The sequence below is a fragment of the Lontra canadensis genome, unplaced genomic scaffold, assembly GCF_010015895.1.
Source record: "Lontra canadensis isolate GAN:19392208 unplaced genomic scaffold, GSC_riverotter_1.0 scaffold472, whole genome shotgun sequence".
Taxonomy (NCBI): Eukaryota; Metazoa; Chordata; class Mammalia; order Carnivora; family Mustelidae; genus Lontra; species Lontra canadensis.
This window is the reverse complement of record NW_022631465.1, coordinates 1-71007: the sequence shown is the minus strand read 5'-3', so window position 1 is coordinate 71007 and position 71007 is coordinate 1. Positions and strand designations below refer to the sequence as shown.

Below are 71007 nucleotides of genomic sequence, written 5' to 3'. Positions count from 1 at the left end.
GGCCAGAAGCTGGTTGCCGAGAGGAGGGCGTGAGTGAGCCTTGTGTTTAGGCAGGAGCGGGCAGGGGAGCGGAGCTGGTCCCAGGGCCACTGCTGGGAGCAACTGAGCCTGGGCGCTGCTGGCCTGACTCCCTCCCCCGGCGCGGCCGGCGGGCGGGCTGGCGGGCAAGCGCACCGCCTCCTTCCCCTCCTTCCCGGAGCCGGCCAGCAGCCTGCCCGCCGCCCGCCTCCTTTAACCCCTGAAGCGCTTGGCTCCGGGCTCCCTGCTCCCGGCTCCCTGCTCCAGGCTCCAGGCTCCAGGCTCCAGGCTCCGGGCTCCCAGCTCCATGGCTGGGTGGCAGGCACATGACTGGGGCCCTGGGGCCCAGAAGTTTGGCCTCCCCTCCTTCAGCCACCAGCCGAGCAGTTTCCCCCAGACCTGTAGGGAGGCATCAAAGGGCCTGAGGACACAGGTGGGGAAAGGGGACAGGTGGCCAAGAGGTCCGGGACACCAGGGAAGAAACACAGCTGCAGAGAAATGGCCAAAGGACTGCTGGCTGGGAAAGGACATTTGGTCAGATGGGAATGACAATGACAACCACAAGAACAGCAACTCCCAGTCTCTGTAGCACACCCTGCTCTCTGCCAATCCCAACTCATTTGGTGGCAGGAGACCCAGAATCTCACTTTTGAACCCATTTTTCTGAAAGACTCCCTGCTTTCTTCTCTCGGCTGAGTTAAAGCTTTTGTAACTGCATTTATTTTTTTAAGATTTTTATTTATTTATTTGACAGACAGAGATTACAAGTAGGCAGAGAGGCAGGCAGAGAGAGAGGGGGAAGCAGGGTCCCTGCTGAGCAGAAAGCCCCATGCAGGGCTCGATCCCAGGACCCTGGGATCGAGCCCCAAACTTTCTTCCTCCATCCAGCTAGTTCTCTAGAGCGCGTGCGCTCTCGCTCTCTTGCTCTCTTTCTCGCTATCTCCATTGCTATCTCTCTCAAATAAAAAAATATTTTTTTTAAAAAGTGATGTGAACTCTAGTGAAAGAGACACATGCTTCAGCTCTCTTTGAAACGCATCAAACAATAGCATGGACTGATGGATGGAGAGAGAAACAGAAATGTGATAAAGCAAATACGCCAAAGAATTCATCACAGAATCTAGAGTTTGCCATATAATTTTTTCAGCTTTTCTATACGCGTGAATATCAGCGGAAACAAGATCTGAAAGTCTGAAGCACCATATAAATACGAGTGAGGAAGGGAAAAGCCATTTGCTGAACACCTGTCGCATGCTGGACTCTTAAAGAATATTCTCTCTCACTTCATCTACGAATCTCCTTCATCCCAGCTGAAGAAAGCAATCTTGGAGTGGTTAGGTGACTTGTCCAAGACCACACAGGACGGTGCTGAGTGGAAACGCAGCCTCGGACAAGCTCACTCCAGAGCCAAGCTCCCCACAGAGCCAAGCTCCCCACCACTCAGTCCTCCAGAGGCGGAAAGGCCCTTCTCTTCCCCATCTGGGCCGCCTTTGTGGGAGGTCCTGGGGCAGGAACCTGCATCTCGGAGCCTCAGTTCCCCCGTTGTCTGAAGAGTTTGAATCCAAAGGTCCTCAGGATATCTTCCAGTTCGAACACTCTGACTTCACTAAGGCTTCAGTTCTCCAAAGAGTAAAGTGACAGGGAAGGCCCGAGAAGGGACAAACGGCCTCAGGAAAGATCTGGGGGCATCTGGGGCCAGCAATGGTCAAACCTTCGGAGGGCTTTCTCCCTCCCCACCCCACCTCCCTGGTTTTGGTGATAGTGAGATCCTTGAGGATTCAGGGAAGGGGGCACCTTCCTGTGGACCCTGTGTGGGCGGGTAGAGACAGCCTAACTGTGCCCTCCCTATCCCGGCCTTCAGGACAAGATGATTTCACCCCTTCCTAGGTGGGGAGTCTGGGTTCCCAGGGTCCCAGATGCCAGCATCTCAGAACCTACCAGCCTTGCAGGTGGCCTTGGTGCGTGAGGGTGATGGTGCTGGCAGGGACAGAGATGGGAGAGACGTGCACCGCTGAACGTATGTGTCTCTGAGACTGACAGCTACCCAGCCCAGCTCCCTGCCCAGCCCTCCCTGGCCCCAGTTCTGGGGCAAAGGTGAATCCGAAGAGCCTTGTCCTGCTAACCCCTGCACCCCTGCAGACCAAGGGTGGCCCCGGGGGCTTGGGACAGTCCTGGTCGGGTGAGGGAAGTGAGAGATTCCGTGTCAGCAACTGGGACTCGCCTAGAGGTGGATGAGGAGTCAGCCATGAAAGTGGCAGCCCCCCCCCGAGTCTTGGGCCACAGAGCAGCCCCCCAACCCCAAGTGCAGGACTGCACACTGGCTCCAGGGCCTTCCTCCCCATCTCCTCATTCCAAGCCATACTCCCTGTCACCCTGATCAATACCAAACTGTCCCGGGCCCTCCACTGCCTACCAGATCCAGTCCCAGCTTTGCAGAAGGATGCCCTGCGACACAGCCCCAGCTCTGAGCCTTTTGAAGGCACAATTCCCTCTCCTCTCTATCGTTCATCAGGCCTCAACTCCAAAGCCACATCCTCCCTGGGTCCTTCTGCATCTGCACCATTCGGTAGGCACTCTTCCTTTCTCTGGACCCTCAAGGCCCTTGCTCATACATTGACACCAGGACACTCACTTGTTAGGAGCACTTCTAAATCTCCCAGGGAGATCTAGATCCCAAGATTTATGCATCATTCCCTTCCCCTATCCTAGCGCACTCAATGCCCAGCACAAGGTAGGCACACAGACTCTCAACGAATGCAGGATGAATAACTGAATAGCGAAGAGATGGATGGATGGATGGATGGATGGACGGACAGACGGACAGATGATGGATGGATGGATGGATGGATGGAGAGATGATGGATGGATGGATGGGTGGACAGATAGGTGGACGGATGATGGATGGATGGATGGATGATGGATGGATGGATGGATGGACAGAAGGACGGATGGACGGATGGATGGACAGACGGATGGATGATGGATGACTGGTTACAAACAGAAGGAAAGAGTACTTTTAAATGCTTGATTCTGCCCAAGACTGTACCAAGACAATAAAAGACGACTTTTATCTTCAAAGCTGTATAAAAAACTGACCATCAGAAAAACTGACCACGCTAAGACATGAGGTTCATGTACCTGATTTCCCAGGCACACACCCTCCATCCCAGGTCTACAGGAGATTGGGGAGTGGGGTGGGTGTCTAAGAGATGCTGTCCTCAGCTCCTTGCAAGGAGCCACTGGAAGGGACGCGCTCCAACTTCCACCCCAACACTACCCCTCTCTCCCAGCCCTCCTGCTCCAGCACCAATCCAGCAAGTCTCTAGAAACCACACAGACAGGAAATCAAGGAGCTAAAGGATTTCAAAGCAAAAAAGAAGCCTTCCCTTTATTTCCAAGAGCTGTCCCATAGCCGATCATCCCCCGGAACCCCTCCCCCGACACCCTGGGGTTTCCCCAGTGTCAGTCCCAGCATCTCACATGCCTGCACACATGCACGTGCACACACACACACACACACACACACACATGCTCACATCCAGAGTGAGAGCTGCTCTCTACAGAACGCTTCTTAGCCCCTTTTCCCTCCCCTCCTCGAAGCCCTCCTCCAAAGGAGGCAAGGGATTCCCAGGGTTTCCCATCTCCCATTCCGCCCTCCCCTCCCCGCCTCCTAAGCCAGCCCATGCCCCTTTCCCTCCTCCCACCCTCCCGCCCTCCCACCCCCAAGTGCAGGACTGCACATCTGGTTCCAGTTGTGGTTGGTCCATTCAGGGGTAGGCCTGGGGGTTTCTCATAAAACTGAATAATACCAGTGTTGGAGCCTGTGGAGCTGGGGGAAGGGAGGGCAGGAGGCCGAAGGGGCGGGAGGGAGAGAAGCGGGCAGCAAGGAGGCAGAGAAAGACACAGAGCCCAGAAAGGAGCAGGGCCGCGCCTGGCATCTAGCAAAGATTCAATGGGTGCTTGTTGAGGGAAGATAGAAGCCGGAGAGACAGAGGGCAGGAAAGCCAGGAGGAGAGAGAGCAGGACAAAGAGAGGGTCAGAAGCAGAGACCTAGAAGGAGGAAAGAGACGAAGCTGGGGGTGGTGGGACAGCGCCACTGGGCCACAGAGCAGCCATTGAGAAGAACAGAGAAAATGAATCGTGCCTGTCGGGGCCAGGTGCTGAGTTAGGCACTTCCAGTGTAACAGGAGGGGATGTGACAGAAAGGAGGACAAAGGGACACACAGAGACACAAAAGAAAGGGCAAAGATAAAGTCAAGGGAAAGACTGCCTAAGAATGTTGACTCTGGATTCCCCCGGCCTCAGGGCCCCATGGGCCAGCACAGAGCGGCTCCCGTGTTTTCTCTCATTCTGTTTGCGTCAGGATTTGAAAGCCCAGCCTGCACCAAACATTTCCCATGTGTTTTTCCATTAAAACCCCGAGAGATGGCTCTAATTCTTATCCCAGTCTTAGAGACAGGCTCAGAGCAGTTAAGAAATTTACCTAAAACCACAGGGCAGCTGATAACACGGTATCTGAACCCAGGTCTTAAAACTCAAGGCTGTTTCGCCAACCGACACAACTGGGAATTCTGGGTCCCTGGCGCTCCCTCTGGAGGCCATTGCGTCATGTAACCCCCACTCTTGTGGGGCCAGATCCCTGCGTCCTTCTTGCCCTGAGGAGGGCAAAGAGTAGACCACCACCGTCTAGCAGGCAAGGACTGGCTTCTTCTAGGAGGTGCTGGAGCTATCCTGTCTAGTACCCTTGGCCCCCACCCTCGTCCTCCCTCTCCACTGCAGGGAAGGCAGCACCACAAGCCCAGGTCCCAAGGGGAGAGGCCCTGGGCCTCAGGATCCTGCTTGGCCCACACCACAGCTGACTGGGAGCCAGGCCCTGGGTAACACCCTAGGCACCTGGTCAATGTCTATGCCTTGGGTTCCCCTCTCCCCCTTCAGACGACCACCTCCCCACCAACACCCCAGCTAGAGATGAGTTGGGCTTTCTCCCAGGATCCTTCATCTCAGGGCTACCTCCTGGGACCCACCCCTCCCCTCAACTCATCTGGCCCTCCCTCTCCCCAAGAGCTGGCTTCAGAAGCCACACCCCCACCCTGCTGCCCCAAAGAGCCCCTCTCCCTTTCTTCCTGATGCTGGGTTCCACGGCCCAGGTCACAGGTCTCTTTTCTATTTGTCATCCTCAAGACTCAGGCCAGGGACACCTGGGTGGCTCAGTCAGTTAAGCCACTGTCTTCAGCTCAGGTCATGATCCCACGGTCCTGGGATCGAGTCCCACATCAGGCTCCCTGCTCAGTGGGGAGCCTGCTTCTCTCTCTGCCTCTGCCTGCCTGCCTCTCTGCCTGCTTGGGCTTGCTCGCATGCTCTCTCTCTCTCTCTCTCTCTCTGACAAATAAATAAATAAAATCTTAAAAAAAAAAAACTCAGGCAAGACTGAGGCAACAGTAAGGGGCACCCCCTCCTCACCACTGTCCACCCCATTTGCATCTAATTTGCATGCATTCCCAGCATCTTGCCAAGTGCAGAGCCTCAGCCCAGTGCCACACTCTCCCCAAGGGAGGGAGGCACACTCTGCCTTGTGCATTTGGATTTCCTACTCTCAGGTTTGTGCCCAGGGTCTGAGGGCAGAGGATCAATAAGGCAGGAGAAGCCTGAGAGAAATGGTCTGCCAAAAACTTGTGCCTAAGACACATGCTGGCAGCCCCTCCCTCCTGAGCCTGCCTCAGTTTCCAGCCAGAAAAGGCCCTTGGATCTAGCCCCAAGGCCTCAGACTGGGAGTCAGGGTCTTGGGTTCCAGCCCTGTCCAGCCACCGATGCCCTGGTGACCAGAGGACACTCTTGGTCACTGTTGGCTTCCATCCCCTCATCTGACAACCTCTAAGATCCCTTGCAAGATTCCCAGAACACATTTTTAGGCAGACACTGGTCCTTGGCAGAAAGTCCCTGCTGTGCCAGTTCATTGCCCACAAATCCCTGTCTCCCCTGAAAAACCCGATTTTAAAGCTGTAAGAGCTCTGGGCTTTAATCGCCTCTGGGACAGGACTGCTCTCAAGCCTACACCAGAGATGATCACTGGCTTCAGCCCAGATACTTCCTTGCAGAGAACCCACAGCTCTCCCTCGCACAGCACACCCACCACCCTAACCCCACTATTACAAGGCCCCTAGCCTGGACAGGACAGTCGGGGATCCCCCACACCTGAGGTTATCTGGATTTCAGGAAGGTGTTGGCAGGAGCTGTGATGAAATGCTTGGAGACAAGATAGAGAGCCGAGCAGATTCCTAACCAGCAAGGCAAGGGGTGTTGATTAATAGATCAATGTCAACTTCCTGACTTGCCAAAGGGCTCTGTCCTCTGCCCTGGCTTGTCCAACATACTTATCAGTAACTTAGATGAAGACTTAGAACAGAGGCTTACCAAGTACACAAAGGTAAAAACGCAAAAAAGGAAGAGCTAAGGCGCCGAACTGAACCAAAATGCAAAACTGACTTTATAAACAGGCCAGAATTAGTAAGGGAACGTTTCTCTTGGGGTTAGTCCTAAACTAAGGTTCTTAGTCCTAAACTAAGGTTCCAAAAGTCATAAAAACCCTGAATTAATAATAGTTCGTGCAATAACAAACAAACAAAAAAAAATAGTTCACGAAAGAAAGGCCTAAGATTTAATGAAAACAGAAATTCGGTTCAGTTCTCAGTAGGCTATGGCTGCCACCAACAGGCACGTGGTCTTTGGGTTGGATTAACAGAGGTATAGAATATAGACCAAGAGAGATGAAAGTTCTACTCTCTTCCATGCCTCTCAGACACCACCAGAAGTGTCAGGTATTGTTGAATCAAAGTACAAGAAAGGTTAAAAAAATTGGGCCAATTTTTCTTTCAGATCATTAAAAAAAAAAAAAAAAAAAAACAGGACAAAACACACATCGTCAAGTATTTGAAAAAACTGTCTTGGGGAAAGTGAGCCAGGACAAACTATTGCCCACATCCACCTCCTTTGCCTCTCTGCCCCTTCATCTATGATTTCCCTGAAGCCTGGAACCATTTCCCATTCATTTCTGAATGTCCAAAGGGCAGAATCAGTCAGGGGCTGAGCAGCTGCGAAGGACGAAACAGCATCCTGACCAGGCCTGTGGGCACTGATTAGTAGGGAGCGTGCTGGCCCCGGCACTAGAGCTGAGTTTCCGCCAAGCTGGCTGCTGAAGCCAGAGGAGTCCAGGAGCCGGGCTGGTGGCTGAACGTGTGGCTGGCACACACTGTGCCAGGCCGGCTCTCATGCTGGCCATCTGGCCTCCCACCCCCCAAGACTCACCTCTCACCACCGTTCTGTGGGGACTGGCCCCAAATGGGCACCCTTACCCGACATGGGGAGCTGCCCCATGGCCCAGGTCCTGCCATCACGGGATTGCTCCTGTCTCCCATCACCTGCATGGCTTTCCACCTCGTTTTATGTGCATCGACTTTCTCTCCCTCACCCCCTAACCGACCCTCCTCTCATCATCCCTCCTCCTTAACATTGATCCTCATGCCTCCAGGGTTCTTAGGGCTACTTCTTGCTCTGTGCTCCCTGGCTGTAGGCTGCTAACAATGGCAGTCCTTGCCCTGCTCCCACCTCCTCCCCCATTTTTTCTTCTTTATGTTGTGCTTTCAGGGCTGGACAGAGCTGGAGACTCTCTCCTGAGGACTTAGTTTTGCCCCCCCCATAGATAATGATCTCTCCGCTCCACTTTGAAATGCTCCACTTTGAAATGAGGTGCTGTCCCTCTAGGAGTTTGAGAGCCAGGGAAACCAGGCCCTATCCTTCTGAGGCCCAGGGCTGAAGGGGAAAGTGTCTAGGCTTTGGTGCCGCATGGACCATCTCTGAAGCCTGTCCCCCCGCCCCCCCAGGCTGTGTGACCTCAGGCAAGTTACTAACCACTCTGAGATGAGCGCGGAGTCTGACCCAGAGCGGCCATCCCTATACCCAAGCTCCTGCCACCCCCTCCTCCTTCAGAGAAGTCCTCACCATCCGGACCCTGGAGTCAGGATTCAACTCTCCTTCCTGTGTGTCTCTTAGGACCTGTTTAATAAACACATTTACTAAGAGTTTTCCATGTGCCAGGCACTATTCCTAGAGCTTTGTGGTTAATAACTTCAATCGTCCTAACAACCCTATGGGTATTGACCATTATTAACCCCATTTTCTAGATAAGGAATGACGCTCAGAAATGTCAACTGTGATTGCCACTGCTCTCCTCCCTGAAGCAGCGTGTGAGGGGGCCTCGGGGCCCGTCAACTTCCTATGCCCAACAGATGCTCGCTCAAAGCCTCTCCTCTCCCACACCAGGCCCTCGGAGTTTACCCCACGCCCTGATGAGGCTGGAAGGTTCCACAGGGGCAGCCTGCTTCCTGTGCCTCCTGCTTCTGCTGTAGAGCGCAAGTCCCTTCAAAGCTTTATTCAGAAATCTCTCTCTCTCTCTCTCTCTCTCTCACACACACACACACACACACACACACACACACACACACAACAGCTCACAATCTCCCCCAAGTCCTCACTTCACAGGATAGACATTCCCAGCTCTGCTGCGGTTTCTGGCTCTTTCCACCCTCCAGGTGCTTGCCTATTTCCCTGACTCTGATCCCATCCCGGCTGGCCTTCCTCCGTGCCTCCGTTTGCCCATTCATTCAACAAACGCTCCTGAGTGCCTGCGGGGAGGGGGGCCCCGGGTCAGCGCTGAGGGCAGATCCAGGGGAAAGCCAAAACGGGGCACCTTCCCTCAGGAGGCCTTGGTCTGGAGGAGGGGATACCACCCAAAAGAAGCCTCAACACTTCACACCAACAGTGCTGAGCTGTGTGAGGGGAAGAGGAGAAAGCCCAAGGGAGGGGTGGCATGGATCCTGACAGCTCGTGTACACCGGACATGCTCCAGACCCCGATATAAAGTCCCCACATGCCTCATTAGCCTGTTCCCTCCTCACCACGGCCCTGGGAGATGTCCTTCTAACCCCACTTTGAACAGTGGAGGGAGCTCAGACACAAGTGGCCAAGTCACTTGCCCAAAACCAGTGAGACAACAGCTAAGCAGCGGTGGCGACAGCAACAGGCCTGAGCCCCAACTCTACTCTCAAGCACCTTGCACCCTTATCGCCAAGAGGTTAGGACTCAGTTCCCAAACACCGACACCCCACACACACGCTCCAGCAGCAGCGGGCCGTGCGGAAGGTAGCAGGCCTGCCCTGGTGGGTAGGACCCGGACCCCCCACTGTGCTTTTCACCCATCTACCCCTCAAGCAGCATCAGCTTCACCAAGATGGTAGTCACCCCAACACTGGACTCCCCGCTTATTTTCACCTTGCTGTCACCTTCAGACAGCTGACCTTTACTCTGGTTGGCTTCAGGGTGGCTGGGGACAGCTCCTCCCACCAGGGCTTGCTTGAGACATGGCTTCTAGTGTCACCAAGGGAACCAGGGAAGGGTCCAGAAGGGCTCCAAACTCTGGGACACAATCATCCCAGGCTCTCCCCAGGGCCACCCAAGTGAGGCTCACAGCTATGGTAAGAATTTAGAGTTGACGCATCCAACCCTCACATTGTAGTTAGATGCAAACTGAAGCCCAGAAAGGCCAAGTAGGGAGTCCCAAAGTCACCACGGGGAGGAACTCAGTGGAGTCAACCCAAGAACCATGTGTCCGGTGCAGGCCCCTACATCACACCAGCCTCCAGGAGAGCCAGTCCTGGCCTTGACAGGGAGGAATCCAGTTAATCCTGAGGAAGACAAGAGGGGCCCGGGTCCCTGGGCTGGTGACGGGCCCACAGGACCAGCTAAAGGATTCTTGGGCTCCAGGTGCAGCCCAGGCCTACTCTCCACCAATGACCAGAACAGAGGCTGGGGCAGGAAGGGTAAGCAGGGCAAGGGACATCAGCCGGAGCCCCTCCCTCTGGGTGCTCCTCCCCAGGGACCCCATGGGTGACTGTTTTCCTAGGAACATTGTGTTCAAGCTGTGAGTCTTGGCCCAAGCACCCTACCCTGGCAGATCTCCAGCTGCCTGTTTAATAATGTACAGCCGATCGGCCAGTAACAGCAGGTTCCAAAAAAAAATTTTTTTGATGGTTGTTTTTGTTGTTGATTTTTTTTTCTTTTCCTTCCAGGTAGTTGGTGATGGTTATGAGGAACAAGTCTCCCCTGGCTGGGGTCCAAGGCAATAACCGCCTACCCAGGCTAAGGGATCCTAGCAGATCCCCCTGTCTCTGCCCACCCCGCCCACCATGCCCAGGCGCCAAAGTGCCCACACCCACATCCGAGGTCCTGGAGACACCCTGGGCCTGCTTCCCAGGGGCGGGCAGCTGCCCGGGCACCTGGGAGGTCCAGGGAGGTCCAGAGAGGCCCAGCAGGGCCAAGGGAGAGGATGTGGGATGTGCTGGCGGGGGCAGAGGAAGGGCAGGTGGGGGCTCAGCGCTAAATGGGCCCAGCGCTTCCTAGGAATTCCGCCCCGTCTGGCTGCAGTCAGGAACGGAATGTGGAGCCGGTGTTAGCCCAACCAGGTGCGAGGACCTAAGTCCAGAGCCAGACGGCCAGCTCTCCTGGGAAGGACTGGGAGAAGGCGTAAGGATTTCAGGCCCTGCCCTCCTTCTGGCCGACTCATCTCCATCTGAGAGAGAATCTGCAGCAGAATCAAGGGAGCTGGAAAACAGAAGCCTCACGGGAGGGGAGTTAGGACAGAGAGTGGAACTTTCAGTCCTGTAAGAACAGATCCAATATTGCAAAGATTGCTCCTGGGCTACGTGCAGCGCCGGACCCAGGTGAAAAGGCCGGCCAGACGCCCCTTGCCTATCCAGCCTGGCACCCCAGAAATGGGAGTGAGGCAGGGCAGAGGGTGGGAAGAGCTGCCAGGAGCCAGGGACTGGGTCTTCACAGCTCCACACAGCTCCCTGATGACCCCAGGACCAGTCTGTGTCCTCTCTGGGCCTCCATCTTACTGCTATGCCAGGTTGAGCTGGAGGTCCCAACCACAGAGGGACTGCCAAGCCCAGATGCAGGGCAGATGGAGGAGTCCAGAATCGTGATGAAGATGGGGATGCATTAGCATTTGTCAAGCTCTCAGGATGGTCCAGGGCCTATATGTTTCCCTCTGTCATTAATTCTGCTGGGCAGGCACTATTACTCCGACCCCTGAACAGAGAAGGACGCCGAGGCTTGGAGCGGGGGAGGACCCATTTGCCCAAGTGACGGTGGGAGTGACAAGAGGCTCGATGTGCACACCAGCCGGCTGGCCTCAAGCCGCCTTGGAGATTCCAACCAAGGGGAGCAGCCCAGCCCCCGAGCACCAAGCACCCCAGCAACCCCTCCTCTCCGCTCTGCACATCCAACCGCCACTCCCCAGCCTCTGTCTTGCCCTGGTGGGTTCCGCAGCCTCCCTTCTGTCCTTTCCCTCCCTCCAGCTCATTAGGCCCCCTTGGGGCTTCCTGCTTCCCCCAGGGCAGGGGCATATGCAGCCACACGCCCTGCACACTCACACACTCATACACATACACACACACACACTCACACATGTATGCACAGGGACCCATGCACTACACACAAGCACGTGTGCTTACACACACACACACACACACACACACACACAAGCACACCCGTGAGCCCCAGCCACGGGTGGCCTGGCATAGACCCCCGCAGACTGTCTGGGCAGGCCGAACCGGACAGACGGCTGCCATGCCCCCGGGGTGGTTATCCCAAAGGCGAGAAGGCCGGTGGCTAAGAATACTGCGGCGCATTCCAGGCCTGAGATAAGCGGCCCCAAGCATCCTCGGCACGTTCTGGCCTCGCTGTCTCACCCCCGTGGATTCCACCCACCCGCAGCCCCATCCCGGAAGGGCCCCAGCAGCCGGCGCCGCCAGTGCACACACCTTGGCTGAGGGCCGGCCGCCCTCCCCTCGCCAGGGACCCCAGGCACATGGCAGGTCTCGGTCTCCCCCACGGAGACACGCACGCAGGGAAGGAGGGGACGTGTGTGTCCATCCTGAGATGTGGGCTAACCTACAGGGCTGGCAAACACACCCCACACACACCCCCCTTGCTCATTACACACCAGCAAGAACCTCATCACAGCTGCGTTTACCCCCGCTCCACTATATCACCATATCCTGAAGGGGAAGGGACCGAGGTCCACGGAGACCCCACTGCTAGGAAGGAAGAGACCCTGAAACTGAACCTAGGTCTTTCAGCTCCTAAGCCGGGCTCTTCCCAGGACCTCAACCCATCCCCCTTCCAGGCTGACTCTTAAATTACATCTTTCCAGGGCCACCATGCAGATCAGCGACATCCTTGGGGAAAAGACTCGTGTTCGTTACAGGCTCAGGAGGGGACTCTCAGTCACACATACACACGGGCAATACCTCCACAAAAGGGTCAGGTGTTCTGGGGCACCTGCAGCTGCCTTGAGGAGTCGGGATTGTCCCCGGGACAAGGGACAGAAGACTATGAGCTCTCAAATCCCCAGGTCCCCAAGGGTTTGGGAAGAAATGGAGTGAAGACAGAGAAAGGGGCTCCCCCACCTGTGGAGCCAAAAGGGAAAGTCCTTTGGATTTTAGGGCCAGAGGATAAGGACGAAGGCCTTGGTGAACAAGGCAGGATCCTGAGGGTGATGGGAACATACGGAGTCTTCGGGGCCCAGAAGGGACACAGAGAGGACAGACAGGAAAGAGAAAGAACAAAGCTAAGGAACCTGAGGTCCCTAAAGGAAAAAGGCGACAGGGAAAGATAAGAGATGCGGTTACGAAAGTTCTGGTGTACCTTGGTGATCCCGGGCAGCCCACACTTCTGTCTTTTTCTCACCTCATAGCCCAACCCTGTTCCGGGGCAGCAGTTCTAAAGTCTGTGTGCGCGGACACACACACGCACATACACACACACCCTCACATCTCAAGTGTCTCTCTGGGTAACCCAGTCAATGAGGTCAAGAGCTGTTCTGGACACTTCTCATACGAGAACAGTGGGGCCCAGAGAGGGGCTGTGGCTTTCCGAAGGCGCCAGGTTTCCTTTTTGCTGGGTTGGGGGAGCCAAGAAGAGGACCCTAGAATCCCTATCTCCTCCAGTCCCCGGGAGTCAGCCCTGCCAAGGAGCAGAGCTGAGGCCAGAGGCCTCAGAAGCAAAGGGAGACCGGAAGGAAGCTGGCCCCGGGGACTCTGGGGCGTGACTTTCCCAGCCCCAAGGAGATGGGATCAGGGAGGATCAGAGCAGCATCCGAGCTTGGCACCAGCTGACCTTGGCTGGCGATGAAGGCAGAGGGCACAGAGGCGAAGGAGGTAGGGTCACAGTAGGGAGTGAGGCTGAAAGAGGGGGTGTGTCCCCATGAAGACTTGGCCACCCCCAGCCACTGGCTTGGTAAGGCAGCTGTGCTTCCCAGAGCCGTGTGACCCCGCAGCCGGCGTTGCCTGCTGAGCACCCCATCCCCCCCCCACTCTGAGCAAGCCAGGCAGCCTTACATGGACATCTCAGGGACACAGGCATGTGAGCTCCCCTCTCCCCACCAGCTTCACCCTGGGGTGCTGCGCTTTCTCCACCGGCTCTCCTTCCAGAGCCCCCCTTTTTCCTGGAGACAGGGCAGCAGACCTGCAGGCCAAGGCCAAAGAGGGGAAGCTGAGATGGGGGGATATTGGGCTGTGGATTTCACACCAGCTGGATAGAGACCCAGCTGGAAGCCTGTAGAGAAACCTGGAACGGAGAAGCCAGGGCTACAAACTGAGGAATGAGGACCCATCGGAAAAGGGATCACAGATGCTCTGCGGACTGGTGAAGGGACAGAGCCAAGAATATATGTAGACACATGATTATTCCAGAAAAAGGCAAGAGCAGAGTTTGCACATTCGTTTGCCTGATGCAAGCAAACCAACCGAAAACAAGATATTTTTGAGATAATCACGGAAAATTGAACAGGCACTAGGTTTTAGCTGCTCTAGGAAATTGTTATTAATTATGTTGACTATAATAATGGTATTATGGGGGACGCCTGGGTGGCTCAATTGGTTAAGCGGCTGCCTTCGGCTCAGGTCATGATCCCAGCGTCCTGGGATCGAGTCCCACATCGGGCTCCTTGCTTGGCGGGGAGCCTGCTTCTCCCTCTGCCTCTGCCTGCCTCTCTGTCTGCCTGTGCTTGCTCACTCTCTCTCCCTCTGTCTCTGGCAAATAAATAAATAAAATCTTTAAAAAAAAAAAAAATAATGGTATTATGGTAATGTTAAAATTAAAAGTCCTTATCTGTTAATGATACACAGTGAAGTATTTACAGCGGAATGATATAATGTCTGGGATTTGCTTTAAAAACACTCCAGCACAAAAAAAAAGGTGGGGGGAGGGTAGGGGCAGATGAGACAAAAACAAGGAGAGTTCACAGTTCTGGAGCACGGGTACAAAGGAGTGCATCATGCATATGTTTTAAATCTCCCACAATAACGAACTGACAAACACACACACACACACACACACACACACACACGCACGTACACACGCACAGCAGGGGAAGGGGACTCATCTGATCGGCGTTCCCCAGAGTGTGGTATTTAGGTGATTTTAGCTGGAAATGCGGCTCAACAATTTTCTTTTAATATTTTTGCATATTGAAAGAAATTAAAAATATATCATTGTAGAGTAAGCCTACACATTATTTTTTTTTTAGATTTTATTTATTTAATTGGGAGAGAAAGAGAACGAGAGGGAGAAGGAAAGAGAATCTGAAGCAGGCTCCCCACTGAGCACAGCACAACCCGGGTCTCCATCCCACGACCCTGAGATCATCACCTAAGCTGAAACCAAGAGTCAGGTGCTTAACTGACTGAGCCACCCAGATGCCCCAGAGTAAGCCTAAACCTTCTATCACTTAAATGAGCAAAAGGTTATAAAAGCCAAGTCTTTTTTTTTTTTTTAATGCCGTAATAGTGTAGGCTGGTGAGAATGGAAACCATCAAATGGCAAAGGAAATGCACCCGAGCACAGCTGGGCAAGCACCAAGCCCACCCAAACTCCCCATCGCCAGGGAAGCCACACAGTGTCCCGCGGCGGAGCCACTCCTCCCTCGCCGACATCCTGGACAGGCAGGTGTACCAGCACGCCCGAGACACCACCACAGAGGCTGGACCGGGTGATGCCCGTGAGCCGCTGGACTGCAGGGACTGCAGTGGGGAACAGTGGCTGCTGTCTACCAAGGGCAACCCCCTGACTCTGTACTTGCACAGTCACCCATCCCTGATCCCCACAAAGCCCTCCAAGGTAGACAACATCATACCCATTTTACAGATGGGGAAAGTGTGACTCTGAGAGAAGAGGGGACTTTCTCAGAGCCCCAAGGCCAGTGCATGGCAGAGTCAGGATTTGAGCCCCCATCTCTCTGACACCCAGGCTTGAAGCTGAACCAAGAAGGCAGCCAGGTAACCAGCCCAGCCGGAGCCTAAGGTCCAGCCAGGTAACCAGCCCAGCCGGAGCCTAAGGTCCAGCACAGATCTATAGTGTTAAAAGAGTTGGGAAGGAAGAGAAGAAGAACAGGCACTATGGGAGGGAAGGAAGGGAGAGGCGGGCCCGTAGACCCCAGGCTGCACCATCGGCTTGGGTGTCCACAGAATTGCTACCCAAAAGTGGCAGACAGGAAAAGGACTGCAGCAAGCTGCAGGAAGGTCAGACAGCTAGGGGGACTGGAAGGTAGAGATGGAAGGCTGGGAGCCTTGGTCAACATTTCAAAATGCACTTCTGAGCTTTGGGCTGGAATTACACCAACTCAGCACGGGAACATAGGTCATTCCATGCCTCCTGGAAGTCTCTAGTTGGTACCCAAAATGTGTTTGACTAACAAAAATGGAGAAATGCTTGTAATTTCTCCAAATGTGAGGTTAATGGGGGAAATAGAAATAAAAGAACCCTTTCATTGTGCACCAGAACCTGGACCATACCCAAGGACAAAGGGGTTAAGGTAGTGCCCTTGGCAAGTCTATCTGCCTCCCCAGGGTTCGAACTTGGCAAAGCTAGGAAACAGCGGAACGCTTGAGGGACACAAAGCTTCTATAAAGCCCTGGGCACCCAGGAGATCCCCATCCATCTTTCTGGGCAGCAGAGATGCCCCAGGGGTGCCCAGACTCCTAAGCAAGTCTCGCTCCGTTCTTGCATCTGCTCTCGGGGCTGGAGCCTGGGGCCTGGCTTGGACGAGCTGCCTAACGCTGGTTGTGGGGAGGGGGTCCCATGTTATCAGCAACATAGGGGTCTGGCTCCATTCATTCGCTGAGTGAGGCTGGGCAAGCAGCTTGATCTCTGTCCTATTTCCCCGGCCTTCCCACCTTCCCCTGCCCGTCCAGCCACAACTGGAATAATAATAACAATAATCACTTCCTCATGGGGCTGTTTCGAGAATTCACTGACATGATCCATGTAATGTGCTTAGTGCGGAACCTGGCATCTAATTGCTTGATCATTGATAACCACGGCGATTATTATCCTTAAATATCCTGTCTGAGAGCCACGATGGGGCCCTTTGGCCCTCAAGGCCTCAAGGAGCCTGGACCAGAGGAAGCCTTAGGGTGGGCCGCAGCCCACAGGACAAAGGAGGCTGAGAGGGGAGAGCAGCCCAACCCCATCCTCTCCAGGAATGCGGCTGGCGGCTGGGAGGGCTGGCGGCTGGGAGGGCGGGGGGCGAGGGGAGATGCCTCGCCGCTGAGGTCAGGCCCTATTAGGAGCTGGCAGAGTGTTTATCATCCTCACGTGTGGGGGGAGAGGGGGGTGGTGGAGATCGGAGAGGGGGAGAAGGAGAAGCAGTTGCTGGGAGGAGCGGGAGGACTCCTGAGCGGGAGAAAACTACGCCTTTGCTGGTGTCCTGGGAGACCCCCCCCCCACCCTGGGCCCTTCCGATAACTCACTCCGTGAGCGGGGGACAGGAGGAAAGCCAGGTGCACACAGAGGTGGCTCCCAGTCCCTGCCTCAGCCAGGAATAGGACACCCACCTCACCGCGGGCCCCATTCCCAAAGATCCTCACAACAACCCAGCAAGCTAGATCTCGTCATCCTCATCAGACAGTCAAGGAAACTAAGGCTGGGGCTGGTCAGGCTCACTGCCCAAGGACGCTCACTGACACCAGTCCCCAGCTCCTAGGTCTCCTCCGTACCCCAGAGGCCACTCATGGGGGTGGCTGCCTGGGAGGCGGGCAGGGGGGTGTCAGTGTGAGAAAGGCTATGGTCTTAAGGAGGCTGGGTTGGCCTGCGCTGGTTTTCCAGGTCAGTGCAAGGCTGGCTAAGATGCACCCTCCCGCCCCCTACAGACACACTGGCTGCCAGGTCAGGGCAGCTCAGCCCTCCCCTGGCCAAATACAGCCACTTCTATTCCTGACATTCCAATCAAGGGGCCCCAGCTGCTCCTTCGGTCCCCTGGTGCCCCTTTCCTGGCTCCCCACCCTCAGAAGACAGCCCCCCCCGGAATGAACCCAACTCACTCCAACTGCCATTTCAACCTGTCTCCTCCTAGACTGTCCTCCACCAAGACCAGGAAAATTTTCTGGGTCCCCTCAGTGATTGGGGTCATGCCCACTCCTCTAGTGGAGCTAGAACCACCCTGGGCCTCAGTTTCCCCTTATGGAAAGAAGGAGGGCAAGTGACCCAAGGCCCTAACAGGGTATTTCTTCTTCTCTCTCCCTCTCTCAACACACACACACACACCCCTCATAGCCACAACTCCTGCCTGTGCTCTGTGGCTAGCCCACTTTGATGACTTTGATTACTGTCTCCCATAGCAATCAGTCACCAGACAGACTATGGCTGCCAATGTTTCCTCTCCCAGAAGGGAAGGTACCCCGTGTGTCCCCAGAAGACTGGCCACACGTCCCCAGAAGGCAGCAGAAGCCAAGCCCCGTGGAGGGCGTGTTCCCACTAAGGCTTCTGAGGAGATATTCAAAATCCTTCCTCTGATCCCCCCCAGCCCCCTGAGAACAAAAATGACTCTTGCATTTTACAGAGGAAAGGAGGGATCTGCTCAAATCTCACAGAGGGCAAGAGTCAAAGATCAAATCTGCAGACTACCAGGCCCAGACCAGAAGTGCAGACTTCCATCCCAGATCAGCCTGGTGGGGCCCCTGTATTCTCGATCCCTCTACCTACCTTGACAAATGAGAAGCTAAGTGACTATCGTGCTTCCTGCAGAATGGGTGGATGTGATGTCCGTCTGTGTCAACTTGCCTCAGCCACAGTACCCAGTGATTTAACCAAACACAATCTGGATGTTGTCTGAGGACAGTTAACATCTACAATCACTTGACCTTGAGTAAAGGAGATCGCTCTCCATCATGAGGACAGGCCTCCTCCCATCAACTGAAGGTGCAAAGAGTAAAAACTAAGGCTTCCCAGAGAAGAAATTCTGCCTCCAGGCAGCAACACCAGCTTCTATCTGATTGACCTAGACCACTGGCCTGCCCTAGAGATCCCACACCGGCCAGTCTCCGCTGTCGCGTGAGTCACTCCCTTCAAATAAAGTCTCATAATATACACACCGGCATAGCTCAGAGACGATGCAAGTTCAATTCTAGACTACCATACTAGAGCCAACTGCCCCAGTAAAGCCCGTCAGATGACTTTTTTGGTTTCCCAGTGCATATCAAAGGTAAAAGTTATGTTTACACTAGACTATAATCTCATAAGTGTGCAAAGGCATTATGTCTAAAAATTTACACAAGTTAAAAAATACTTAATGGCTAAAAAAGGCTAATCCTCACCTGAGCTTTCAGCAAGTCACCTTTCCGCCCTGTGCAGGGTCTTGCCTCCGTGCTGACTGCAGCTGACCTATCCGAGCGGGGGCTGCCAAAGTCTGGCGAGGCCGTGGCAATTTCGCAAAGTAAGACAATAACATTAGCCACGGCGATGGACTCTTCCTTTCACGGACCATTCCTCTGACACTGTCTGAGAGCATCTACCCACAGCATGACTTTTTTTATCACTGGAGCCAATCCTCTCAAACTGCTCTCTGCTTTGTCCACTAAGTGTGTGCACGACTCTGAATCCTCGGTGGCCTTTCCAACATCCCCACGGCATCTTCACCGGGAACAGACGCCCTCTCGAGAAACTGCTTTGTTTGTTCGTCCACAAGAAGCAACTCCCCGCCCACCCAAGTTTGATCACAAGCTGGCAGCCAGGCCCACACATCTTCAGGCTCCGTGGCGAACCCTAGTTCTCCTGCCATTTCCACCACGTCTGTGGCTACTTTCCCCACTAAAGTCTTAAACCTCCAATGGGGGGGGGGGGATGAAAAAGGCAAACCCGGCAAAGCGCACTATAAAGAGATACGTCTGTGTATACCTCCTACTAGTCGCTTCTGGGAAGAACCCTGGATGCAAATAAGATGTCAAAAAACGGACTCCTACCAACGTAAACTTCCAATGGCCATGGCAGGGTCAGTTCGACCAAATGATAATAATAATAATAACAGCATTGGGTTACAACTTTTTTTTTTAAAGTGAATATCCAGGTATCATACTGACATAAATAAATAACTGAATAAAACAATAAGGGCTCAGAGATAGTGGGCTGAATAGGGACAGTAGAATGTGAAAGAACAGTCGAATTCTATCTATCCATGTAGAAGGAGTGATGGAAACATAGACTCAAATAAACTCAAACTAAGCGACAGTCTAAGAAATATCGGACACGTATTCTTCAAAAGTGCCCAAGTCATGAGAGACAGAGAGGGACTGCCGAACTGTCCCGGCGGGGTGGAGGCGAAGCCGGCAGACAGCTAAATGCAATGTGGGATCCTGACGTGGGTCTGGGATCCGGAAAGGGGCGGTGCTGGAAAAAACCAGCGAACTCTGCTAAGATCTGTGGATTAGTAACAGCATCCCACCGGTGTTAATTTCCTGGTTTCGATCATTACACAATAGATCTGTAAAGCTGTCAACATTTGGGGAAGCTGAATGAAGGGCATATGGGAACTCTGAACTATTTTGGCAAACCTTCCGTGAGTTTAAAATCATTAAAAAAAAAAAAAACTTTTTTTAAGTGAGTTCTAAAAAAGACACAGATTAAGGGTCAGAATGAGAGCCGGAAGGCAGTTAAAGAATTAGGTCTTTGGGAGGAAAGAGGGATTCGATGTGGGAAGGTCCCAGATGCCTCAACGAATCAGAGGAGGGATGCTCAGATGAGAGAAGGAAGAAGGCAGGCTGCTCAGGGTGCATATAGCACACAGATCTGACCTCTGGATAAGGAGACACGGAGTATATGGGCCTCCCAGCTCTGGGACCCTCACCTAGAGAGAGCCAGACCTGGCTAACGACCATGACACCACCACCACCACCATAGATGTCACGGGTCACAGGCCACTAAGCACCAGGAGCTGAAAGCACACTCCATATTGACTAATTTCACCCCATTATAATCCTGCAGGAAGGTCTTTATGACCTCAGTTTATAGATGAGGAAACTGAGAATCTGCAGTAAATGACCCCAAGTCACTGCACTATAAACAAGGGAAGCAGGGAACAAATCCAGCTCAGACTCCCAAGCTCCCAAACCTCAAAAACAAAAGAGAACTTGACTACCCCCAGTCTATCTTCCCTCTGCACAGCACAAGATGGCTGCTAAGAGCTTACCATCTCACCAGACATCCTGGTCCAGGGGGGACCATACTCATTGTCTTCCCTGAAGATTAAAGCTGGCTTGGTCATACAGAATTCCCTCCACCCAACCCGGCAGCGTCTGTCTGGGACCCCACTCCCAAGGCAGTGACAATGACACAAAATGCTGGGATTCCTGACGGCTCTGAGCACTGTCTATGCACTCACTCATTTAACCCTTATGTGACAAGGCAGGGACAGATCAGAAGCCCATCACAAAGTGTGTTGAAGAAGAAAACTCAGAAACGGATCAGGTTTCTCACCCTACCGTGTACAGGTCAGACTCTCTCCTCGAGGCTCTCCGTAAGTCTGGATTCTATTCCTGGGCCCCAGTCCCACCACCTTCCCGGCTAGGTGAGCAGGCGGCTCAACCATCCCAGCCTGGGTCCTGCTCTGGGCCCTAGGGGATTACCGTAATGCCTACCTCTTCGTGTTATTGTGAGGATTAGATGAAATGGCTCCTGTCCATGCCAGGATAGGGGATCTTTGTAAGCCAGGCACTCGTGGTGGAATTCAAGCCAGTGTGCTCTTCCTAGCGCAGGAGAGGGCACTGGAGCCTTTCTGCTGTTCCTCCAATCACGTATGACCCACGAGTGACCTTCCTCCCCGGCTTCCTTCAGCAGAACCCAGTTTGAACCCAGACACCTCTGGACACCCTCGCTTGGGTGCTCAGGCCCAGCAGGTGGAAGCCGGCCAGGGGGTTAATCTGTGACGCACTCAGAGCTTTCTTCTGCCTCAGGACATACATATCCCTCTCTTCCTAACAGCCCCCCACGAACATCCCAGCCTGCTTGCCAGCTACAGGGGACAAATGACCAAGTCACTCATCAGCCAGAGACCAGAACCCTCAGAGAAGAGGGGGTGGGGCCTCAGAGGTCCTCAGAGGCAGGGCAAAGCAGGGCACAGGAAAGGGGGTGACCCCAGGCAGGTGACCCCAGGCAGAAGAACCAATGTGGGGGAGGGGGAGGGAGTGTGGGCCATTGTCACTGTGGCGGAGCTGGCCAGACCTGCAAGCTGGTAGATTTCTGGGGCACTTGGCTGTCTGTTATCCTTGGGTCTCAGAATAACAGAATAACATATGAGTTACCATGTATTGAGAAAGAGCCTATCACATGTCAGGATCTTACCAAATCCATTTTCTCTAATCCTCACATCAACCTTGCAAGGTTGGCTGATATCAATGTCACCAGTTCTATATTGATGAGGAAAGCAGATTTCGGAGGTTGAATGACTTGTCTGATATGACACAGCTCACATAAATGGCAGAGTCAAGATCTACCTGACCCCAAGGCCAGAGGAGCTCCAACTCCCCAGCTTCCCCTCTTGGGACAGGCAGGCTCTGGAAACTGCTCGAGGTCAGTGGCCCGGGAGGCTCAGAAGTTTAAGACAGTCTTGGCTGCTAGGGAGAGCCATGCAGGAAAGAATGCTGGGTTCTGGGAAGGCAGCTCAGGACCCCAGGAGGGAGGGGCTCACCGTGCCCCAGGATTGGGGAGCCCACTTCTCCCTCACCCTCTCTGCCTAGCCGGCTCCAGCAGAGACTGTAAACCCTCATGCTAAAAGCTGGAAGCAGTGGAGGAGGCTGGTATGGGCCAGGGATCTAGGAGTCACCCTGTTCCCTCCCGCAGCGTGGACAAGCTTCCCCATCTGCGCCACACCATGGGCCCCAGGCCTCACCAGATCTCTCACACTTTCAGTGGGAAACTGCTGGCCTCTGTTCCCTCCCACATATTTCACCACACGTCCTGTCTCAACAGGACCCCAGGGTTTCCCTCTCCCTTCCCCCTCTCTGGCTCCAAGTCTCCAACTCCCATTCGCCCCCTCTCCCTGCTCTGGGCTCGCACCCTCCCCCTTTCAAAGTCCTCTGTTTCCTCAGAGGCAGCAATCCCCTATGGGATGTTTACACAGCCCCAGAGTCAGAAACACTGCAAACTATGAGACCTTTGGGGAGCCACATTCCAGGAAAATGAGAAGCTCAGTGTCACTTTCTCCCCCCGCCCCCCCAGCCCTCCCCGCCTCGCCCCCTCCCCGCCGGGGTGTGTATGTGTGTGCCTGCTCGTACTCACTGCTAGGACACATGCCCCAAGCTCACTTATTAACTCCTGAAGGTCCTACACGCTATTACCTCAGAGAGAACTTTAGGAAGATGGAGCAGGGGTGGGCAGGGGTATAAAAATGTACAACTTCTTGCAAATTTTTATAACACAACAAGGAAACAGCTTCCCTCCCAAGACCTACGTTATCCTTGACCCGCAACGCAGGGGGGGAAGTGGAAGCCAGGAGAACACAGAGGCCAGAGGAACCAGTGGCTTCCTGGGGAACGTAAACCCAGGAAAGCTGAGGAGTATCCAGGGCAAACACGGGTTACTCGGGTGCTGTCAGGGAACCCCAGCATCAGAATCTTTGGGGACATTACGTAGTACTATATATCCTTGGACCTGAGTCCAGGCTCACTGAACCAAAGCCGAGGGTGGCAAGAACATGCTTAATGGGCTCACCAGGTGATGTGGGACCCACTGACAGGTGATGTGAGAGAAGAGTGACTCATGGCTCTTCCCCCTTAGAAATCGGAAAACAAGCCTCAGCAGCAGATGGTAGAGGCCAAAAGCAGAATGGGGTGGGCCCCGCTGTAGGGAAAAGTCATCAGGCTTGGGAGCCCCAACTTCCCAGAGTTTGACCTCGGTGTTCTCATTCAACAGTGCATCCAACAACATCTGCTTTAGGTGTGTTTTCTCAAGGACGAAAGGAGTCAAGTGTCACATAGCCGCCACGCAGAGGACACTCAAGAAACAGTGGCCACAGAGTGATTGCAATGAAGAATCCCATAAAACTAAGAGGAAAAAAGTAGGGTCCTTGAAAAAGCCAACAAAGTTGACAAGCATTTAGGTAGACCGACCAAGAACAAAAGAGAGAAGACCCAAAGTACTAGAATCAGAAATGGAGCAGATGCTCCTGCCGACCTCATGGAACTAAAAAGAATCGTGAAGGAAGACTACAATCATATGCCAATAAATTAGATAGCCAAGAGAAAATGGACAAATTCCTAAAAAGACACCAATGTCCTGAGGCGCCTGTGTAGCTCAGTCGGTTAAGCGTCTCATTCTTAATCTCAGCTCAGGTCATGATCTCGGGGTCATGAGATGGAGACCCACAGTGGCTCCACGCTCAGCATGGAGTCTGCTTGGGATTCTCTCTCCCTCTCCCTTTGCTCTTCCCGCTCTCTCTCTCTTTCATATATAAATAAATAAAATCATATTTTAGAAAAGACATAAACTTCCAAAACTGACTGAAGAGGAAACAGAAAACTGGAAGAGACCCCTAACAAGTAAAGAGATTGATCTCACAATCAAAAACTGCCCACAAAAAAAAAAAAAAAAAGCCCAGACTCAAACTGTTTCACATGTGAATTCTACCAAACATGTAAAGAAGAATCAATATTAATTCTTCCCAAACTTCCAAAAGTTGGAAAAGGGGCAAACATTCTCCAACTCATTCTGTGAAGCCAGTATTACCTTGATGCCAAAACCAGACAAAGACGTTATAAGAGAAAGAAAACGAAAAACCAATATCTGTTATGAACAAAGACGCAAAAACGTTCAACTACACACTAAAAAATAAAGCCAGCTACATTTAATAATAATTATACACCATGACCAAATGGGATTTGCCCCAGGAATGCAGGGCTGTTTTCACACCTGAAAATCAACTAGAGTAATCCCATTCCATAATTAAACTCCTTAATACAATCCATATCAAAGGTATAGAAAAAAACAAAACCACTGATCACCTCAATAGATGCAGAAAAAGATTTTGACAAAATCCAGTAATATCTCCTGATTTATTAAAAAAACACTCAATGAGCTAAAAATAGAAGGAAATGCCCCTAACAAAGGGTATCACAAAAAAAAACCCACAGCCATCATCATGCTTAACTGTGAATAAAGCCAAGAGTGAGATTAAGATTTCTGCTCTTGCTACTTCTGATCCATACAGTATGGGAGGTTCTAGCCAGCAAACTGGGGGGATGAAAGGGATAAGAAATCAAAAACATCCAGGATGGAAAGGAAGGAGTGAAAGCACCTCTATCCACAGATTACATGACCTCATATATTGAAAACCCTAAATAATTCACTTAAAAACTATTAGAACTCCCCTGAAGCAAATAATGCATCATATTTTTTTATTTTTTTTTATTAACATTATAATGTATTATTAGCCCCAGGGGTACAGGTTTGTGAATCGCCAGGTTTACACATTTCACAGCACTCACCAGAGCACATACCTTCCCCAATGTCCATAACCCAACCACCCTCTCCCTAGCCTTCTCCCCCCAGCAACCCTCAGTTAATGCATCATATGTTAATAAAAATAAATAAATAAAATAAAAACTATTAAAACTAATGAATTCATCAGGTTGCAGGATAAATCTCCAATGTTCAAAAATCTGTTGTATTTCTACACACTATACATGTATTTCTTCTATACAGCCATCTGAAAATGAAATTAAGAAAACAATTCCCGGGGCGCCTGGGTGGCTCAGTGGGTTAAAGCCTCTGCCTTCGGCTCAGGTCATGGTCTCAGGGTCCTGGGATCGAGCCCCACATCGGGCTCTCTGCTCGGCAGGGAGCCTGCTTCCTCCTCTCTCTCTGCCTGCCTCTCTGCCTACTTGTGATATCTGTCTGTCAAATAAATAAATAAAATCTTTAAAAATAAATAAATAAATAATAAAAAAAGAAAAAAGAAAAAAAAAGAAAAGAAAACGATTCCCTTTAAAGAAATTCCATTTCTTCCATTGAAAAGAATAAAATACTTAGGAATACATTTTACAAAACATACTCTGAAAACTACAAAACCGTGTTGAAAGAAATTAAAGAAGTTCTAAATAAATGGAAAGACATCCCACGCTCATGGCTCGGAAGACTCAATATCGTTAAAGTAGTAATACTCCCCAGGTGGATAGATTAAATTCAACGCAATCCCTACTAGAATCCCAGTAGGTTGCTTTGCAGAAATTGATAGGCTGATCCTAAAACTCAGGGACCCAGAACAGCCCTAGCAATCTTCAAAAAGAAGACTCACACTTCCCAATTTTAATACTTAATACGAAGCAACAGTTATCAGAATAGTGTGCTACTAGCATAAAGATAGCCATATGTATCAATGAAATAGAATCAAATCCAGAAATAAACCCCCACACACACCCATAGTCAATTGATTTTTTGACAGGGTTGCCAAGATCATTCAATGGGGAAAGAACAGCCTTTTCAACAAATAGTTTTGGGACGACTGGTTAGCCACATATAAAGGAATGCAGTTGGGCGCTTACCTCATACCCTATATAAAAATTAACTCGGGGTGTCTGGGTGGCTCAGTGGGTTAAGTGTCTGCCTTTGGCTCATGTCATGATCTCAGAGTCCTAGGATCAAGCCTCACATCTGGCTCCCTGAGCAGCAAGGAGTCTGCTTCTCCGCCTTCCTCACCACCCCTGTCTACCCCGCCCAACTCCCGGCTCGCACACTCACCCATGATCTCTCTCTCTAATAAATAAATAAAATATTTTTTTAAAATAACTCTCAAAGGATGAAAGACCTAACTGCAAGAGCCAACACTATTAAATTTTTCGACGAAAACGTAGGGTCAAATCTTCATGACCTTGGATTTGGCAATGAATTCTTAGGTATGACACCAAAAGCAAAAGTCATTATATATATATATATATATATATATATATATATATATATATATATAAAACAGACTGTATCAAAATTTTGCACTTTTGTGCTACAAAGTGAAAGGACAACCCACAGAATAGGAAAAAAATACCTCAAATCATATCTGATAAGGGACCTGTATCATGAACATAAAAACAAAACTTACAACTCAATAACAAGGACAACCCAATTTTTTAAGTGGGCAAAGAATCTGAAGAGCCATTTCTCCAAAGATACACTAATGACTAATAAATGCATGAGAAGATACTCAGCATCACTAGTCATCAGGGAAATCAAAGCAAAACCACGAGGAGAGGTCACTTCCTATCCACTAGGATGGCTAGAATCAAAAAGTCAGATAAGCTGCGACGAGGATGGGGAGAAATCATAACCTTCCCCCATTGCTGGTGAGGATGTAAAATGGTGCAGCTATGTCATGCATGGTCTGGACTGTGTCCCTCTAAAAAGATATGTTGAGGTCCCAATCCCCAGCATCTGAGAGCGTGCCCTTATGCGGAAGTAGGTTCTTTACGGAGATAATCAAGTTAGAATGAGCTGCTTGTTGTGAGCCCTAATCCAGCATGCCTGGTTACTGGAGACTGGAGACCGGCAGACACAGAGGGAAGACAATGAGAAGACACACGGGGAAAATACCACACGAAGACAGAAGACTGGGGAGATGCCGCTTTAAGACGAGAAGTACCACTGATCGCCAGCAAACCCCCAGGCACTAGGGAGAGGTAAGAAAGGATCTCCTCTACACCTATTAGAGGAGCATGGCCCTGCCAACACCTTGATTTGGGACTTCCAGACCCCAGAAATGTAAGACCATAAATTTCTGTTGTTTAAAGTCACGAGTTTGTAATACTTTGTTACAGCAGACGTAGAAAACGAATAGAAGCTACTTTGAAAAACAATCTAGCAGTTCCTCCAAAAGTTAAGCAGAATTACCGTATGACCCTGCAATTCCACTCCTAGGCACATACAATTGGCCCTTGAACAAGGGGTTATGGGCACCAACAATCTGAACAGTGAAAATCCCCATTTAACTTTTGACTCCCCCAAAACTTAACTACTAATAACCTACTGTTGACTGAGAAACCTCACCGATAACATCAGGTCAGTTAACACAATTTTTTTCATTGAAATTGACACATATTTTACATGGCATATATTACATACTGTAGTTTTACAATAAAGTAAGCTAGAGGAAAGAAAATGTTAACAAAAACCTCATAAGGAAGAGAAAATACATTTACCATCCTGTAAAAATCTGTGTATAAAGTGGACCTGTGCAGTTCACACCTGTGTTTTTCGAGGCATCCAGGAGAAATGAAAACATACAGTCACAGAAAGACTTAGACATGAATATTCATGACAGCGTTATTCATGATAATTGAAGATGGAAACAACCCAAATGTCCACCCATTGATGCATGGGTAAACAAAATGTGGTAGACTCTCATGATGGAATATTATTCAGCCACAAAAAGGATGTGTCTTAAAAACATTACGCTAAGCAAAAAAAGCCAATCACGAAATCCATACATTTCTATTATTCTATTCATATGAAATCTCCAGAACAGGGAAATATGTTGGGACGGAAAGTAAATCACTGGTTGCCCAGGACTGGGGCAGAGGTGGGGGGGGGAAGGATGGAAGGACTGAGTAGCAATAGCTATCAAGTACAGGTTTCTTTTCAAGGGGACGAAAAGATTCTGACACGGATGGTCAGTGCCAGACCAAGAGAGAAATGGAGACGGGTCTTCAGAAACTGTAGACCAGTGGTTCTCAAACTTGGCTGCCAAGGGGACTTACCTGGCAAGGTTTTCGTTAAATCAACTTTATCAAGAGAGAATTTAAATACAATAAATGCAACCCTTTGAAGGATATAGTCCAAGGAGTTGGACAGATGTATACATCTGCCTAACTATCACCACCATCAAGATAAAGAACATTTCTATCACCCAAAAAATTTCCCACACACCCTCTGGCAAGCTTCCCACCACCCCAGTTCCAGAAAACTACTAATCTGCTTTTTGCCATCATGGCTTCCGACTTTTAAGAACTTCAGAAAAATGGAATCATCTAGCATGCGCTTCTGTGTCTGGCTTCCTTCCCTCAGCAGTATTGTCAACATTCACTCACAACGCCATGTGTAACAACTGTTCATTGCTTTTCGTCGCTTGGTAATTTTCAACTGGCCCATAATATCACATATTTCTCCACTCATCTGTTGTTGAATATTTGTTTTTTCCAGTTTGGGGTTATTGTGCATAAAGCTGCTATGAAAATTCATGTTTTTTGTGGGCATGTTTCCATTTCTCTCTGGTAAATACCTCGGAATGGCTTTGCTGGGTCAGGCAAGTGTGTGTGTAACTTCATAAGGAATGGTCAAACTGCTTTCTGGAATGGTTGTACCATTTTACACTCCCAGTGCTGGTTGCCACTTTTAAAATTCCCAATGCCTGATCTTGCCCCAAAGCAACTAAATCCAACTCTGGGGAGAAGGACCCAGGCATCATTACCTCCCTAGGTGACTCTCCTGTATAGATAAAGCCTTTGGAACCACTGCTACAATCTCAGGAGCCCTGGGGCAAGCAAACAAGCAAAAGACACATCATATTTGCCTGCACCATTTCCTCTTGCCTTCTTGATAATGGACAGAAGAGGAGAAACACATAAGCAAGTATCTTGCCAAGTCCACACTTTGCCCTGTGTTGGTCACTCAGATTTTCCCCACCTTCCAGGAGTTAGAAGGCAGGAAGAATACAAAATAATAAATATTGGCAACTTTTTCACCACTTGATCTAGAACATGGCATATAGTTGGGTCATCACTCTCAGGGCTCCCGAGAGCCCTACGAGATAGGTCCTACTCTCATCCCCATCGTATGAGGGAACTGGAGCACAGAGAGCTTAAGGAACTTGCCCAAGGTCACACAACCAATTAGGGATGCACTCAGGATTTAAATGCAATACTCTGCCTTCAAGGCCAAAGAACAACAGATGGATCCTGGGGCTGCGAGCCTCCCCCAGTCCAGCTATAACCGGAGCATATGACCTCAAACCTCCAGCAAAACCACGAAGGAAACACAAGCAGGTGTGTTTATGAGAGAGCGGGAAAGGTGGTGTGTCATAAGACTGAAAGGCGGGGGTTCATTATAGGATTTCCTTTCCTTTCAAGCTTAAAGGATGAGATTTAAACTCCTCTGGTACAGGAGTGGAGACCAAGTCATTGCTGGTGCTCGGGACAGGGAAGAGCCAGGGTCTGGGAAGAGGGAAGGAGAAAGAGAAAAAGAGAAACAGAAGGTGAGTAGAAGCCGCCTGGAGGCTGAGGTGGGACAGTTTGCCTGCCCAGCAGTCGCCTGATACCTTCCTTTCATTCACATCTGAACTGGAATGAGCATTCTGCTGGAAGGAGCAGCATTTTTCATCTGCGACTACTATTTTAAACAAGGGGCAAATCAGGAGCAAGAAAAGCATTTCTCAAAAACATATTAGGGCTTAGCCAAACGGTGTGGGCTACGTGGGTACTCCTCGGATCATCTTTGCAACTTTTCTGTAAATCTAAGACAACTTTAAATTTACAAGTTCCCTTTAAAATAATAGATAAACAGATGAGAGTTAGCTAGTTTGATAAAATGCACCTGGAGGTTGTGGAATCCTAGAGCGGGGGAGCGAGAAGAAACACAAAACGGAAGAAAATCTGCCGTGTATATACACACTGTGGGTATGCTGGAATGAGGTGGAAGACAAATCCTGGACCATCCATTTTAACCCTCAACAGGAGAGAAGCAACTGGGGACAGATAAGGACCCCATGAGACAGAGGGATGGGGACTAAGGAGGCTCGGAACTGCCTCCAAGGGATTCGGAGTCGGGAACTGGAGGGTGGCATTTCCATCCACTGGGGTGACTCCCCAGTGCCCAAACCAGCCCTCTCTCTGTCTGTCTCACTGTCTTCCCTTCTCATCTGCTCCCCACCCATGGATTAGGGCAGTGCCAGAATCACGTAGAAAGCCTCTGGCCCTTAGCCAAGTCGGCTACCCTCCCCAGGCCCCAGTTTTGGATCTATAAAACGGGGCTGCCATGAGCCCAGCCCACCTCACAGAACTGAGAAGGTGAATGAAGATGTTTGTGTATTACAAAGTTCTGTGTCAACAGAGATGATTAGAAGTTCCTAGTCACATCTGTTCAGAATAGCCCCAAACTGCAAATAACCCAAACAGCAATCAACAGTGGGATGGATAAGCAAACTGTGGTTTGTTCATAGGCTGGAATACAACACAGCAATCAAAAAGAATGAGCCACTGTAATATGCAAAAGGACAGAATGTTGAGTGAATGAAGCCAGGCAGAAGCGTCAACAGGGGCATCTGGGTGGCGCTGTCCGTTGAGCATCTGACGCTTGGTTTCAGCCCAGCTCATGATCTCAGGGTCGTGGGATTGAGCCCCATGTCAGGCTCTGCACTCAACATGGAGTCAGCTTAAGACTCCCTCTCCCTTTCCTTCAGCCCCTCCCCGCTCCGTACTCTCTCTCTCTCTCTAAAACAAATAAATCATTTTTTTTTAAAAAGAGTAAATGTACTGTATGATTCAATTTATAAGAAGTTCAGAAAGAGGCAAAACTAATCTGCGATGGCAGAAGTAAAACAAGAAATTTCCTTTAGGGGATACTGTCTTGGAAGGGTGCAAAAGGGCACTTTCGAGCGCTGGAAATGTTCTAGATCTTGATCTGGTTCATATACAGGTACCAGCTTACTGATGTGTGTACTTGACGGCACGTGAGTTATACTCCTGCTAGAAAATGTAAATGACTAAACGTATGTGGAGTGTGAGTCTCTGTCAGAAGCTCAGAGGGCTATTTGGAAGGATATTATGAAATGATTTTGCTGCTCCTTCTCTCCCGCTCTCAAGCCCTCCCTCGCCCCACTCCTCTGCCTCTCTCTAAATAGGAGCCTCTTGTTCCTCAACATTCCTTTATTCCACTCCTTTACTCCTTCATCGGAACCCCTACAGTGAGTCAGGGACTATTCTAGAAGCTGAAGGTACAGGCTAACTCTCAGCCCTCCTTTGCGCAATTAAACAGGTACTTCATATCTACTCAGGGGCCCCTGCTCAGCAGCAGGGAGCATTTCTCTCAAGCAGGTCCCAGTGGCAAGAACTGGGCATTGAATTTCTGAGATCCCTTCCAGTCTTCACCTGTGGTTCAAGAAAGGAGGAAGGCGCCTACTGTGTGCTGGTGTGCGTTTATTTCTCTACAACATAGGTCACAGAGCTGGAAGGCAGCAGGGGTAGAGGGACAGGTTTGATTCCTACCTCTCTGCCCTTCCCAACACTGCCAAGGACCACCCTCCCAGGAGCCAGGTCAACCTCGCCCTCTCTCTGAGCATCCGTGAAGTTGGCCTCCGAGGTGGCCCCTCCATTGATTCCTGCCTCCAAGTAATCATGTCTTTACATAGGTCCCTCCCATAGTCAATGACGATGACCTAGACAACAAACAGGATTCTGTAAACATAACAGTATTTGTCTTCCAAGGCGAGGACAAAAAGACATTGTGGCCACCACGTTGCTCTCTCTTGAACCACCCACTTTAAGGAAGCCAGCCACCATGTTGTGAGGACACTCAAGCAGCCCCATGGAGAGCACCATGGGGCAAGAAACTAGGACCTCCTGCCAACAGCCCACACCAACTCAATAGCCACATGAATGAACCACTTGGAAGCAGCTCCTCCAGCCCCAGTCAGGCCTTCAGATGACCACAGCCCCAGCTGACGTCTTGAGTGCTGCCCCACGAGAGATCCCCAGCCAGAACCAGCCAGCCAAGCCCCTCCCAAATTTCTCACCCATGGAAACTGCATGGGATACTAAATGCTTGTGGCTGCTTTCTGCTACTAACCTTGGGGGGAGATTGTTACACCTATTGCTGTGTAAATAATACAGCCCCTCTCAGATCAGATCATGGTTCATGTTGCAAGAACACTCTGGAAGGTAGCATGTTAAGGCATCCAGAACTACCCACTCTCCAGAGGGGTGACCAGTGCAGGCTGAGTTTGAGAGGACAAGAGAGAACACACATATGCAAGAAATCCCCAGCATGTGGGAAAAGAGCTGTGAAATAAGAAATCAAGCAAAGCAGAAATCTTGGCACCTTCTTCCCTAGAAATTTCTCACACACTCCATCTATCTCGGTAAATGGAACCATGTGCACCCCGTGACTCTAGCCAAAAACCTGGAGTCATCCCTGGACCCATTCTCTCTCACACACCCAACATCTCATTCATCAGCCAAGTTCTGGGCTCTACCTCAGAATGTATCCCAGATCTGGCCCCTTTTCACTGCCTTTCCGGCAAGCACCATGGACTAAGCCACCAGCCTCCCCCACCTGGACCATGTCAGCAACCTGCTGGCCCATCTCCCTAGCCTACCCTGTGCTTGCTCAAGTCCAGAGCAGCCTTCTCAAAACAGAGATCCGATCATGTCCTATGTGCTCAAAACGCTCCTGGGCTCACTATTCTCCAGTGACATGACCTTCTTTCAAGCATTTGATAAGCTCATCTCACCTCAGGGCCTTTGCACTTGCTCTTCCAACTTCCAGGTCACCAAGGAACATCAACATTTGGGTCTCACCTCATGTGATCCTTCCTCTGAAAAGTCTTCCTGGGTCACATTAGCCTAATCACTCTCTAACACACTGCTTTACTTCATTTCCTTCATAGCATGTTTATCCTACTTATTGTCTGTCTCCCCCAGGAGAATGTCAATCCCATGAGGGCAAATGCCTTATCTGTCTTATATACCCAGAACACTGCCTGGCCCTTGGAAAGAGCTCAGTAAGCATTTGTGTAATGAGCCCTGTCTAGAGGTAAGGGGATGGATGAGATGATCTCCAAGTTGATCTGGTTATAAAATCCAGAGGACAGAGCTCTGCTGTGTGTGCTGGGGCTCCCACCGCCCTTCCCGGCAGGAGGAAAAGGCAGGGCAGTAGTAAGATCTGTGGTTTTAGGGGAAAGACTTGCCAGCTGGGTGGAGTGCACACCACCAGTGCATCCCATTTCCTATAGAGGAAAATCCTCTAAAAGGCTCTTTCTGTCTGTCTGGCCATGCCCACCTCTACCCTCTGGGCTGTCCTCCAGGGCTAGGCAGAGCAGAATTTTGCTACAACCTACAGCCTGGGGGATTCTGAGTCCCCAGCATTTCCAAGAATTGCCAGGCAGGTTATGCCCCCAGAAATCATTTCTGGCATCCCTCTGGCATCTCAGCCCCCATTCAACCAGACTCAGACCCTTCAATGCCAGTGTGTTCATTCCATCATCCTGTCTAAAGGCATCTGCTGCGGCAAGAGACAGAAAGCCAAGGGGGAGGGGCAGGGAAAGATTAAGGAACATCAGCAAGGTGGGATCTTTAGAAGGAAGCACCAAGGCCCAGGGACAAAGATGGTGAGGAGTTACACCATGAGACCTTGGGAAAGTCATTAGCCCTTTGGGTGCCTCAGTTTCCTTATTCATAAAACAATGGGATCTTTCAGCCTGTTTTACGCCATGATGGGATTAAAAGAATAAAGTCAGATAATGCACTGAAGTGCTTTCTAAAGCCCAAAGCGCTGTACAAACATTCATTGTTATTAAGAGAAGCAGGTGCAGAAAGGAAGAGAGAAAGGGAGTAGACAGGGGAGGAGCGAGAAGGCGCAGCCTCTGGGGTTAAAGGGTGGAGAAGCTCTGCTCTGGATAAAGAGAACAGGGAGGCAGATGTAGGGAGAAGCAGAAACTCACTGCCCACCCCCACCAAGGGAGACAAGGCTTCGAGAAGCAGAAAAGCAAAAGGCAATGGGAGGGGCAGCTCTCCAGGTGTGCCCACTGTGAGCCAGGCCCTTTGCAATTCTGCTAGGAGGGCACTCCTACCTGGAGTTTACCGATGGGGAGACGGCCCCAGCAAGACCAAGGATTTTGCTTGAGCAAGGTCACCCGGGAGGAAATGGATTACCTCGCAGATCTGTCCACTCCATGAGCACCCTTCTCTACAATAATCCTTGGCGCTTGGAGTGACGGGTTGATGATAATGACCAGTTACTCCATTCTGGAGCACCTACCTTACATCAGGCACTGACCTGGGCACTTTCACACCCATTATCCCATTTCATCCTCATAATAACCTCTTCTTATTCCCGTCCACTCAAAGATGAAACAGGCTCACAGAGGTTGCATGACTGGCCCAAGGTCATTCAGCAAATAAAGAAGCAAAGGATGAGATGAACCAGATACTGAGTCTCCACTGCCCCGTGCATGCTTTTGAAACTTCCTCCCTCCTCCTTCCATTCACTGAACTCCTTCCAAAAAGATCTGGGGTGAACAGCAAAGGTGGGCTGCAAGGGCAGGGGAAGATGAGCCATCATGGCGGGCTGCACAGACGGACAGGTAAGGCCCGGCATTTCCACCTCCAGAAAACTGGGCCCATGTGACAGAACAGCCGCCCTCCCAGATAAGCCATCATAACCCAGCACTCTAAGAAGCCCGCTCCTGACCCATTACTCCTCTGTCCAGGCCTGAGAGGATGCAGCAGGGCTCCAAGCCAGCCAGGCCAACCCTCTAGCCTTCTTGCCTCAGTTTTCTTCTCTCACCTAGGCTAGCCTTGAAACACCGATGGGGAAACTGAGGACTAAAGTGCCACCTGGCCAATAACAAGAGTGAGATGATCTCGAAAGAGGTTCTGTGCCCAGGGAAAGCCTGACCTCTGACCTCATCCCCACTTCCCCACCTATCCCGTTTTCCCGCCATTGGCCTCCTTTGGCTGTGGCCCCCACCCCAAGTTTTTCCAGACTGCCTAAATTGGGCCAACCAGGGCTCTGTGCCGCCCAGGGGATAAATGAAATGCATCCCCCTCCTCCTTCATTCCCCGAACCAGCGCCCCCTCCCCCAACTAAGGGAAATACTTTCAAAGTCCCCTCCCTTGGAGCTTGGTTCCCGCCAGCCACCTTCAGGAGCTGCTCAGACCCCGCACCGCGGCCCCCCCACCCCCGGCCTCGCCTTCACCTTGACCCGAGCCCGCTCCCGGCCCGAAGCTTTGCATAAACAAAGAGCCGGGCAGGGGACGACCCGGGCACCGCCCCCGGCCCGCCGGCGCCCCCTGCTCCCGTCCCGGACCCGAGCCAGTCCCGTCCCGGAGCCCCCCCGCGGAGCCTACCGGCCCGCGGCCGCTTACCTTGGCCTGGCATTTCCGATGACAGGAGAAGCTGCAGACTGCGAGAGGGCGAGACACAGAAAGAAAGTTTAGCCGCGAGGTATGAAATGGAAACTTGGGCGAAATCTCCTCCCACCCCCGCCCGCACTCAGCTCTCGGGAGGGAAGGAGGGAAGGAGGGAAGGAGGGAAGGAGGAACGGAGGGAGGAGGGGGCGGAGGGGGGCGGCTGCCGCAGCTCCCCGGGGCCTGCGGGGCGGGAACGCCCGGGACTGCGGACCCGCGGGCCGCGGAGGCGCCGAGCCCCCATTGCCAGAGCCCCCGGGGGGCGGGCGCGGGGAGGTGGGAGGGGCGGGGGGGAACCTACTGCCCGGCTGGATCTGTGCCAGGGGCAGAGGTGGCCGGGACCCAGGCCCCGTGGCAGCCGCGCCAAGGAATACGGCTTGGGGGGTGGGGCGGGGTTCTCCCATTACATACACACCAGGCAGGCAGGCAGCCGGCACCCCAGGAACCGTGATCGCTGACTCTCCCCCAGAGAGAGACGCACACACCCAATTTACGGTCCAGGAGAAGACGGGTGCACACACACATGCACACTCACCAATAACCACTATCCCCGTGCACTCGGCCAGACATGTACACATACACATATATATACACACATAGACTCACACACACTCACACTCATGCCCCAGGGAAACCTCTGACTCAGGGGCACCAGCACACACACTTTCACAGGACACCCCCAGCATACAGCGCGACACAGGCATTGGACACGGACACACGGATAGATGAGCCTTACGCAGGCTCACAAACTCCTTGTGCATCATTTGAAACACACACACACACACACACACACACACACACACACACACCAGACTTAACTCTGCCCTCCCACCACCAGAAGCTGGAATCAAATTTCCTATGGGGTTCCCTCAGTCTGGAATGTCCCAGCCCTGCCTGCCCCACCCCCAGGGCCCTCCACCCTGGAGTTTGGTGGTCCCCTCCCACCAGGTCTCACGGATGGGGTAAGGGGTCTTCTGAGCTGATCTTCTGCACTGACTTGACCTTGTTAGCTGCTGAGATGGGGCAGGGGCGGGAGGTGGTGGTAGGAGTCAGGGAGGCCGGGGAGAGCAGCCCCAACCCCAAATCCTTGGCAAGCACAGCCCTGGGCCACAGCCCGCTGCCACGGCCTCTTGGATCTACAGTTCATCCAACCCTTCCTGGCTTTGAGCCAACCTGATTCTCAGCTGAATGCAAAAGGGGGAGACTGAGGCATAGATAAAGGCCCAGAGCTGCCAAAAGAGGGCTGTCCATACTAAGGCTTCTGATTGGTCTGTAGGAGTGGAAGTCTGGGATGTGACCTTGGCCACTGGCCCTGCCTGGGAACTTGTTCTCCCAGAACCTAGTCCTGGCCCCAGCTCAGGCCTGTGACTCAGTTGTTGCTGAGCAAGCCTTTCCTAACCCCACCAGCCACCCAGGCCAGCTCAGGGACTTCTGCACCCCTGACCACACCAGGACATACGCACCCCTGGCCACCCAAATCAAATCATGCCCATCTGTCTAGCCTTTCTGCTTCTCTCTTGCCTTACCCCACCCCACCCCCACTACCCCCAAGGATGGCAATTCCCCTCCAGACACCCCAGCCCCACCCCCATGCCTTCTTTCCTGGCCTTGGAATGTGGAATTGAGAAAGCCTCAGGCCATGTGGCTTGAGCTGGCCCTTCCAGCCAGGCAGGCGCCCCACTGGGCCACTACCTCCAAACAGAAGGACCTTTCCCCTTCCTCTGCTGATCAAATCCCAACCCTCCTGGAATAAGTCCTGGGCCCCTCCTCTGTTCCCTACGTCCTTAAAGGTATCACCACACAGAGCACGTTTCCCCCACCGCCTTGGTCCCTATAACTGTGGGCTCCCTTCAGAGGAAGGACCTGTCTCTCTCTCTCTCTTTCTCTCACTACACAATACCTGGTCCACAGTAGAAGCTTAATAAATGATTAAGGAGTTGGACCTGACTAAAGATCTCCCCTGGAGTTTATGTGTTTCCCCATTTAATCATTCCCACCCCACTCTCAGCTTTCCCTTGAGCCATACCCTGCCTGCCCCCAACATTTCATGATCCATCAAAAAAGCATTCCTTAAGTGTCCACTCTGGGCCTACTGACCCCAGTCAAGATACCAACAGCACAATGACCTCTGGGACTCCAACTTCAAGTAACTGACAGTTCACAGAATGCGCCAAACCCTTTCCTACCTCAGGGCCTTCGCACTTGCTGTTCTGGCTGCCTGGACCATTCTTTTTCACCCCAGCTGTCTGTCCATTGCTCACCAAGCCAAATCCTTCTTCTCCTTCTAGAGTCCACTGAAAGCCATCCATCAACTCCAAGAGCCTTTTCCTGACCACCTTAATGACATTAGGCACCTCCCATATTCTTTCTCGGCAAGACCCTGATATTTCCTTCTTAATACAGTTCATAGTCTGAAGTCAACATGGGTAACTACTGCTCGCTTATGAATAAGTCTACCTCCCTACACTAGACCTATGAGGGCAGGGAGCATGCCTGTCTCATTCACAGCAAATCCCCAGTAGCTAGAACACTTTCTGATCCAGCCCCTGGGACACACAGCTGAATGCAGCATCTTTGTGGAAATGGCAAGAAGGTGCCCTTTCTCCAGGCAGACCCAACTCTGTACCTGGGTGCACGGTCTGGAGAGCAAAGCGTGCTGCTTCCAGTGCTCTCTCTGTTAGGTGCCCTTGGCAGTGAACAGCCTGCATGACCGTCCGGGGCAGCTCCGCCTGTTGCACAGTGGGCAGACACTCAACAAATGCCCTTGGGTGGAAGGCAGATGGAGAGATCATTGGGCAACTGCAGTACAGTGAGCCGAGGGCTCCGTGAGTGCTGGAATGCAGAGGGTGCCCTTGAGAGCTCTCCAGTGGGGAGCAAAGGAAGACCTTCCCCAGGCCCCAGCCCGGAACACAAAAGTTCCGCAAACTCCACTCAAGTGGCAGGTTCCCAGCAGCTCTGCCGGTGGATTTGTACACCTTAGGAGCACCCATGCCCACCCCCAGAGAGGCCCTCTTGGGCTGAGCGCCCTCCAGGAATGGTGCCCCTAGTCTGGCCACCCTTCTCCGGTCTCCCCCAGGGGGCAGTATTTCCTACTCTAACTGGCAGTTCCCGTGCTGTCACATGGAATTTGGGCATGCCATTCTCTACTGGCTTCCCGCTTTCCAGATCCATGGCACGTTCAAATGTGCTCCAGGAAGGGAAACTGCGGCAGCCAGTGTTTTCTGCCTCCTGGAGGCACACCTTCCTGTCATCCTCTCCCACAGTGAATGGCGCTGGCTTATGTACCCCCACTGAATATTGTAGAAACGCTGGCATGTGACTCCTGAGGCTCTGTCATCAAAGGCATGGTGGCTTCAGCCCTGGTGTCTCCGATCACTGGCTCTGGGGGAAGCCAGGTACCACCCAGGATGCATGAGGACCTCCAGGCGATGCTATAGAGAGGCCCACATGATGAACAGCTGGGGTCCCCCACCACCAGTCAGTACCAACTCGGCAGGCGCGTGGACCAAACCACCTTGCAAGCAGACCCTCCGGTCCCCGTCAGGCCCTCCGATGACTATGACCCCAGCTGACATCCTGACTACATTTGCGAGAGATCCAGACCACCCCGTGAAGCCACACATGAAAACCTGACCTTCAGAAACCATGTGAGATCATAATTTCATATCTGTTGTAAATTGCTAAGTTTGGGGACAAATTTGTTGTGTAGCTCCAGATAACCAACACAGAGACCAGAGCCCAGGAGCCCTCAGAAAGCAAGAGGCTAAAGGCTGATGCTGGACACTGAGGCCAGAAGCCACCTCCCCAGTCCTTCCTTGCGCCCCAAGAACAGGCATGTTCATCTCTGAAATTCCTTCTTCCCTTTCCTTCCCCCTACCAAGAACTAGTCATCATGTCCCAGAAAGTAACTCCAAAGAGGCTGTCCAATCTCCCTCCTTCCTGCCAGTTCAGACCAATTATCCTTCCCTGGGCCCTGTCTCTCCAGCTTTCCCCGCCCCCTTTAATCCACAGAGCCGCAGGCCATTCTCAAGTGCAAACTAACCACACTGCACTCCTGCTTAGAACCGTTTTGTCCAGCCCCTCAGCACACTTATAACACCCTTGCCGCCACTTCCAGCCACTGCCCCCAAAAGAGATCTGCCATCCTGAACTCCCCAAAAGGACACTGAATCTAGTACGTCTGAAATGGGGAACTCCTATACATCCTCCAACGCCCATTTCAAAATGTCCCTCCCTGGATAATCAGGCACTCAAAGATGATCCCTCCCTCCTCTGTGCTCCCAGTGAGGTCCTGTTCAACCTGGCAGTTTTGTGTCCTGCCCCTCCTCCTGGCACAAGGTCTGACATACAGATGGGGCTCAACAAATGTGGTGTAAATTTAAAAACTGGAAGAATTCTTCCCAGCCTAAACCACTGGGACCAATGCTGATGTTCTGGGGCAATGGAAGAGCCACAGTAGAGGGTGGATGAACCCCACTTTTCCGCTCCAGCCCCTGCTGGGAGAGGGCCAGTGTGGACCATGGCCACTGCTTTCTGAGTGCCTCAGGACACACACCACCCATGATCCAAACTGGTCCAGCTCTCCATCTACCCGCTTTCCTATCTGGCTGCATGGAGACTGGCTCTCAGCCCAGATGTTGGTCATGCTCTGCGACCTGGGACCAGTTAGCCACTCTGAATCTCTTCGTTCTCCTCATCTATAAAATGGGGGCAATAGTAGCATCTTTCCCAGGGTTGTTGTGAGAATTGACGGACTTCGTGTGTGTGGCTGGCCCTGAGGATGCTCTGTGGAAGGTTGTAGCTGGCATCAGCATTGGAGAGCCCCTGTCTCCTAATCAGGACACCGGGTTCTAGTCCTGAGGACCATCGTACAACTGTGTGACCCGAAGCAAGTACCTCTCACTCTCTGGTCCCCACCACACCCTGCTGACTCACACTCGTTAGCCTAGATTAGCCCTGAAACCCCCCCCAGCTGCTGAGCCCTAGAACAGAGGGTCCTCAAGCCATCTCCCCGCTGCGAGAGCCTGGGGCACCCCACTGGTCTCTCCACCAGTCACCACATGCCTCTTCCTCCCTTCGACAATGGAAGCGTGAGCAAGCCTGGGTTCCAACCCTGAATGCATCCCAGACTCTATGAAACACCCAGCCTGCGGTCAACAGGGAGGCACACTCTGCAAAGTACCCCTCCTCATTGTGGGGGAACCGGGGCAGGAAAACGCCAGCCTTCCCATCCTGCTGGGCTTCGCGCTTGAGTCCTCCCCAGACACACATCCCAGGCCCCACCCCACCTTGGTCCCCTGGCTCCCGCAGAAGGCTGGCCTCATAAGCCAGTGACTCCACAAGATGAAGCCCCCTGGGGAGGGATCCTGTCAAACCAAAGCTTGGTAGAGCCCCAGGAGCCTCATGTCTGCCCATGGGTATCAGCATGCCCCCCCCATCCCCGCCCAGCAGGGCCCAGCCAGTGGCAGGGCTGAGAGCCCCAGCGTGTGGAGGGGTCCACAGGTTACCTACTGGGGTGGAAAACCGCACCCCCCAACCCCATTCTGAGCCGGCTCCCGCCTCACTGGGCTGCTGGGACTCTGTCCTGAGGGGGCTTCCTGCCCTCCCGGGAACACAGGAAGCCAACATTGTTGGGATCTAAATGGCCTTTTCCTCCCAGCCTCAGCTCGGAAAATGAGCACATAGCCTCAGTGTGCACCTGACCCCAGCAGGAACCGCCCACACCCCCAGTGGGCCTCAGCTCCTTTCTCCAGCTGGCAGAGAGACTGGCCCAACCACCCACCTGCGCGCACAGCCTCACGGCCTTTCCCTGCCCCACTTATCTCCACAGCCTGGCCTGGAGGTGTATGATGGATTCTATAATGTGTCAGCTCAGGTAGGCTATCTATCATACCCAGATAGTTGTTCAGCATGATCCTAGATGTTTCTGGGAAGGGGCTTTTGTGGATAAGATTAACACTGAAATCAGCAGACGTTGAGTAAAGCACATTAACCTCCATTATGTGGGTGGGCCTCGTCCAACTAGTTGAAGGCCTGAATAAAAAACAAAGACTGATTTCCCCAAGCAAGAAGGGACTCTGCCAGCTGACTGGTTTTGAATCTGAACTGCAACTCTTCCCTGGGTATCTAGCCTGACCACAGATTTTGGATTTGCCAAGCCCCCATAATTGCATGAGCCAATTCCTTAAAATAAATTATCTATCTATCCATCCATACATACATCCCATTGGTTTTGTTTCTCTGGGGTACCCCAAGTAATACAAGGTATCTCAGGGCATGGCCAGGGGTGTGGGTGCCGTGTGGCTCTGAAGTTCAAGCAAGAAGAAACCTTGATGTTCCCATCCAATGGTTTTCAAATTTTCATGCAGATGGAGTCTTACGGGGAACCTCAGTGATCTTGGTCAACATTGACTAAATGCTTGATCTGAGTTCTTTATGTGTACCTATTATCTCATTTAATCCCCAAAGTAACCTGAGGAGGGAGGTGTGCTATGTGTCTCATCTGAAAGGAGAGGTGACTAAGGCGCATACGGGTGACACAGTCTGCTTGAGTTCTTACTGGTAAGGGGCAGAGCTGGGATATGAATCCAGGACATTTGGGCTAAGCGCAAGACCACCATCCATTCTGCCTCCCAATATGTCTAACCTCTAAAACCAGAGTTGTTCTGATTAAAGTATGCAGGAGTTCCAGAACCCCAACCCCTCAAGCCTTCCCCCTTAGGTTTCCCCCTTTCCTACCTTCTCAGACCCCTAAATCATCTCCAGAAAAACCTTACAGGTCTGTTGGATGAGTTTAGAGCCTCTGATCTAGTCCAATCCGTCCTTTAGAGAAATGGGAAAGCTAGGCCCAGAGAAGTTAAGTTTCTCACCCAAGCTCACACAGCCGGGCCATGGCAAGCCAGGACTAGAAGCCATGGGTCTTCCCACCCTACCAGGCTGCCTCTAATGACTCCAAAGAGGTCCTCAGGCAGAGGGTAGAAGCTGGGGTCCCCACTGAAGTAACAGAGGACAAAGAGTTCCCTGCAACAAGGCTTCCCCACATCCAGCCGGTAAGGGCTTCTGGGTAGGTTTGTCCCATTGAGAGCCTAATTATCTTTCCCAAGTGCATCCCCCTTGGGGGAAACAGCAGACGACTTCCCCGATCTTCCAGGTCGATCAGAGGCATTGAGAAGAGAAGTAATCTAAGCTTTGCCCCCCAATCCAGGCCCAGATGGCAGCCCTTGGGCTCTTAAGCTGGCATTCTGGTCTCTTCCCTTGGGTTTCAGCCTAGCAGAGGGCCAGGGCGCTTTGGCAAGGCTGTAGGCTCCCTAGAGCACTGCCGCAAGCATCTGTGAGAAACCCTTTGTTTGAACGGAGGAACTCTTAGACATCCGTCAAGACCCAGCCTACATCTGCCTTCCCTGATGAACCCTGGTAGGAAAATCTCTGCTAAGTCAGAGAGGACCTTTCACACACACCTCTCTGTCAGCTTTGCCTCCATTTTCTGTGATTGTCAGATGGCCTGTCTGCCTCTCAGGTCAGGGGCTGGGTCTTGGCTCCAGTACCTGGCTCCGCTTTGGGCCCAGAGGGGGCGCGGTTCACGATCGGCAGATGGCTGCACGTGTGTTTGCAGCGGGTGAAGCGGCTGCCTCTAGGACAGTGAGCAGGCCTTTACAGACTCCGACCAGGGAGTTTTTCAGACTCCCCCTTTCCCCATATGGCCCTCGGTGCCATTCTTGGTCCAGCCCCTTCTCTCTAGCTGAGGAAACTGAGTCCTGAGCGGTGACGTAACTTATCTGAGGTCACACAGCCTCTGAGTGGCAGGGCCACAAATAGAGCCCAGACCCCTAACAGAGGCCCCGGGGCCTCCTCTCCTGCCACTGTCTCATCATTCCATCTCCCCACACAGGGAGACTTAGTCCCTAACGCCAGCATTCGTGTTACAGCCACACACAGAACCTCCGTGTTCCTCAAGGTGACCACCTGCCCAGGAACCCAGGACAGGGTTTATTATTAACCCCACAGCACACAGGAGGAAACGGGCTCAGCAAAGGAGAAGACTGGCAGCCGTCTCACAGTGACCTCTTGGCCTATTTATCAGTCACACTTACGCCCGAATGTCCTGCCACCTTAGTTCAGGCAGACAAGCGCCCCAGTTTCTCTAGAACTAGGAAATTGTCCTCACTGCCCCTGCCTGCAGGACTTCCCTCAGTGCCACAAGCCCTGTGGAGACTGAATTCACAGTCTTGATGTTCCAGACACTCTGCCCCTCCTCACCCCCAGCCACGAATCCAGAGGGTAACCACTCCATAACCCCAGACTTGAAGCCCCGGAAAAGGAACCAGAGCACAGCAAACCTTGGGCTTGGCAAACAAAACATGACCTGGATTTTAGTCCACAATCACCCCCTTCACCAGGGAGCAACAATGCATACCTTGTGGCCCTGGATGGATGGAGGATGGATGGATGGATAGATGGATAAGAGCATCTATCCAGCTTGTGCCACCTCCTGGTTTCAAAGCACAGGGAGTTGGCTCATTGCTGCATCGCCCACCAGTTAGTACAGTGACCCCAATACTGACCTCAGGCCAGGTGACACTGACGGTCTTGCTGAAAAGCCACACCGTAGCCTGTAAAGCTGGGAGTCTTCAATCCTCCCTTGCTGGGCCCCAGACCCCAGCACTTCCATGGCCCAGTGTTGACACCTGGTGGTGCCTTTGGACTTTAGTCCTGGCTTTCTTTCCACTTCTCAATAACTCATTCAGAGCTGCCAAACCAGCCCAGCAGCCCACTGGCCACCTGCCCTCCACTCTGGTTCACACCAGCAGGGCCAGGCTCCGAACCAGGTAAAACCCGTGTCTCACCTCGGGAGTCTTCCATTCCCACGGGTCACATCCCCTCTTCAACCCAGGCCCTCAAGCCAGGACCACAGACCACAGACCCAGGGGAACCCAGGACCACAGACCATCACAGAAAATTCAGCCACAGATGTGTGACCAAGGTCACAGCGAGTGCCGGACTTCCTTCTTCCCCACCCCTGTGTTGCCTCCTATCAGAGAAGTGCCAGCGGTCACTGGGGTGAAGGGAAGGCACACTGGGGAAGGAAGGAAGGATCTGGGGGGGGACGCTCAGGGGAGAACTTCAGCAGGTTCAGGGGGCGGGGTCAGGTGGGGCAGTGACGCTGGTAAAATGCAAAGCCCCGCCTCCAGCAATTCTGGCCTGACTCCTCCCACCTCCCCACCCTGACCCACCACCCGTCCTAGCCGGACCTCTTGGGAGGAGGGTGACACTATGCGGCGAATTTGAGTACTGCAGAAGTCCTTGTTGGCCGCCTAAATCCCATCTGGGTATCCCAGCTCTTCAGCGAAGGACCATTAACCTCTACCCTTTGCTGAGAGCGGGACGTGTCTAGAATGTCCTCCACATGCACATTCGCACACACTCACACGCTCCCATCCACCCACTCCCCACCCCATCGTGCCGCTGAAACTCCTTGTCTAGGAAGACTTCCCTCCCCCAGGGAGCACACCCCGACAGCCCCACTCAGACCCAGCCAGCTGTGTGCCTTGGCAAGAGTCTTAGGGACTGAGCCCCAGCTTCTTCCTCTGTAAAGCGAGGGTGACACAGGCACCACCCCCGCCCCACGCTGTGAGCCTTGTGAGCGCTGTGATACAAAAGGCTTTGATAATTACTCTGCTTCCCAGCCCCACTGAGACTTGGGGGGGGCGGGGCGGGGGACGTGGAGGGGAAAGTCCAGGTGGAGCCATGTGAGTCAAGGCCCAGGGCGAGAACAAGACTGGCCCCTTCGGGATGTTGACACACTTGGTTTATGCAAGAGCCGAGCAGGGTACAGCTGGGCTGAGTATGGACTTGGGGGACAGGGGTAGATGGGTCAGAGAGCTGGCAAGGGATGGATGCCTCCGGGCCTCACAGTGAAGGAAGGGGGCAGTGCTCTGGCTTGGGGGCTGGGGAGGCTCCCAAGGCTGAACCCAGGGACAGGCAGTACTAGGTCTGCATAGAGTCCCGCTGGGAGAGGGTGAGGAGCTGTGGATTAGAGAGGATGGGTCAGGAGGCAAAGGAGCTGCAGTCAGCCCTCCAGGTGAGAGGTGTGACAGCCGGAATCGGCAGCAGAGAAGCTCAAACTATATTGGGGGACCCTGGCAATTGAGGGAGGAGAGGAAGGCATCTGGCAGGGCAGCTGGACGGGCGATGACATCAGGCACCGAGATCAGGCACAGGGGCCTCCCGCTGATTTTACGCTGATTTTACGGTGCGATCTGGGGCAAGACACTGATTTCTCTGACAACAGTGGCAGCCAGACCCCAGGCTGGGTCAGAAGCCCATGAGAACGGTGACTGAAAAAGCCCAGCAGCCACCAGCCCCACCCCAGTCTGATCTGGGGCCTCTTAAACTCACCCCTAAATTTGGTGCCCTTCCCAGTGCCGGGCATACGCCACCCACACACCTTCCACACACCCCATCCCCATGCCAATCATGGGACCTCCATGTGTCATCCACGTGCCCGCCACACAACACCCACCCACACATCCACATGCCTCACCTGCATGCCAGCTACACGACACCCACAGGCTGGCCGCACCCCACTCACACCGCCTCCACACGCCATCCACACGCTCCCTACGTGCCAACCACACACCACACACCACTAGGCGTACACCTGCCACAGGCCCCCAGCAGGCCTTCTTTATGTCATCCACGCACAGGCTACATGCCATCTCCATGCCACCCACCACCCGCCACGTACCAGAAACACCCACAAGCTTGTCATCTGGTGTGCTCAGCAACACCCCCCCCACATGAGAACCCGGCAGCAGGCCAGGACCCCAAGGACATCCGCCCAGTTCCCAGGCCACCTCATTCCCCCGACAACGCACTCCCCATCCCCCGTAGCCTGCCCAGCTGCTCACCTTTGCAAGTGCAACCCTCGCGGGTGATGACCTGACGGCAGATGCCACAGGGCTTCACCTTCTTGAAGGTCTTCACCTTGAAGTGGTGAGTCTTGGGGGCCTCCAGATCCTCTGGCTGTGGGGGGAGAGGCACAGTGATGAGGCCTGGGCAAAAGGCCGGGAAAGGAGCCAGGGGAACTCGGGCATAAGTGGGCCAGGACTGGGGAAAACGAGAGGTGAGAGAGCCCCTTCAGGGGTGACAGGCCTGAGCCTATTTCTGGGAGGAGATGCCCCAGGAAAGAGAGCTGAACAGGACCCAGACCCAAACACTGAGGTGGGCGGCATACCGGGACACTGATTTCACATGACTTACTCAATACAATTTCACACACATACGCCATGTCACCACACTCCAGAAGACTCTCTCATAGCCGTCCCAGCCAACAGCCCCCTTAGGTAAATACTATTGTGACTTTTTTTTTAAAGATTTTATTTATGTATTTATTTGTGTGTGAGAGGGGGAGGAGAGCAGAGAGGGGGAGTGGGGAGAATCCCAAGTAGACCCTGAGATCATGACTTGGGTCAAAATTAAAAGTTAGACGCGGGGCTCCTGGGTGGCTCAGTGGTTTAATCATCTGCTCTTGGCTCAGGTTATTATCTGGGATCAAGCCCCACCACCGGGCTCCCTGCTTGGTGGAGTGTCGGCTTCTCCCTTCGTGCGCGTGGTCTCTCTCTCTCTCTCTCTCAAATAAATGAAATCTCTTAACAAACAAACAAACAAAAAAGAGTCGCATATTTAACCAGCAGCGCCACCCAGGCGCCCTGATACTACTGTGACTTCTATGGGCAAACTCTCATCTTGCCAGAGTTGGAAACTTCACTGTGTCATGAACTTCATTCCTGTGTCTGGCGTCTGGCGCTTGGGGTTCATCGGTGGGATTCAGCCACACGGCTCACTGCTGTGTGGTAGCCCACGTGTGACAGTTGCTGCTTCCTTTACCCATTCTACCGGCAATGGTCCTTAGCCTCTTTACCCACGGAATGCCACGACCCCCCACTCTCTCTCAGCCCCCTGCTACCACCTGCGGCCCCAGCCCAGAAGACTTCTGCCGTCTTTATTTTTATTTGCGGTTCTTTGCATTATGAAAATATTTTTCTGGGGACGCCTGGGTGGCTCAGTGGGTTACAGTCTCTGCCTCTGGCTCAGGTCATGATCCCGGGGTCCTGGGATCGAGCCCCGCATCGGGCTCTCTGCTCAGCAGGGAGCCTGCTTCCTCCTCTCTCTTGGCCTACTTGTGATCTCTGTCTGTCAAATGAATAAATAAAATCTTAAAAAAAAGAGAGAAAGAAGAAGAAAATATTGGTCTGTTAAATCTCCTTTTTATTTTTTTTTATTTTTATTTATTCATTTGACAGACAGAGATCACAAGTAGGCCGAGAGAGAGAGGAGGAAGCAGGCTCCCTGCTGAGCAGAGAGCCCGATGCGGGGCTCGATCCCAGGACCCTGAGATCATGACCTGAGCCAAAGGCAGAGGCTTTATCCCACTGAGCCACACAGGCGTCCCAGTTAAATCTCCTTTTTAAAACTAGCCCAACCACACACATGAGATGAGAGGCGGGCAGGCGGCCCAAGCCTTCTCTGCGTCTGACCGGCTGTAAGCCCCTGTTACAGTCACTGCCCACCGCTACCAAGGCCTCAGTTTCCTACTCTGGACAGCGCGAGGTTGGGCCCCACACCCTCAAGCCCCAACAATCTGTCTTTTGTAACCACATACAGGAAAGCACTCTAAGCCACAAAGCCCTGCACCCCCAGGGCTTAGAACCCCTACCCCCTTCTGCAGCCCTCAGCCCACGCATGGGCTGGGGGAGCTCCCCGTTCAGGAAGACATCCGTGCTCACAGGCACCATGCCTCTTCAGGGCACCCCACCATGGTGTCCAACCCGATTCATTTCCCAGCTTCGGCAGCAGGGGCCAGCAGAGCACAGACCTTGGCAGCTCCCTCGCTCTCTCCCTCTCCGGGGCCCAGAGCGTCCTGACCCCCATCTACACACATAGCCACACACAGAGACACAGCTGATGACAGACCCTGCAGTTCCGGGGGAGGGAGGGTTCTTCTCTTCCAAGTCTCCCTCCCCATACCCTGTGCCAGCGCCTCTGGGCTGGGGCTGGAGACGGTGACTTGAGTGTTCAGAGGAGGGAGGGAGGCAGCCTCCCGCAAACCCAGTATGTCCAGAATCCTCTTGGAAGACACTGCAGTGGAGAGTCCCGGGGAAGAGAGAGGCTAAGCCACGAGAGAAAAACCAACAGAATGAGAGAGAGACAGAAAGCCAGAGAAACAAAGAGGCAAGGAGATAGAAAGGGAGAGAGACAGACAGAAAGAATCAGAGAGACACAGATAAAGAGAGAGGAACAGAGAAGGATGGAGAAAAGCAACAGAGAGTCAAAGAGGAAAAAAGAAGACCCAGATAAGGCAGAGGCAAAGAAAGGCAGAGACGAACCAGCACACACAGAATAAGAGAAATTAGACAGAAACACATGGAGACTATAAAGGGAACCCGAGAATCAAAGAGGCAGACAGACAAAAGGACACAGGCGCCAGCTCGAATAGGCCCCCAAAGGCTTTTAAACCTGGGCAGATTTGAGCATCACAATCTGGAATGGTAGTAGTGGCTTAAATGAGTCTAGGCCCATATGGGAAATAAGTGAAAAAACTCAAAGTGTGATGAGAAACAGAAGATTTACGTATCCCAAAGACCCTCACCACGCCACGCCTCTAAATTACAAAGGGGTAAAAAGTAACTTCGCCTGGCAGACTCCTCGTTAATCAAGGGATCAAAGCGAACATGACCAGTAACGGGGTGAATGGAAATCGTGCCCCGCAGAGGGGACGCTCAGAGAACAGGACCCCGCGTCTGCCATGTTCCTGCCGAAGGGACAACTGGAACGTAATCATGAGGAAACATCAGACCGACCCAATCGAGGCACAGTCTACCAATTAAATGGCTTGTGATCATCTGAGGTGACAAGGTCACAGAAGTCAAGGCAAGTCTGAGATTTCCAGACGGATAAGAAAGACCGCGGGAGTCTGAGGAGATACGGCCGTCAAAGGCAGGGGCTGACTGGAACTGGGTTCTTCCCCAGCCCGTAAAGGACATCAGCAACTCGCCCGCAAACCGCTCAGGAAAACAAGTTCCTGGCACTGTATCTGCAATGCTTCTGAAGTTGGAGATGGGCTCAAAATTCAAAGAGAAGACAAGCAGACGGAGATGACAGGGAGGCAGCCCCAGCAGAGACAAAGCCCAGGACAGAGGTGGAGAGAGCGGAGGGCGGTGGAGCCGGGAGCCCGGCACTACTCGCTGGTCGCTAAACCAGGCAGCAGGGCCTGGGACCCGCTGGTCTGGAGTGTGGGGTCCCAGGAGCTATGCTTCCAGCTTCCGAGAAGGGTGGGGGCAGGGTGGCAGCAGGGGCAGGGCTGGGCACTGTCCTGCACTAGACCTCACTCAGTGTCCCCCAGCCCATCGGGAGGGACAGGTGAGCCCCCGCCATTCTGAAGTCTCACCTCTCCTGTTTGCCCGGTCGGCCAGGCTGGCAGCCTTCCAAATAATCTCTCGGTCTTAGACATTCCAGGGAGGGGGCTGGGCCCAAAGTCAACGGCAGCAGCCCAGCCCTGGGCTGGGGGGAGGTGCAGGAAAGGGACTTGGGGTTCAGTTTAAGGCCTGTGTAAGGAGTCAGGCAGGAAGCCCTAAAGCCCAATCTTCTCAGGCCTACTCCAGCCACCCCCCAAGCCTGCCTCTCCCACTACGTAGAGTCAAGCCGAACTCCCCATTCCAGCTGAGCCCCTAGACCCCAAATCCAGCTCTTCCCCCCAAAGCCCACAGAAGGAGGCCTTCTCCCCAAAGTATAGCTGAACAGTGGAATCCCCCAAAAAAGGCTCCTGGCAGCCCAATGAACAGATGGGAAGCAGGCAGAAACTTCCAGGCTGACAAGCAAACGCCCAGGCTTCTCCCCTGGGACCTCCTGCCCAAACTCATAAATATGGGTTTACAAACTCTCCGCACACGGGCGTGGAGAACAGGAACAGGGTCTCAGATACCTACTCCGCCCTCACTCATCTAAGCAGCCTGTGGGCCAAGGCCAAGCCCACTCCTGCCCCTCCCCCCACCTCATTCTGGCTCTCTTGCTGAAGGAACTCTGGGATTAGAGTCTAGAGGAGGACATCAGTGGCCTTCTCTGGGCCTCACAGACCCCAGAGGAAAATGACAGGTTTGGACAAGATAGTCTGGGTATAGAAAGAGCAGGGGAAACATTAGGCCACTTTGAGACAAGGGGCTGAAGGAATTGGGGTGGGACATGCTCATGGTTACCGAGAGGGGAGCCTCCTAGGATATTAGCCCAAGAGAGGCTGGGGAGCGAAGTGGGAGGGAGGAGGCCACCTCCAGGCAAGTGGCCCCAGGCTGTGACCTCCTCGGCAACATTAGCTTGCCCAGCTATAAGACAGGGTATCTGGCAAAGTCATTGAAAGAGTCACCTACAGAGCTCTGAAGGTACCAGTTTGCTGGAGGAGAAAGTCTAGGGTGGGTGAGCCTTAGATCTTCCAGTATCTGAAGGGGCTGTCCTTGTAAGCAGGGACCAGACATGATCTATGAAGTTATTCAAGGCAAAGCAAAACTCAGGGCGCAGGAGCCACGAGGACGCGTGATTCGATGCAAGGGGGTACAAGAGCGTCCCAACGACCAACCCGAGGTTAAAATCCTGGCGAAGAAGAAATCTGGGGGTCTGATACCCACATGGCCCTCACCCAGGGTTACTCTGCAGACGCGGATAGAGGACGGGAACGAGCCCACAAAGGCAAAGCTCTGCTCAGGGGTAGCCACTGGTTATGTTTTCCTGACAAGTGGCAGACAGCCTCCCAAAGCACTCCCTGACCCATCATAGCTGGATTAGCAGCTCCTAGAGGACCTGGGGGATCCTGGGGGGCAGAGGAGGCACAGCCATGGCAGGACCTGCCTCCCTCAAGAGCCAAAGCCCAGAGAAGGGAAGGGGTCCCAGTGAGGAACTCATTCCTCCCCACCCTCCAAGCCTAGAGCCGGAGTCCTGTGATAAGCACCCCCCACCCAGCATCCAAGGGCTTCCCGGGGCCTCAGGGGGATCCTGTCCTTCCCACCCTCCATTCAGCCAAGCCTGACTGCCAGACAGTTCCAGCCAGAGGGGCGTGGCACATCTGGCTGGAACTGCTTTGGCGGGAGTCCTGGGCCCTGGGGTGGGAAAGGCTGTTTGTCGGTTCCTCCCTGCCCTATGGGGGCAGAGTGTGGTGGGGGTGGTGACTGAAAGGGGACTCACAGCCCTAGGGGTCCTTCAGCTCAGGCCTCGGGGCCGCCTCCACAAGGAGCTCCCCCAGCCCTGCCCCCACTAGGAGCCCCCAGATGATGTGGCCCGAGGGCAGACGTCTGAGGGCCAGTGAGCCTGGGGGAAGAAAGTCACCAAAAAGCAGGCGCTTGGAGAGTCAGTCTGTGCTATCCCCGCCTCCTGGCCATCCATCCCTCCTTGCCTTGTCTTCTTGGGTGGGGACACAAGGACGTGATTGGCATCAGCTGTCATTTCTGTGGGGAAGACTCGGACCCCCCAAGAAGCCGCAGGCTGGCATCTGGGAGACCCCAGTCACTTCAAGTGCAAGCTTCCCCCCAGACCTACCTCCCCTCACATACACACCAAAGTTCCTTAAACCGCCCCCCACCACCACTACCACCACCAATCTGCTAGCCAGCTAAGGGCCTGCCGGTGTTCTTGGTCGCCCGGGTGGAAAACTCTGAGTCACCCCCAACTGCTCCCAGCCCTCCACCCTCCAATCCAACTACGTGCCAGACTCTGAGTTTTGCTTCCCGAACACTCTCAGCCTTCTTGTGCTTTTTGATTCCGGGGTGTCTGCCCTGTGGAAGGCCGCGTCACTTTGATCCACAGCCACTGCCACAGTCTCCTGGGCCCCCGACCCTGAGGCCCTCCTCCCCACACAGCATCTATGCAGCCTCCAAAGAGCACAGCTCTGTGGGATCACTGACACCCCCACTTACCCAAAGGGCTTCCATGGCTACACATGTACTCAAGACGAAATGTGCGCTCCCTCCAGCCCGCAGGGGAAGCAGCCTCTGTCCATACCCAGCCCCCCCACCCCCCGCATCTCAAACCCCACACCCCGCTCCCCAGCTCCCCACCCTGTGTCCACCTCTGAGCCTCTGCCCTGCTGTTCCCCCTTCCCAGAATGTCCTTCCTCCCCTCTCAGCCTGCCAAGCCTCTCTAGGTCCTGGGGGGGGGCACACTCAAGCCCCATCCCCCCAGGGAGATCCTCCCAGATACTCTCCCCCTGTGCTACACTGCACACCAGATTCAGTCTCCACCACTGGCTTCTTTCTCATTCTGAAGGGTTTGAAAGCGCTGGAAAAGATGAGCATGCATGTTCCGATCACCGTGATTCACCGTTTGCTAATGTTGTGCCTCTCCTGCCTGCGAGGTTTCTCCCGCCTCGGCCCCTACAGAAAGCCCGCCCTGAGGGTCACATGCAAGAAACCCCCTGTCAAGGGGGTACCGTTCTCAAAGATTTTGTTCATATTCGAATTCCCGCTTTTGCCCCATTAGCATCTGTCATAGCTGGATCTTTGGCTTAGGTCTGCTCTGGGACTCAGAATCCATCAGGACCCTGCATCCCGTTTCCTTGCTGGGTTTCCTTCATCTTTCCTCTAGACACGCGACACCACCTTTTGATTTCCCTTTTGTGAGGACTCCGGGCTGTTTTGCAGGAGGTCCCTCAGTTTGGATGTGTCTGCTTACTTCCTCGGGGAGTCCGTTCAGGCTGAGCGAACCCCCACCCCCCACCCCACCCCCAAGCACCCCCTCCTCTCCTGGTCCCACTTTCCTGGGGCCCCTTTGGAGCCCTCTATGCCATCGGACTGTCCCCACTCCTCCCCTGTTAGCCAGGTGGCCCCATGCAAGTGGATTAACCCCGACTGCCTCACTTTACTAATAAGTGAAATGGGCTGATGATAGTTGCCTCCCACAGGTTGTTCTGAGACAATGCCTGGCACCTGGTAAGCAACCCCCCAGGCATGGGCTATGTTTCACGTCATCTGTCACTCATGTGTGCACTAGGGAGCCCGTGTCTGCCGGGACTTCTGTTCCATGTCCCCGTAACCTGGAACAATGCGATCCCTAAACGAGTTCTGAAGGAGCGAACTGAATGGATTTGCTGCCTGGCCTCAGTTTCCCCGTGTGTAATTATACAACACGCCCACCGGCCTGCCCTCAGGGAAAGGACACAGGTCACCCCCCTCACCAGCCACAGATGCCAGGCTGAGATGAAAGTTCTTTGACTCTCAGCAGCCCTGCTTCTCCACGGAGGGAGACGGGCAGGAGGCCTCGATGACTGAGCTCCTCCCCTGTGACAGAGGGGCACACGGAGGCTTGGGAGCCCAGGATTCAGCACCAGAATCAGTCTCTGGAGCTAGATCACCTCTCCCCTCAGTTTGCCTCACGGCCCTGCTCCGAAACCTCACAAACTCCATCCCCACATGCCTGAGCAGCCAGTCCCAGGTCCCTTCTTGTGCCCTAAAGTGAGTGGTCTCCTGGGGTAGGTGGCAGGGCTCAGGCATGGGATGGGCTGATCCCCAGGCATGCGCTGGTGCCACGGCAAGAGGCTGCCACAGGTTCCCTCACCGACCCCTCATGTGACAAGGAGCCTGAGGAGCCTGCTCTGGACACACAGGAAGGGCAAGGTGGAACAGAGGTTCAAATCCAAGCCTCCCAGAGGCGGGGTCCCAAGTCCCTAGCCACAGCACTCCCATGTCTCTGACAATGGGCCAGAAGCCCCAACAGTTCTGTCCTCAGTGTCCCTCTGCCCAAACATCTCCTGGCAGTTTCCCCAGTCCCGTCCACCCACAGTTATCCTTACCTGCTGCACCTGGACTTCTAAGCTCTCAGCTTCACCCCTACATTGAAGTTCACCTTTCGCAATACCTCCCCCTCCTCCAGTCCAGGTGAGGTCCCCCTTACCTACCCCCGCAGCTTCCCTATTGGCAACGCCCACCTTATTGTAATCTTTAGTCCAAGATCTGCAGCTTCTTGAAGAAAGTAGGCACCCATAACCACCCGTGCGATGGACGGGCAGGCGGTGGGGGTGCCCACGCGGCCCAGTGACTGGATGGTTTCTCTGTCGCACACAACGCTTTCCCGACACCAGCTGCTACCCCCAACCCCCACACCCCCAACCCAGAGCACCAAAGCCCTCCCAGCCCCTACACTTCCCTGTCGAGGAACACTGAACCCAGAAGCCATGTGGGCCTTGGGCGGGCCCCTTCCCCTCTGTGGGTGCCCTTCACCGTGGCTGGAAACTGGAACTGTCATCCCGGCCCTTCAAGACGTATAGAATCACACTGAGCTTCAAACGAAACTGTTGAAGTCGAGGAACTGTACACAAGGAAGGCACAGAGAGGCAAAGTAGCTCGCCTGGGCACCCAGCTAATACGTGGTATCCAGGCAGGCTGGCCCCAGAGGCCATGCTCAGACCTTCGTGCCTGTTGCCATTAGGGGAAGGCCCTGACTGTTCTCCGCCTTCTTATCCTTCTCCTGATTCCCCTGGCCTCACTCACATGCACCCCACCCACCCTGCCCAGGAGGATTCCCAGAATGGAAAGCCCTTGATGGGGGACCAGGAGAACCCCGCTCTCCTTCTGCTCTAGCTTGCTAAGGGCTCTGAACACAGGCCAACAGATGATAAGAGCTAACATTTCTTGAGCCCTGACTGTGTGAAAGCCGCTATTCTAAATGTAGACACCCACTCACTCATTTAAAACCCAACGACCCTCTAGACAGGTGGGGAAACCGAGGCACACGAACATGAAGCTACTTGCCTAAGGTCTTGCAGCTAGCAAGTAGCAGGCTGGGATCAAAGCCAGCCACTGCCCTTCCTCTGACCACTGCAGAGAAACAGTGAGGTACTTGTCCCTGACTTCGTGCCTCAGACGTCATTCTGGAAAGCTTTGCAAAAGGAGGGTTTTCTTTCAGACCCCAGCCAGTCTCATGTAGCCCAGCCTAGGTCCCAAGCCCCACTTATCAGGAGGCCCGGAAGGCGGGGGACCGGGGACGTGGTCCTCAGAGGTGGACAACACTCCAGAGACAGCGGGTTCAGAACCAAGAGGTCAAACTGGGGGTCTCTGTGGCAGAAAGCACACACCGAGAGTCCGTGGGCTCGTGAGGATTCTTGATCCTTCTGAACCAAACTGCGCGCTTAGCCCTGGGAAGAACACCAGCTCCAGAAAAGAGAACGCTCATTGTCTGCAGCTGGAAAGGGCCTCTGAGAATACTTTCCCCGAGTCTGTGAGGTCCAGCAAAGTCGAGTGACCAGCCAGAGGCCACGGGGCTTGCTCAGGGCAGAGCCAGAGCATTTGCCCTCCCCCCACACCCAGGCCCCCTGTGGCCTCCTTCAGCCCCAGCACCTCAATACGCACCTTCCTAGTTCCCGAGAGGAGAGCAAGCCCTTCTGGAAGGAAGACCTGCACTCCAACTCCATCAGCACAAGCCCCAAAAGCCTCGATGAATGGGCATGTAATTATTTTCTAAATAAACCCTCCCTGAATATGTAATAACAGGAGCATCTGATGAGAAAATCAAGTTATGCATAACATGTAGCCTTGCTCCTCCACTAATAAATGATTTTTGTTCCTCGAGCTCGTGAAAACCATGCACCACAGATATACCACTGCCCAGAGAAAGCACCTGTCCCCATCTCCATCCGCAAAGACAAGCATGCACGCACATGAGGGCACAAGGCCTCTCTCTTTCATTCTGTGCCTCAGTTTACCTCCCTGAGGCGGAAGACCCAGCTAGTTGTTGGCCTCAGGATAGCTGGGCGGTCCCGGGGCAGTCACAAGCCTCAGAGGTGGGGCCCCATCCCACCACAGCCCTCCCAGGGAGATCCTTCTCACACAGCAGACAGGGGTTCAGGGGATCCCACGAGGCAGGTAGGAGGTTTTGGAGTGGGGGAAGGATGAGCCTCTATTGAGCACCTACTGTGTGCCTGGACACCCGATCTTTCGACATACATTATCTCTGTGCTCATCCCAGTTATGCAAGGTGTGCTTTATTATTCCCACTTTACAGACCAGGAAATGGAGTCTCACGAAGGGAACTGTTTTACCCAAGGTCCATCTGGTAAATCCTGGAACTAAGATTTTAAGCTAGCCCCATCTGGTGTCAGAGTCTGCACACTTCCTGCCACCAGCTGCCCCTTGGCGAGGTCTCCAGGGCTTCTGTGCTCCCTCTCCTCACCGGGCCATCTACCCCTCCATTGCCTGCCACAAACATACACCCAAGTCCCACCAGGAAGAGAGGAAGGCTGCTGGTAGAGCTGCGGGGGTGGGGTGGGGGCACTGTGGGGGAAGGGGAGCCAAAGGTCCTGACATGGCCAGAACTGTGCCCTGTCCACCCCACACTGCCCCAGACTCCAGCCCCCCGGCAATGGCCGTTCCCTCTGCCCAGCCCACTCTCACTGGCTCTCCCCGTTCCCACAGACAAGCACCCACTGGGCTGGCCCACAGGGCCGGGAAGGGCAGAGCTGGGAAGGGACCAGGAGAGAGGGCAGGGAAAAAGGGCTTAGAGGCCCCAAAGTGGCAGTATCCACTCCTGCCTTTGGTCACCATCACCTTCTCCCAGCTCTCAGAAAGGGCAGGAAGGTCCACAGGGCACTCCTGCCTATCTCTCAGCAACTCCCCTTCACTACCCTCATTTCACCGGTGGGGAAACTGAAGCCTGCCCAGGTGAAGTACTTCTCCCACGACCTCTGAGCAGAAGTGGCCCTTCCTCCATCCACAGCAGCCTGTCACCCCTGGAAATCTAACAGCCATGTGGGCCACTTCAGGGCTCCCCTGCTGCCCACCTCAATCCTCAGCCCAGTAGGCAGGCCTTCCAGAGCTGGTCCTAGGAGCTGGAAGGGCCTAGAGTGATGAACTTGGGCAAGGCTCCCGTTCTACAGATGTTAACACCAGCCCAGAAAATCACTGGTGTAGCCTCTGTGCAGGGCGTTCCGGGCTCTCTCCGTCGACTGTTCTAACCCACCCCTGCACCCGAGCTCCACCCAAACCCCCCTGTTCCAGCCGCCTCTCCCACCCTTCCCCTCTCTGCCCCAGGGACACCTGGCTGCCCCCGTCTGATCTCCCACAGCTGTCCCCAGCCTGGGCATGCCTGGGGACTGGCCGGAATAGGGAAAGGGGCAGGAAAGGCCACATCTGGATCCTGGGCCCAAAGCCCCCTCCCTCTGCAACCAGCCATTAGTCTCATGGAGACCCACATGAACCTCAGCCAGGGATGACTTCCTCGCCCTCCTGACCCTGTGCATGCCTTCACCCCTGCATGCCTTCACCCCTCCGAGGAAGAGTGGGGGGGTGTCTCCCGCCCCCCCCCCACCCCCCCCATGGCAGTCAGGACTCTCCCAGCCCCACTCCCTCCCAGGAGACTTTTAACCTCATCATGTGGCCCCCCAACCCCTGTCTGCCCACCACTCAGGCACCCTCACCCCAACAAACACCTCCCTAAGTGGGGAGAAGTGGGGGACACAAGGGAGAGGCAGGAGGGGAGAGAGGCAGGAGGGTCTTGGTAAGGATGGGAGGCCTAGAAAGGAAGTGGCAGCAGCGTGTAGAAGCTGACAGTGAGTCTAGAAGGGATAAAAGTGATGGGATCAGAGCAGAACTCTCCGCAGCCAGGCTTCCTCAGGCTTCATTCGTTAGGTCAGAGTCTCCCATTCCCCAGGCCCCTAGCGTGGCCAGCTCCTCTGGCCTGGGCTGAGCCCCCGAGGGCGTAGAGTGTTTTCCCACCAGTGTAGGGGGGTTGGGGGCGGCCAAGGAGAGGTTCCAAAAAGAAACAAACTTCTGGATGGCTTCCTTCTACGACAGCTCCCGGACTCAAGAGAGGGACTGAGGGGGTATGTCCTAACCAGTGGAACCAGGGCCAAGGTCTCTGTTGATGGGGAAGGACCCTGGCTGAGGGCCCACGCTAGTCTGTCTGTCCTTCTGTCAGTCGGCAAGAGGCAGAGAGGCCCTCCACCTTCACCACCAACACTCCGCTACGCTGGCTCTCAGCCTCAGCCTAAGATGGAAGGCAGGGAGGGGGGCACCCACAACGCACGACATCCCAACTAGAGCAGCCGGACCTACCCAGAGCATGCAGGACAGACAGATCCACGTCATCTTCGGTGGGTGCCGTCCCTCAGGCCCAGCCTGGAGCCTGCTCACGGCCCCCCTGAGCTCACCGCCCCCGCGGAGCAGGCAGAAGGCAGCTCTGAGACAAAGTCTGCCGCTACTCCAGCCAGCATCTGCCGGGCCTCTCACCCTGCCTGCCTCCAGCTCACCCTCCCTCCTTGCCTCCTCCCCCCACTCCACCCCCTAGTCCCAGCCTCCTGTCTCCTCCCTCCTCCCAGGCTCTGCTGCTGGTGGCTTGGGGGTCAGAAGCCCTGCTTTATAGGGGGGCAAGGGGGGCGGGTGAAGGAGACAAGACAAGGCAAAGGGACAGCTACTGGAGACAGCTCCCCCCAGGCCATCACCATCCTGTCCACCCTGCGCCCCCACCCCCACCTCCAGACACACAAGCCCTGTGAGCCAGCAGGGCTCCTGCCTTCTGATCTGATGCTGGCAGTCCTCACTGCAGAGCCCCCCTCCCTGCCCCCAGACCACTGATGAACAGACAGACACAATCTGTACATCCTGGGGTTCCCGGGCCCCATCCCATCTCTTGAGAACAGATGCAGGCCCTCCTGCCCTCCAGACCTGAAGTCTGAAGTCCCAGTTCCCTGCCCGGGGAACACAACATTTATTTGCACACACTCAGCAACAGGCCCTAACGCAAGAAAAACCAGGCCTGAGACTGTGGGAGAATGGCCCTGCCCCCAGGCTGTGGATTTCATTCCAATTTTTTTCCTACTTCTTTTTTTTTCCCTCTTCTTTCTTTCTTTTCTCCAAACATCTGTCCCAGCCCTTCCTGCCCTTCCTAAAGGGAGCCCCGCTCCAGGCTCCTGCAAGAGTCTGTTTTTCTTGACTGTACCCTGGGCCAACATTTGGTTTGCATTTCCCCACTTCCTCCTCCACCTCCCCTGCTCCCCCTCCCTGGGCCCAGTTTTCACCTCCCACCATTTCGCCTGCTTCTCCCCCACGGTGTTCCCCTTCCCCTCCAGCCCTCCCCTTCCCTCACTCCCACCTTAGGTCAGGGGTGAGAGTTTGGGGTCCAGAGAGGGGTAAAAAGCAGGGTACGGAATAGAAATGTATTCCCGGGGAGCACTGCAAGGGAATGCAGCAAAATCTGCTCCAGCCCCTGTTGTCTTGATCCCCCCCACCCCCACCCCACGTTCCCCCCAAAGACTTTCCTCTTTGAGCTCTGGCCAAGGCTGGACCAAGTGAGGGTGGGTGGGGCTGGTGAATCACCCATTCTGCTTTTTGGAGCCTTCCAGGGGAGGGAAAAAGGGCTCAGCCCCACCCCCTTCTGCAGACAGATACACCAGGACACACAGTCCAACTCACATAAACACGCAGAGCACCGAGGACAGGGCCCCACCCAGACTAGGCACCCTGAGACCACTTTTCTAGATTGAGTCACCTGGCAAGGAAGTCCCCTCGATTGGCTCCCCTGCACATGCACGAGTGTGCCATGCATGCCCCCCCGGCATGCACAAAGGCTTCTGTATCCCCTGACACTCTCCCCCACCTCACCCAAACACATGCCCTTGCCACCCTCTGTCAACACCACACATGGCACAACCCAAGGGTTCTGTCCCTACAACTGGCCTCTCCCCTCAGCCAGACCTGTCCAGCCAGGTGTGTGGGCTCCCAGTCCAACTGAGACATTTACCTGCCTAACTCCAGAAAGAGAGGGATCCCTTCACACTTCATCCAGGGGAAGGCTACCATGTGCAGAAATGCAGGCTGTGCACTGCACAAGGGACTGACACTCTATTTCTTGGGGATTCTGAGAAGTCAGGGGAGGACACCAAGGCAAGGTATCTGATTCCAGTCCTTGCTGGAGCAGATGCCTGAGTTCAGAGTCTTTGTTCTTGTCAAGGAGACAGAGTGAGAAATCAGGGAAGGAACCCCTTCTCCAAGTCTCTCCAGGTCCTTCTGCAGAACTACAGAGCTGCAAGTGAGCTCCCTACCAGGCCTGCCTGGGCTCACTGATGGTTTGGCCGACACTGAGCGCACCAGGTTTCCACGCATAGCTGGTCCTGTGACCACCGCTGGGGGCGTCCTCCAACAGACACCCCCGAGAACCTTCCCACCCTCCACAGACTGGCGCCAAGGGCAAGCAAGAAGGACCAGCTTTCAGCAGGCCCTTCAGAGCCCAGCCCCAGCCACCAGCCCTTCCAGCCTTCCCACAGCTCAGAGGGCCCAGCCAGCTACATCCTGACATCCCAGCACCCTGGTCCACCCGTACCCCCTGCCTGCTCCCACCACCCTTTGCTGCTGGCGTCGCTAGAAGACACGCCTCCCGGCAGCTTTCTTAGAAGTTCTGAGAAATCACCTTGCAGCTTCCCAGAAATGCCGGAAAACAAGCCCAAAGACCAAGTCACAGTGACACCAGCTTGTCTGGCCTCCCACAAAGCCCAAAGCAGCCCCACAGACCTCAAGCCAGCTCCTCCCCAATCCCCTTAGGCTGCGGAGGACCCTCATGCTGGGGTCCCCATGGAAGGACCCTCTCCCAGAATGTCCCCATCCCTCTTTTCCAGGGGTCTCTCCTGGATCTGAACCTCTTGCCGTGGGGAAGTCCTTCCTGCTACCTAACCACCCTGCTGAATGTTACACTCTGTCACCTGAGGCATCTCTAACTCCGTAATGACCCCATTTCTGGCTTGTCACCCATTCTTCATCCTTCACAGACTGGTGTCTCCTCCCCCACCCACACAAGGAGAGCATTCCTTGGCCAAGGACATGCCCTGTGTCTTATGTCCCCAAAGCCTGGTACCAGACACGGCTGAAGAATGAATGAGGCGCTCTATCAGTCAGTGGGTCCTAAGCTATTTTCCTCCCGTTAGTATCTACTGTTTGCTTCCTAAACCTTTCTTCTCTCCCCCTCTGACCCCCTTGGACGGGCCTCAGGCAGTCCTGCCTATGCATGTTTGCACACAACTGTGACACCCACCCAGCTTCAGCACCATCTCTTCCTGCCACCCCCCTGGCTTCTGGGCTCTCTCAGGCTGAGGACTCCCAGGGGGCCCAGATAATACTGCTCAGCCTGGGATTCCCCGCCTTGGGCTTGGACCAGGGTCTTGTCTGCAGCAGACCTCAGGGACATGCCAGTGGGTTGGCCGGATTTTCTGGGCTGGGATCCCAGAAGCCTCAGAACCCACCTCCACCCTGTGCCCCGCCATCCCTTCTGCCTCCCCACTGCTGTTGCCAGGTTTGGGTTCCACTCAGCTCCCCCAACTGCACGCAGAACCCTACCTGCTAGATGCCCTCCAGATCCAGACCCAGCAGCCAACAGTAGCTGCTCTGTAGGCTCTGGGCCTGGCCCACGGGTCACAGGGGGACTGAGCTGGCACAGAGGGATGGGTGAGCGAGGGCGGGAATGAAGCGCAGGGTCTTTGTGACATCCCTGACCCCCCTCTCCTGGCCTTGTTTCCTCACCTGCAGAATGACCAAGCTGATGGTCTCTCGGGTCCCTGCCAGGTCCACCTTTTGTGACGGCCCCAAGTTCCCAGGCTGAGGCTCCAGGTCCCTCCAGTCCACTCTTCCTATCCCTCGACACTCATCCATCAGAAAGTTCTTCCTGTCATCCAGCCCATCTCCCGCGGTGGTACAGAGCCTTGCCTCTGTCACCACTAGCACAGAAGCTGAAGGTCAAGAACATCGGAGGTGGAAAGAGTCTCAGGCTCCAGCCAGCAGTCAGCCAGGGCGACGAGGAAGGTGACGGTCAGAGCCTTCAGGGGCCCGACACAAGTTAAATGGGAGGAGCTGGCAAGGAAGGGGTCTCTGGGGACCTCAAGCTGGCAGCCCCAGCTAAAGGGGACATGTACTCCTCAGTGATAGCAGCCACTGTGGCATCAGGGACATCTGACAAAAGACCACCAGATCCTTTGATCTATCAAGAGGTCTCAAATCTAAATTATCATATAAAATCTTTCATACAAGATACGCACAAAAAATCCCAAATTTTGAAATGTTGGCTTAAAAAAGATAATTCTGCTAGCCGAATTAAACATGTCCACTGGGAGAGTCTGGCCTTTGGGGTGTAGCTTATCTGACCCAGCCCCCTCATCAAACAGATGGCAACACAGTAGAGGAGGGAGGTCACAGAACTGGTCGGGAACACAGCCCTAGTCTCACGGTCCCCAGGCCCCGCACATCTCCCCCGTGGCCTGCCATGCAGCCCCTGTGAGCCCGGAGTCATGCTTCCAGCTTCCTGCCAAACCTGCCACCCACCGCCCTCCACGCTGGGGCTGCTCACACCACAGCTTTTCTCCCAGTCGGTCCCAGATGCCTCTTGTCAAATAGGTGAGGGCACTGCTGGCTCCGGGGTTCCTCTCCAACGCCCGGCTACAGAGCCTGACAGCCGGGGACACGCAGGACATTGACACCCAGCACTCGGCCACTCTGTACCCTTTCCTCCCTTAGACAGTACTGCTCTACCCCTTGCCCCAAGAAAGATCAATCCTAATTAATCAGGCACTTCATTGTAGCGTTTACTGAAGGCTCCGACCAGCTCTCATTTTACAGATGCAGAAGCTGAGGTACAAAGAGGTTCGGCAAGCTGCTCAGAGCCACACAGCTAGGGTGGGTGAAGATGGAGACCCAGGCGTCTGACTCAACATTCTCTTAGGGGACTGAGAATGTTCCTGCTGCTTCTATCACCACAATATAGCCCCCCAGGGACTAGGCATTAGGGTGTGATGGGGCGGTGATGTGTTAGCTCTCCTCCCACTGCTGATCCGAGGGCTGGCGCTGCAGCTCCGCACCTGGGGTCCATTACCCAGGCCCAGGTCCGGCTTGGGTGGAAGGTGCCAGGGGAAGAAAGAGGGAAGCCAGGGACAGTACTGCCGCAGGATTTGGGGTGAGACTGACTGGCTTCCTCATGGCTCCCGAAGAGCCAACAAGAAGAGAAAAGCCGCAGACTCGCAACCTCTGGGGCCTAAGGTCTGGGTGAGCACAGGGTCTGGCCTCTGCTGCCAGAGAGCCTCCTTTCCAGTAAGCTAGGCCTCCTCGCCCTGCTCCCCAGCCCCATACACACTCGGCTTTTGAGTTATGTGGTGCTAGAACCCTAGCATGCCTCCACGTACCACTGCACAGAGTGCCAGGGGTCAGTGGGGGCTGAAGTCCCATCTAAGTTGCATTCCCCAAGCCGGGCCTGGGACAGATGCATCAGCCCGTAGCCTGAGGCATCCATCCCAAAGCTTACCAAGGCACCTGGTGGGCTGGGGAGGTCTTGCCCCTGGCCCCCATGCCCACCACCCCCCTAGTAAGAGCTGGAGGTCATCCCCTTGCATTCCAAAAATCAGGGTGCTCCCTGAAACAGAAGGTGAGGTTCCAACTGGGCCCTGCCTGGGCCTCATTTTCCCTAGCAGACACAGGAAGGAGCATCATCACATCCCCTTCCCCTAATCTCTCCTCCACCAGCACCCTAGGTGGGGACAAAGTCTGGGCCCAATCCCAACAATTTTTAATAAAATCCTTCCCAGGGCTCTAGTGGGTCATCTTGATCTTTCCCCCCAGCTCTAATTTCCGCCTGACTCTGGCCCTCAGAGGCTGGCTGGAGGCGAGGGGGGCAGCTGCTCATCCAGCCCCTCACCCCCAGTGCCCCGCTCAGATCCTGGCCCAGAAGGAGTTTGGGTCACCCTCCACCTCTGCAAATGAGGACTGGGGGGATTGCTAAGCGCCCCGGGGTCCAACTGACCTGGTCCTGGCTGGCCATTTCCAGCTGCAGGCTGCCTTTTCCCAAATGGGAAAACCCGACTCCGCAGCATGTGAACTCAGAGCCCGCTGGACCGTGGATGGGGCTCTGGCCCCGTGCTCCACAGCTGCAGCGCCTGCCTCCCAGCCAATCACTGGGGACAGTGCATTTTGCTAGAAGATTTCAAAGCACACTTTGGGTGACTGGGGTGGAAGCCTGCTGGCACCTTTCCCCACTGCGGAGTGACAGAGAGGGAAACTGAGGCCCAGGGGCAGCACCTGGGAGGAGGAGCTGAACGTTCAATCCCATACAATGGAGAGAGTGGATACCAGGAGAAATCCCTCCATCCTCACATACCCCAGTCCCAGCCTGTCTGGAGGTCTACAAGGAAGGAGACCTGTGCTGGAAAGGCACAGTAATAATCAAGATAACATCCCTGATGTTTATTGAACACCTACTATGGAATAGGTACTTTGGTAAACACTTTAAACGTATTGCCTCGTTTAATCCTCACAACAACCCAGTGGGGTAGACAGTTTCATTATCTCCATTTGACACGTGTGAAAATGAAGATACAGCCAGATTCAGCAACTTGCCCAAGGTCCACAGCTAGTAAATGCGAGAGCCAGAATCCAAAGCCAGGCAGACAGGCTCTGGATCCAGCACTCTGAATCAGAAAACTGTACTGAGCCCCTCTTCCCCAGTGTGACAGGGGCCCTGCGGGTTCCCCAAAGAAATGCACAACAGATCAAACCAGTTCCCTGTTCAGGAACCCTAGTCCCCGAAATCCTTCCCCTCACTGGAGAGGAAGCATCTAAGGGCTAATGGTCATGGTCTTGGGGTTGTGTCTGCCCCTCCAGGGGAGAATTTAAGGTTACCCACAGTTTTCCAGTTCCCTACTGTGCTGGCTAGCTGTGACCCCACCTCCACCCTCTCCCCAACTTCCCCCTTAAACACACACACACACACACACACACACATACACACAAGCAAACACACCCTGAAGGCACTGTCAAGGAACTTCTCTGGGAGCATCCCAGGGAAAGACACAAAGACATCCCCCAGGACACGCCCACCCACAGACCCATAGCACTGTGGTCTGGTCCCCAAGACCCCTCCACACTCCTCCCCAGCTACTGCCTCCTGCCCTCATCCTCTCCCTGCCCAGTTCCCTGGTCCCTCCACCCTCTGCAAAATCCCTCCTGAATCCACCAGCCCTTACAGCCCCCACTTCCATCTCACTGCGATATCCCCCAGCCTTAACTCTGGGTCCTCTTAGTCCACTGGGGGGAAAAAGAGACATCTCCAGGAACTCGTCCTCCCTTCCCACAGAAACTGGGGAATCGGGATGCTGAAAACGCTTAGAAACACTCCTCTGTGCCCAGATCCCCATAGACTTCAGACTTCAGTACTATTCTTCCGACTTCTGACCCAAACTCCAGATGCGCGGGGGAGGGGCAGTTACTCCTCCCTCATGCATTCGCGGGAGTCCCCAGACTCTGATGAAAGCCAGGTCAAGACGGCGTGTCCCTGATGGTAGGAGGGCCATACATCGGCCGCCGAGGAGACCACGGACTGGGGAGTGCCGGAGGGAGAGAGAGGCGGGGGGTGGGGGCTGGGGTAGGGCGGACAGGTCCCAGGTGAGGCGGAGGGCTTTTACCTGACTGCGGAAGCAGAAGCGCAGGGGCAGCAGGCAGGTGAAGAAGTACTTGCCCCATCGGATCACGCAGGAGAAGCACCAGCTCAGCCGAGTCATGGTGACCCCAGGGTGGGCGCCTCCGGCGGGCGCAAGGGTCTGGGGCGAGGACCGGCCGCTCCGGGAGCTGAGTTAGAGTGGGGAGAGGAGGAAGGCGAGAGCCCGGCCCCGGGGGGCTGTCCGGGAGCCCCAGCCCCGCGGGAGCAGCCCGAGTGTCCGGCCCCCTACTAGCCGGAGGAGCCGCCCCGACGGGGCTCCATCTCCCGGAAAGCCCCTGTGGGAGGCGCGGGCCGCTGCTGGGCTCTTCCCCGCTCCGGGACTTGGTCCTGCAGCCTGACCCGCCTGCTTCCCAGGCGTGCTGGGGGGCGGGCACGAGCACCCCGGCAACTTGGGCGGCCGGCGGGGCGGTGCAGGAGAGGCGGGTCCGGACCGGGCCGAGGCGGTGCCAGGCGCCAGGAGTCCACCTGCGAGCAGGGTGCGGCGGCGCTGGGAGCCTGGGCGGCGGCAGCATTGTGCTCCTAGCTGCAGTGAGTGTGTGAGCGAGCGTGCGTGCGTGGATTCCCTCCAGACCTCTCTCCAATCCCATATTGCTCCCCAGAGCATAATGTGATTAACTTCCACGGACGCCACCGGCTTCCAAGACCAGCAGAAACATCCATGAGCTGGGGCCTGCACATGGGGGACGCTGAGCACAACCTAAGCCAGCTGTCCCCACTCACCACCACCTTCTGATCCTGGCCACACTCAGCCTCCTCTACCTGAGCTCTCTCCAGCCAAGTCTGGGAGTGAGGGAGCTCTGAGCATCCAGAACCCACCCAGACTGGAAGAGACCCTGCCTCGGGGGCTGAACCAGCTCAGCCGGATGAGAGCTGGGCTATGTATGGCTGAACCTCCTTCTGCTCAGGGTTCAGGCGCACCACTGCGGCTCTTTACTTTCTGTCCTGCCCCATGCCTGCCCCTGAAGCGGGGGACCCTTCTAGGCCCCTGCTGTGCTCAGATGTGAACTGAGGACGGCTCCTCTCGGAATCTTGTCTGAGGTGACCATACTGTGCCCCTGGAACTAGGGAGAGGGAAGAAAAGAGAAGTGAGAAGGAGGTGCAAGACGCGGGAGGGAAGGAGAGAGAAACAGCCACAGAGAGACAAGAGTAGAGACAGACCAGAGGGCCAGAAAACAGAGAAGTGGACCGGCAGCCATGAGCTTTGTCCCCAGCCCGCTGCTGCAGAGAAAAAGGGAGGGCAGCCAGCCAGCCAGCCAAGCCTGGAAAGAAAAGGGCCAGGGGGTGTGGCATGCTAGCAGAGCCCTACAAGGGCCTCCACAGCAACAAGCCACCAGAGCAGGGAGCTAGGGACCCCTCCCCCAGGGCCCACCACCTGCACTGCCCAGCCAGGCTTCCTTGGGATCATCTGGGGCCTTTTACTTGGCAATGCATTCTCCCTGCCCCCTTTCCCTCACCCCTGTCCCAAGCTCTCCCCTACTCCAGCAGACTTCTCTGACCCCTGCCCCCTCCCCACTTCAGATCCCCAGTGGGGGGGCAGTGCTTCAGGGGAGACAAGGTAGGAACACAGTGAAAGAGAAGGAAGAGGTCCCCTCTGGTGCATGGCTAGAGAGGGGGTAAGACAGACAGGAGGGTTCTCAGTCCCTCACAATCCTCCAAGCAAGGGGGCCACCATACCCTCCCCCAAAGAGACATGCACAGGGGCCTTCCTCCTCCCTGGCAGTCGGGCAATCGCCACAGCCTCCCTCCCCAACAGGGCACCAGAGGAAATGGGTAAGACTTGAGACCTGAGGAAACAGGGCTTAATCCATAGTGAGTGGAACAAAGTTTAATCGAAAGGAATCACTTGTTGAATTTTTTAAATAGGAGGAAGTCCTTCAGATAGGATTGGGTGAAGTGTGGCTCTACTCAGCCAAAGAGTGGAGGGACCAGATGACTCTCTCTTCCTAGCATCCTGAAGTCTTCCCAGCACTTAGGGCACAAAAGGCACTCATCAAACACAGGAAGAAAAGGGGGAGGGGGTACAGGAATAAAGAGAAGAAAGCAGTGGCTAGACCCAGCTCTTCCCAGCAAGGAGATCATGCAGAGAAAGGCTCACAAGGGCAGAGCCCCTCACTTCAGCCACTGCCCAGCAGGAGGTGTCCTTCAACTAGGGACCCTCCAGAGAGGAAGAGAAGAATGTGCATCTGACAAGGACATGAAGTCAGGCCCATCACTGCCTGGAGCTGGTCCCCAGCGCTCCCCTCCCAGCCTCCCACCTAGCTTCATGCCCCATGTCTCAATTCCTGCAGATCCATGTAACGGCACCCCCACGTGCACTGCCGTGACAACACCCAGAAATGTGCTCCCCCCCACCCCCTGGGAGTTTGATGCCTTATGGCAAATCACAAGTCCTCTGTTCCATTTTCACCACCAGAGGAGGTCAGAATCCTGAGAGTAACAGCTGCAGGATCCCCAGAACCTCCTGAAAGGTTTCGGCAAGAACCCCTTCACTTCCTCTCCCACCAAAACTTTTGTGGGTTGGTGGGGGAAGGTGAGGAAGAGCCACATCCCAAAGGTGTCTCAATATCAATCCCCTTTTCCTGAAAAGTACTCAAAGCACCAGAAATTGCCTCCAGCTCCCCGTCAGTGTTGAGTATATCTTTCCTCCCTCTCCTTCTTCTTCCAAGCCCCTGAGCATCAGGGACAGAGATGCAAGGCTCCACAGAATGGACCAGACATGGATGAGCAGACCCAGGGGACCACATATTAGAGTCAACGCATGGAGTGAGTGAGGGGTTGGGATGAGGCTATGGAGGAGAGGGGCTGGTCCATCAGAGGACCTCACATCAGACCCCCAGCCTTTACAGTGCCCATGTGGGTGCCAGGCGAGAGCCCCCCGACTCCCTACTCTCCTTTCCCACTGGAACCTTTGAAAAGCTGAGCACCATCCTCAGAGGGTTAACCAACCCTTCAGTGACTGCTTCCACCTCCCGCCCCCCAACCAATTTGACATGGCCCTGATCATGCCTCCATGGTCCCTGGGCCTGGCTCCCCACACTGCTGCCCTCTGGGACAGATTCTCTTCCTCTCTCTTCCTCTCTCCTCAGCTAGGGTCTATCCTGGCAAGCTAGGCTGTGCTGCAGGACTTGCCAGGGCTCGAGGGAGAAGGAATTTCTTCTCCTCCACAGCCCACTCTCGTTCATGGAGCCCAGAGACCTGGATGCTGACTGCAGGCCAGGGAGGAAACCCCGGAGACCAGGTGAGACGGAGGCATAGACAGGGGGCATAGATGGGGGCCACTCTGGGATTTTCTCCCCAAGTTTCCCCTGGGTCAGAGCCAGGAGGGCCCCCTTTTCCATTGAGTGGAAGAAGGGGCAACTTCCCAGAGGCTGCCAGCAAAGGTGTCAGAGAAATAAGAGAGCAGGTCACAGCCACGGAGACCCCTAGGGACAAGCCTTGGGAGGAGGGCCCACCCACTCAGGGGAGGCACAGAGCCTCCTCTGTCCCAGGCCCCCAGGGTCACAGTGCCCCCCGCTGGTTTTGTCTGCAGGGGGACAAAGGCGGCTCCTGTCTCGGGAGAATGGCTTGGGCATCTGATCAGAGGCTCCAAGTCTTCTTTTCACACCCAGAGAGAGATGCACAGAGGCCTCTCCCCAAGGACCTCCCAGCCTTTCTCCTGCATCAGATGGGGACAGCTCTGTAGGCCTGGCTTCCTCGCTACCAACTCCTTTCAGCACCCTCCCAGCCACAGCAAGTCCTCCCATGGCCTCCAGGGGGCTCTGGCTGGGGTCTCACAGCCCAGGCCGCTTCCCCCGAACCCAGCACCGTGCGGAGACAGACTTCACAGGCTGCTCCCATCATTTCGCTGCCCAACCATCTACAAGGTTCAGAACTCAAACAATTGTCCCTCCACGCAACAGTATAGGGGTCCCTGCAGGGCTGGGGTCCCATCTCATGTGGACTCCAATGTCATCTCCTCCGAGAGCCCCATTAAGTCCTTGCACACTGTTCCAGCGTCCGTCTGGGGGCCACCAGCATCTCTTCACAGCGCTCAGCATCTCTTGTTGACAGATTTGCTCACTCCCTATCCTACCCCTTCCCCACCAGAATGCCAGCTTCCTGAAGAGCCGACCCGCCTTTCCATTGTACCCCTGGGGTGCGGTGTGGTGCCCGGTGTGTGGTTGATGGACACACATTACGTGGTAGATTGGTTGGTTGATTGAATGAGAGGGAAGGAAGGAAGGAAGGAAGGAAGGAAGGCCGGCCGGCCACTCCTGCTTCCAAGTGCACCAGTCAGTCAGGTCACCCAGCCCTGGATTATGGGCCAGTGCGGAATGTGGCTTTCAGGCTCTGGCGGCTCTGGCAGCCAGTACAGTGAGGTCTTGATCCAACTCCACTCCATTCGCTCCTAGCTAGGGGCCCCATGTTCCTACTCCAAAACAGCTCCCCAATATCCAGTCCTGATTCCAGTTCAACTCAAAGGAGACCCCATATCTTCTCCTGCCCCCACCCCAACACACACTCATTTACCCATGAGGCCCGGAGAGGTAACGTGACTTGCCAGGGTCACTCAGCTAGAAAGCAGCACTGCTGGAACTGGATGGAGGGACCCCATGCTTGGTCCATTGCTTTGCAGAGCAGAGGAGAGGAGGCAATAAAGGGGGAGGGGAAGAGGAAAGGCAGGAAATGCTTCTCCTCTTATAGATATCCCAAAGAGGTTAGTCCCTAAATTCTCTTTCTCCCTTTCAGCCCCTAAGCCCTGTCTCTTACCCCCAACAGGCAGGAAGTTCCTCGTGATACCTAACCTGCATTTCCCAGTCTCAAATGCCAAAACCAGACTGCCTTGCCCAGGGAGGGAGAACAACTTGGTCACTCTCTTCTGCACAATGAACGCCTTCAGGCACTGGCAGCTCATTATTCAAGCCCCCATCCCCACCCCACCCCCACCCCTCTCTATTCTGCAGGATGAGAATCC

At 54.2% G+C, this 71007-nt stretch overlaps 1 protein-coding gene across 1 annotated transcript; it reads right to left on the bottom strand.

Moving 5' to 3' along the window:
- Nucleotides 1-21041: 21041 nt before the first annotated feature.
- Nucleotides 21042-66177, bottom strand: LOC116863036 (SH3 and cysteine-rich domain-containing protein 2-like). Its single transcript, XM_032850519.1, has 4 exons — nt 66019-66177; nt 46472-46586; nt 35523-35560; nt 21042-21149 (listed from the first exon to the last, which is right to left on the bottom strand). The coding sequence occupies exons 1-4, from the start codon at nt 66112-66114 to the stop codon at nt 21063-21065; spliced, it is 336 nt and encodes a 111-aa protein (XP_032706410.1). The 5' UTR covers nt 66115-66177; the 3' UTR covers nt 21042-21062.
- Between the last annotated feature and the right edge of the window lie 4830 nt (nt 66178-71007).

Coding starts and splice junctions, on each gene's coding strand:
- LOC116863036 (XM_032850519.1), bottom strand. CDS start 66,114: ATGACTCGGCTGAGCTGGTGCTTCTCCTGCGTGATCCGATGGGGCAAG. Junction 46,587..66,018: donor GCTTCTGCTTCCGCAGTCAG/GTAAAAGCCCTC, acceptor CTCCCCCCACAG/CCAGAGGATCTGGAGGCCCC. Junction 21,150..35,522: donor ATCGGAAATGCCAGGCCAAG/GTAAGCGGCCGC, acceptor CTCCTGCGCTAG/GAAGAGCACACTGGCTTGAA.